This window comes from Xyrauchen texanus, chromosome 34 (genome assembly GCF_025860055.1).
Source record: "Xyrauchen texanus isolate HMW12.3.18 chromosome 34, RBS_HiC_50CHRs, whole genome shotgun sequence".
Classification (NCBI taxonomy): Eukaryota; Metazoa; Chordata; class Actinopteri; order Cypriniformes; family Catostomidae; genus Xyrauchen; species Xyrauchen texanus.
Window position 1 is genome coordinate 26,822,735 of NC_068309.1, and position 59,876 is coordinate 26,882,610.

General features: G+C 40.1%; 3 protein-coding genes across 3 annotated transcripts; 2 read left to right on the plus strand and 1 right to left on the minus strand.

The window, feature by feature from the left end:
* Positions 1–4,033: 4,033 nt before the first annotated feature.
* On the plus strand, positions 4,034–15,852 carry slc47a2.1 (solute carrier family 47 member 2, tandem duplicate 1). Its single transcript, XM_052104572.1, has 17 exons — positions 4,034–4,348; positions 4,943–5,044; positions 5,145–5,213; positions 5,340–5,488; positions 5,818–5,860; positions 6,518–6,562; positions 6,680–6,777; positions 6,928–7,025; positions 7,736–7,849; positions 7,924–7,991; positions 9,329–9,437; positions 9,991–10,066; positions 11,331–11,400; positions 11,836–11,968; positions 12,855–12,949; positions 13,025–13,103; positions 13,223–15,852. The coding sequence occupies exons 1-17, from the start codon at positions 4,166–4,168 to the stop codon at positions 13,462–13,464; spliced, it is 1,773 nt and encodes a 590-aa protein (XP_051960532.1). The 5' UTR covers positions 4,034–4,165; the 3' UTR covers positions 13,465–15,852.
* A 2,282-nt stretch (positions 15,853–18,134) lies between these two features.
* On the minus strand, positions 18,135–47,753 carry LOC127628022 (multidrug and toxin extrusion protein 1-like). Its single transcript, XM_052104671.1, has 17 exons — positions 47,595–47,753; positions 43,501–43,602; positions 42,832–42,900; positions 38,643–38,791; positions 37,557–37,599; positions 36,281–36,325; positions 36,069–36,166; positions 35,740–35,837; positions 35,365–35,478; positions 35,040–35,107; positions 33,028–33,136; positions 32,869–32,944; positions 32,456–32,525; positions 26,883–27,015; positions 26,498–26,592; positions 26,209–26,385; positions 18,135–18,885 (listed from the first exon to the last, which is right to left on the minus strand). The coding sequence occupies exons 1-17, from the start codon at positions 47,751–47,753 to the stop codon at positions 18,565–18,567; spliced, it is 1,926 nt and encodes a 641-aa protein (XP_051960631.1). The 3' UTR covers positions 18,135–18,564.
* A 6,349-nt stretch (positions 47,754–54,102) lies between these two features.
* Positions 54,103–58,459, plus strand: LOC127627566 (transmembrane and immunoglobulin domain-containing protein 1-like). Its single transcript, XM_052104009.1, has 4 exons — positions 54,103–54,160; positions 54,842–55,129; positions 57,945–58,229; positions 58,344–58,459. The coding sequence occupies exons 1-4, from the start codon at positions 54,103–54,105 to the stop codon at positions 58,457–58,459; spliced, it is 747 nt and encodes a 248-aa protein (XP_051959969.1).
* Positions 58,460–59,876: the final 1,417 nt, after the last annotated feature.

Sequence of the window (59,876 nt, forward strand, 5' to 3'; positions counted from 1 at the left end):
AAATAAAATGTATTATTATTATTAGATAAAACTTTTATGCAATGATTGAACAAATTGTTCATCTATGTGCTCCTCCTTAAAGGGTTCCATGCCAATATGTCAAAGGTTTTACTCAGCACAATGAGTATGCAAGTGAAATAGCTAAACATTTACCTATATGCGGAGTTCCCATATACTCTAATCTGCTTGTAATGTAAGACACTGACAGTTTCACTCAGCAGAATATTTGTAAGCCCTGTCTGATCCAAGAGAGGGAATGTAAGAATAAATACAGTAGACCTAAGACCCCGGTTCCACCTGGTATTATGATGCGTCTCGGGTGATCCTATCACATTTAATCATCACTTGATTTGAAGGGGAAGGTCTCTGTTTCATGACGACATACATCAATCACTATGTAAGTGTGATATTACATGATATTAAAGCACAAAAATGTCAGAAAAGACAAAGAAAGCACACACACACACACACACACACACACACACAAAACATGTGCTGTTTCTCCCAGATGCGGCTGAAATTAATCTAAGCACATAGGCAATATGTCAAGCAGAGTTATCTGTTATTTTAGTTGATTACCTGTATTAAATGAGCTTCAGGTGTTTGTGCTTCTTTTCTGTTTTCATATCGGTCACATTAAAGAAGATTTGTGAGCTCTCATAGTCGTGTATACAGTACTTATTTCCTTTTAAAGCCGCTGGTAATCAGCGAACTTTAAACTCTTTAAAGAGGTAGTGCTTCACTGATGCCAGGAGGCATACAGGACAGATTAACATTTACACCTCAAATGCGATGTTGTAACGTGCGTTTTTGACCACATTCGTATGTGGATTTTGTGATCCGATCACACATTTATTTGACCCCTTTTAGACCTGTATTTAGCGCTGACCACATGTGATCGGATCACCTGAAACGCATCTTAATACCAGGTGGAAATAGGGTCTAATGGCACTTTTTTTTTTTGCATGTGTGGAGGCCTTCTGTATGTATGTAGGCCATTTTTGACCCATATTTTTTTTTTTTTTATGCTTTACAAAATGTTTAGAACACCAAAATAGAAGTGACAGCGCCTTCTTTGTGTGTTTTGATTCTCTTGGTCAAAATTAATAATAGAAAAATAGTTACCATCAACCCAACACTTGTCAGTAGTAAAAAACAAACCGTGCAGTGCATCTACAGACTTTAGTGCACCATTAAACTTAAGTAGAACATAACGTGTGAACTAAATATTTACGGAAGCCTTCAACCAGGAGTAACGGATGGAATAAAAAGCACACTGATATTTTATGACATCAATGAGCTCATGTTTTGGTTGAAAGGCTTCAGTACTTTCGACATATACGATGATGTTGTCATTTACACTTGCTTATATTTACGGGAGAAAACATTATGTAAAAAACGTACCTCTTCAGCGTGAAACCGATCTAATGGTGCACTTTTCTGTGTATGCCTCCCAGTGTCACATTTCAACATATACAAAATATATAAGATATTGAAATTAATACATTTCTATTTTTCCAGCCTGTAATATTAGTATTTATTTATTTATTGTCCCTTATTCATTTTAGATAAAAGTTATTGAATATTGTTATTTACATAAAATAAAATTAAAATATATATATATATTTTTTTTTTTACATAAGCCCATCTTATTTTAATGGGGATATAATTTATTACAGCTAACAGTTACGTGAGCAAACAAGGTTTGAACATCAACCGTAACAAGATCAAACTGAAATTCGTGCCTGTTTAACACGTTTACGTTTTGGATTCAGAGTTTACGACCTACTAGATTATTTCTATATTATGAATTTCTGCATATTATGAGTACAACATAAACTCTTGATATCTTCATACCTCATAAATATATTGTGTCGCAAATGTAGCATCAAATTAAGTTCAAAGCATAACTTTATGTATATATATATATATATATATATATATATATATATATATATTATTTTTTTTTTTTTTTTTTTTTTTTCAATGAGCAATATTTTCTTATGGCATTTGTTGGCAAATCAGTCAAGAATTATTGTGGAGTTTTTTTTTTTCACGTTGCACTTCAGGACTTCCATAGACAAAAATCAATGGGCATTTTTTCCCCCAACAAAACTGTTGTTGTGATACAGTTCAGTGTCAGCTTATGTGTAGTTATGATATACTGTACATGTATATAACATTTGTCTATGATGCAGTGAGATCCTGAAGTGTGTAAACCTCACTAGATGCTGTAGCCTTTAGCCTCCTTGTTAGCGCACCCTCACTTCCACGTGAGGTTTAGGGGGAGTAAGTGTAACGGAAGCCAGCTGGTAGATAGCTGTTCAGTGTGTAAACCTCCTGACCTGAAGGGGTGCACTAGCAAAAGACGTTAGAGGCTGTAGTCTCCTTGTTAGCGCACCTGCCTCCCACATCGGAGATGCCGATTTGAGTCCCATTCTGAGCGGGCGACCAGGGCTGTTACTGCACAATTATTTAATGACCCTAAGTGTCAGGTCAGGCAGTTAGGGTTTATAGAAGTGTGAAACTTGTGGTTTGAGTGGAAATATCGACTAGGCTATTGCTCCACTTGCATTTGTTTATGCAAATGACTTGTGTCCCAAAACATATAGGGTAGGATATCCTGTTATGTACTACTATGTCTATGTCTGTTCTACAGTACTGTGCAAAGGTTTTAGACACTTGTGGAAAATGTTTCATAGTGAGGATGTCTTCAAAAATAATGCCATAAAAAGTTTACATTTATCAATTAACATCATACAAAGTCCAGTAAATATAAAAAAAGCTACATCAATATTTGGTGTGACCACCTTTGCCTTCAAAACAGCACCATTTCTCCTAGGTACACCTGGATACAGTTTTTCTTGGTTGCTGGCAGATAGGATCCAAGCTTCTTGGAGAATTCACCACAGTTCTGCTATCAATTTAGGCAGTCTAAACTGCTTCTGTCTCTTCATGTACTCCCAGACTGACCCTATGTTCAGTGGGGGGAGCTCTGTGGGGACCATGGTATATGTTGCAGAGCTCACCATTCTTCTATTCTATTCTATTTGCAAAAGGAATTTTCAGAAGTTTAAAATGTATATTCCCTATTGACACATAAAGCTGAAGATATATATATATATATATATATATATATATATATATATATATATAAAAAACCATCTTAAGACAAATGCTTTTGTGAAACATCTTATGTGCCTTTAGAAGAATTTTGCACAGTACTGTATGTCTGCATGTTTCTTAGTTCCAGCTTTGAAACCTCATCAGGTCAAAAGGTTAATCAACAGGTCAAAAGGGTAACTGATATACTAGAAGTGTGTACATTTGGTCTCAAGCATGCATTTAGTCCTCACGGGAACATTGGACACGTAAGGTATCAAGCATAGATATAATGAGAGTAATACAGTGATGATATAGATTCATATAAAACAGAGTACATATGGGAAAGACTCTAGCCACTTGCACCAGTATATATATATATATATATATATATATATATATATATATATATATATATATATATACCATTTTTATACATTTAAGCAGGCTACTGTTTAATTGCTGTTAAAAAACTTTGTGATTATATGTTATGCTTACCATTTTATTTAAATAAACGTATAACAAACGTCACACAAACACATATTAATACATATCATATTTAGCTCCGGCATTATTTAGTGTGAGAACAAAAATTGGTCTCGAAACAAATAATCGATCCGCATATACGTTGCTCTGTCGTTCGTTCGTTCTGCGATTATTATCATATAATTTATATCCTATACACATGAGTTATGCACATTGGTAAGACCATTATTAAAACAACACGCAGTTTGATAGATTATTTGTTAAATCTACTTTGGAAAAAATGTTGTATACAAAAGATGAGCTCTCATGGACCGGAATGTGTCGTGTCTCTTTAATGAAACCTGAGCATGCAGTGACTTCTGTTTATGTAATTACCTCGTGGAGTAAAGCAGGCGGGGCTAAGCTACTCATTGCGAGACAGTTATTAAAGTGTCTCACCTAAAAATCCATTTAAACTTCTCTCTGTACCGGACTTTTATGAACATTATTTGCATGCCGATGTAGTCCTTTACTGTTAACGAAATAAAGTTGCCTTGTAATCACGTGGGTATCCAGACCTGACAACATTAATTCAGAAATGGATAGTATCAAAACAGTAACTCATATAAATGGAGACGCAAAAAAGGAGAATAGTGATGATGCTCAGTCAACATCGAGTACACATATTGTTTGTGGAGGATGTCGAAGGAAACTACGGAAGTTGTTGCCTGTGAACTATAAAAAAGAAATTGTACAGCTGCTGAAACTGGCTGGACCAGTGGTAAGACTAAACATTAAAATTTTCATTGTCAAAATTGATGCTCAATGTGTAAAATGTATAAATCTAAACCAAGTAAAAAATTTTAAAAAAGTCAATGAAAACTGCTTATTGTATTCACACGTCAGAACTTTGCTGAACAAATCAACAGACCAAATACAAAATAATAATTATAATTTCAGTGTTGTAACGGCAATGAAATTTAAATATATTTACATTTTATACAGTATATGTAGAGTATATTGATGTTATCCAAGCTTTTTATCTACTCTGTGAATGGAACTATTGAAACAAATGTATCTGGTCACAATAATAATAATAATAATAGTAATTGATCACTATGACAAAAGAATAAAATAGCTTACATCATACATTTTTAAACATTGTTTAACAAAATAGCCTAAACCATAACTTATAAATCATTATGTTTTTAGTTTTGATCAAATGGATAGAGCACAGTTTAATCAAATCATTGATTTAAAAAATATTTTTTAATGCCAGTGCACTGATGATAGATTTGACCAAACAATGTTAATAATTAAAATATTCAAAAATCAAAAAAGTGAAAATGTGATCATGTTTCTCCTCTTTATTCAGTTTATATCTCAGCTGATGATCTTCCTGATCAGTTTCGTCAGCACTGTGTTCTGTGGACACTTGGGGAAAACCGAACTGGCCGGAGTAGCTCTGGCTATTGCAGTGAGTTCATAAAGTTCACCAATTTAAAGTTGTTGATTGGTATTAAGCCTGAGTGGATTACACACTAATAACATTTTTATATATCTCCTTTTTCACACAGGTTATTAATGTGACTGGCATTTCCATTGGCGCTGGGTTGGCGTCTGCATGTGATACACTCATCTCCCAGGTAGGACACATACAGTAATGTTCAATAATTGCAAGTGTTGAGTTACAGTAGTGTACTTTGTGCTCAGGGTTAAGCTTTTGTCTGCTCTATAAGGTGTGATTTTAATTGAATTCTCTACTCTTGCAGACATTTGGGAGTAATAATCTGAAGCGGGTGGGTGTGATACTGCAGAGAGGGATTCTCATCCTCTTGTTGGCCTGTTTCCCCTGCTGGGCACTGCTCATTAACACCGAGCCCATCCTTTTGGCTGTCAGACAGAGCCCCAGTGTGGCCAGGTCTGGCATATTGAAGATCTACTTCAGTATATGTTCCTGATTGGCAAAACGGACCTTAATGAATACTGATAAAACAATGCTTGTCTAAATACTGTGATGTGAAAAAATGAATTAGTGCAGTTTCAATATATGGTATTATGAGAATCCATTTACCAACAATATGACTAACACCCAATTGACTTCTCAATTCAGCAGTTTTTACAATGAAATTCAAACTACAGTTGGTGATGTAATGATGACATATAATTTGGTCATGTGATAATCACATGGATCTAGTGTCAACGCTGCTGCCTTTTGCTGTGTGAATGTCTTTCTCTCTCTCCTAACAGTCTTTCACAACTCTATGTAAAAATATTCATGCCCGCACTGCCTGTGAGTACCACTTAAAACCTTTTTCACACCATCATTCACACATCTTTCCAAAACATGTTTTATTGATGTAGACAGGAAATAACAAAAATTAATCTGCCACATGCATGAAAATATTAACAAAGCTATCAAATCTTGGCAATGGGCATGCCCATGCACAAATCTGATACTCAAACCAGCCTGTCTGGCACCAACAATAATGCCACAACAATTTTTCCCCATTCTGATGATTGATGTGAACATTAACTGAAGCCCCTGACATGTCTCTGCATGATTTTATGCACTGTACTGATGTCACATGATTGGCTGGTTAGATCATTGCATGAATGAGTAGGTGGACAAGTGTTCCTAATAAAGTGCTCAGTGAGTGTATATTTGAAAATACTACAAAAATGACAGTTTCCATTGATGTAACATATATTTAGCCAAATACACACATATATGACACATACATATATTTCAATGAATTCCTACATATATATGGTTTATATTCACATGTTGGAACATATATGAACTTATATTACATTTCTCAGGAACTTGTCCTATTTTCAGCTTTTTAATGTTTAATGTATTAATTTGTAAAATATAAGTTATAACAAATATTTTTCCATATAGATAATAATGTGAAAATTAAATACCATTTTTTGTTATTGTCTCCAGGCTGCATTTATGTACCAACTGCAAGGAAAGTATCTTCAAAATCAGGTAAAGGCTCCATTACTGGTGATGTGTCTCTAATCCAGTACGTCTCTGATTGACCTTGTGGTCCATAGATTATATGATGCTGTAAAGTTAAAGAGCTGTTTGCCTTCCTTTGTTTAGGGTATTATTTGGCCTCAGGTCATCACAGGAGCAGCTGGAAATATCCTTAATGCTTTAATAAACTACATCTTTCTTCATCTGCTTGGTCTTGGTGTTGCGTAAGACATTTTTTGATTCTGGTTTTCTAAATTTCTAAGAACATAGTTTGTAGTTTTGAAATAAATTCAGGGTGAAATGACACATTAAACTCATAGTCTCTTGTATTTCATCTCTTATTTGTTCATTATCTTCATATTTTGTGTTCACAGAGGATCTGCTGCTGCAAACACCATTTCTCAATATTCATTGGCTGTTTTTCTCTATGTTTACATCCGCTGGAGGGGCCTACATAAAGCCACCTGGGACGGTGAGTCTACACAGGTTCTCACCCTTTTTATTGTTGTTTTTAATAACAGAAACCAGGTTTATCAATAGATTAAAGCAGTTAATCACAAAGGTTGTGATTGTAGAAGTTTCTAGAACTGTATGTTTTTCAATGAAATGTTTTTTAATTAAGATATTTATAAAAACACACACACACACACACACACATATATATATATATATATATATATATATATATATATATGTATATATATTTATTATATGTCAAACTGTCTATCTCTCAAACTCTCTGTCTGGCAAATACTTACTTATTAATTTGCCACATATATTTAATTTACCCAGTTTTACTTCAACTAACGCTTACACATTTGCAATTGCAGTGCATTATGTCCTGCCGCACAATCTTTTCTTTTTAATATTTGACAAGTAAGAGGGAAAACTTTGATGAGTCATGTGAGATCAGGTTTATTTCATAACACACTTCCTTCATACTGTAGATATTTTTAATGTTCTGAAATCTGTTGTGTGTTGTTTTAAATGTGAAGGTGCCCTGTCATCCATTAATAATATGATAGTTATCCTTAGAGTTTAACAATGAAAGACTGTAGGATGTTTATCTTTTTTGCTGATAATTATGCTGCAGAGACAGATGATCTTTCCCTTATAGCTCAAAATTCTAATAAAATGTTGCCGTGTTTCCATCTGTTACTTTCAATTTCTCACACACCATAGGTTGGTCTCATGACTGTCTGCAGGAATGGGGTGCCTTCATCCGTTTGGCTTTTCCCAGCATGCTCATGCTTTGTGTGGAGTGGTGGACATATGAGATTGGTGGATTTCTGGCAGGTTTGCAAACTTTTTGTGTATTTATGTAATTCAGTTTTTATGTATTTTACATCTTACCACTTTTATCATTGTAGGTCTCATCAGTGAGACTGAGTTGGGGGCTCAGTCTGTTGTCTATGAGCTGGCCACTATTGCATATATGGTAGGTTTACAACATTTCTGAAATGCAAGGTTACAATATCTAACCCTTAAATGGATAGTTCACCTAAAAGTGTAAATTCTGTCTTTTACTCACCCTCTTGTTGCTCCAAACCCATAAGACTTTCTCTCTTCTGTGAAACACAAAAGGAAATGTTAGGCAGAATGTCTCAGTCACCATTCACTTTCAATTTATGGAAGAAAAAAAAAAAGATGCTGAATGGTGACTGAGTCTTACACACGGGCATACTGCTATATCTTTTGTGTTCTTCACAGAAGAAGAAAGTTCCACAGGTTTGGAACAACATAACTTTAACTCAAGTGAAACTGTACACCTGTACTTGTTTCAAGATCTCCTCACACCCAACAGCACCAACTGTTTGATGGTCAATGGGTCAAAAAACACCACTACATTTACACAAATGATAAACTGAAATTGGAAACTGTTGGTAGAACACATGGAACTGAGAAGCGTCACATTTCTGTTGTTCCTCAATCGGCCAAGACTTGCTTTTGGATTATTTTTTTAATGTTACTCATGGAATTGTATTACATTAGCAAATAGTATTTTGTTATCTTCTGCCTGTGTGGAAAAAGAGACGAATGGGTTGGTGACTGCAACCAATCATACATGGTAACTAAATAACCCACATTGATTTTTTTTACACACTTTTTTTTAAGAAATATGTAAAAAAAAATATATATATATGTTTAACAAATCGCACTGGCCAAGTCCTGACAGCTGTGAACAGTGTACCGGTACATGAAAATGTGGCTGCGTAAACTGCACCACTCTACTACTGGTTCAAACGAGCAGCCAATCAGAGGTGCACCAGCTATTTAAATTATTTTTCAGCTATTTAGTTTGATATGTGTCCAAATAATATGCATGCTATATATTGTGAAAATCGGTTCAGTGGTTTTTGAGAAGATGATTTTCAAAAGTTTTAACAAAACCACAGACGTGAAATTTTAGGACGGTAACAGTGTTGTTGCAGAGTAACCATAGCATTAATCCATTCTATAATTGAGATGATTAAATTTAGCTACAGAAATAACCAAAAAGAATGCAAAATTTTGCAACTATTCACCATAAGCTACAGTATAACAAAGTTAAAAAGAAGAAGAACATCAAAAGCAGAGCTGCTGGTTTCAATGCCTCTTTTTGACTTTATAGCATTATTTTTGAAGACTATTGTCTTCAGTAAATAATGCTATAAATTGAAATCTTCTGAATAAAGTAGGTTGATTAGTTTGAAACCAAGTTCAAATTTGTTTTCTTTTTTCTTTTTGATCACTTGGTAGGTTGTTTTCCACAGTATCTTCTATTTGTATATGTAGTTTCCTCTGGGATTTGCAGTGGCAGCCAGTGTAAGAGTGGGAAATGCACTTGGAGCTGGAAACTCAGAACAAGCTAAGATGTCTGCCAAAGTATCTTTAGTCTGTGGATGTATGTGATCATTTTTTTAACAGCTTTAACTGATGCTGAACATGCCTAATTATTTTGAATATTTCTATACATGGAACATTATATATAAAATATGAATCTAATATTCCGGGTTCAATACAAGTTAAGCTCAATCGACAGCGTTTGTGGCATAATTTTGATTACCACAAAAACACAACTTCATTGACATGACGACGTAACACTATAAACCCTAAAACCCTTAAAACAACAATTTAAACAACCTAACAGCTGAAATAATACACAAGTTTTAACACAAGATTTAATATAAGTGCTTTTATAAAATTGTAAGCTTCACATTACTGCATTAAACCATCCAAAAATTGGCCCCATTCACTTCCGTTTTAAGTGCCTCACTGTAACCCTTTTTTTAGAAAGGAGGGACGAGTCAAAATATTTTTTTGTGGCAATCAACATTATAATGCTGGCGATTGAGCATAACTTGTATTGAACCTGGAATATTCCTTTAAAAATCTAATTTTAAACATTAATAATTTACATTATTTGTCTAACAAATAATCTGTTGTTGTTTTTTTAGTACTTGTTTCATGTGTGGTTGCAACCTGTATTGGAGGCTCCAAGGACATTATTGGGTACATTTTTACTACAGAAGAGTAAGTACAGTGCTACAGAGATCCACTGTTCAATGTCACATTGTTGTTTTGTTTTTGTGTGGCAGTGCTAATATAATTGTAATGTAACAGTTTTTTCTATTTTGGAGTGTGTGGGGTTCAGAGCAAACAAGTGAGCAGTAAAGCATTCAAAGACTTCCAAATTTATACTTTACCTAATAGGTTTTTGCTGTGTAATGATTTAACAAATTGTTCATTCATTTACTCTACAACAAGTTAATCTATGTACTCTAAATCACATTGCTCCAGTCAAGAAGATGAGTACTGTATGCACGTGAAATAGCTAAGCACACTGAATGCTTGGACCTTGGCTCCCATGTCCACTAGGGTTGGGCAAAATTCTGAATTTAAGAATGGGCTTCATGTCAAAGCCTGAGTTGGAATTTGAATGGAATTGACCACACGCCCCAGTATGTCAAATTAATTGGGATGACAAAGAGAGGAAGTTGGTGGATTTACTTTGATTATTACTATCATCTAATGCAAATACCCCATAGGTTGTGTGTATGATAACATGTTTATGATAATTCACACTTAAAAACTTCATTTATAATTCAAATCAAACATACAGCAGTTCAGTCATGCCAGCTCTCAGCAGGATTTAGCATGTGAATGTGGGTATGACATTAATAGGATATTGGTCTTGGACTTTCCTAGATCTGCTACGCTGCTGCTGCTTCAGAGCAAGTACAGAGATCAATCATTATCAGAGATACCTTAACCTTTCAAGCCAGTTAGCTTTCAGTATCACTTGAGTCATCAAACCTGCTTGTGCTAACAGGTCCAGAGAGACTTTCAAATTGAGCCAAACGCTGAATCATTTGAAAAAGAAAAAAAAAAGGCAAAAATTTTAATTATCAAAGAATTTCAAAACATGTGAAATACTGAATGCCACTGCAATATTATATACATTTGCCACAGTAAAATAGCAGAGGATTTCCTTGACAAAGTGGTGAGTAGATAGAGTGGGCTCTATCTACTTAAATGAATGTATTAATATTTGTTTTAGTCATAGTATTTAGATAGCACTGTGTGATTATTTTCTGTTTGTTTACTATTAATCATTTCATTAATTATAAAAGTTTTAAAATACCAGGGAGAGACTATCTATGTACAGGAGCACAATTATCAGCTAAAAAAGATCAAATCTACTGCAGTCTTTTATTGGTTTTAATAATATAGATTTATATATCAGCCTCCCTCCTAGATACTTCCTTATCTTTTTATCATTATCTCTCTCTCACAGGGATATTGTTTTCAGAGTTTCAGAAGTCATGATCATGTATGGCTTCTTTCATCTATTTGATGCCATTGCGGTAAGGTTATACATTTCTCTTAGACTTTTTTCAAATTATTGTTACCAAATTCGAATTTCTTTGTATGTTTATGAAAGTGAGAGACGAAGAGAAAGAAAAATAAATTAATCGAAAATACATATCTTTGTGTTTATCTATGTGCATATCTTTCTATATTTTCCAAGTGACACCTCTGCACCATCTGGTACCATCTTTTTTCTCTCCCTGTTTAACAAAGCACACTTAAAAACAAAGTTGTAATCAACTTAAAATCATATTTTATAGGTGTATTTTTATGTACGTACATGAAGTGCTGTGATGGCACACATGAGAAAGAAAAGACCGTTTATGTTTCTTCTTTTTTATTTTATATTGCAGACTTTAGATATTGTGAACCATTCTTATATGTCTCGTCTTCTTTGTAAGTTAAAATAGGGTTTATTTTTCTGTGTATAGGGCATTACAGGTGGCATTGTCAGAGGTGCTGGAAAACAACTGCTAGGTGCTCTTTGTAACATTGTGGGATACTATTTTGTGGGATTCCCAATTGGAGTGTCACTGATGTTTGCTGTCAACATGGGCATAATTGGTAAGACTTGTGTAATGAAATTAGCAGTTAACATGAAATTAGCCATGTATTCAAAGTTGAATCCAAGATACACTATTGAGGCCACATGAAATGGCAGAAATGACCAAATTCTCTCATCATTTACCCACCCTTACGCCATCCTAGATGTGTATGACTTTCTTTCTTCTGCTGAACACAAACAAAGATTTTTAGAAGAATATTTAAGCTCTGTAGGTCCATAAAATACAAGTGAATGGTGGCCAGAACTTTGAAGGTCCAAAAAGTACATAAAGGCAGCATAAAAGGAATCCAAATGCTCCAGTGGTTAAATACATGTCTTCAGAAGAGATATGATAGGTGTGGGTGAGAAACAGATCAATATTTAAGTCTTTTTACTATAAATATCCACTTTCACTTTTACTTTCACATTCTTCTTATTTTGTTTTTTGGTGATTTGCATTATTTGTGCATATCACCACCTACTGGGCAGGGAGGATAATTTATAGTTAAAAAGGACTTAAATATTGATCTGTTTCTCACCTACACATATCATATTGCTTCTGAAGACCATTGGAGTCGGATGGATATGTGCCTTTATGTGCTTTTTGGACCTTCAAAGTTCTGGCCACCATTTGCTTGCACTGTATGGACCTACAGAGCTGAGATATTCTTTAAAAAATATTTGTGTTCAAAAGAAGATAGAAAGTCATACACATCTGGGATGGCATGAGGGTGAGTAAATGATGAGAGAATTTTTATTTTTGGGTGAACTATCCCTTTAAGGGTGAGCAAGTGAAACCCTCTCACTAGCTTTGTAAGAACAACCGATACTCTTTCAAGAAATAGTTGAACTATTATATTCAATTGACAAGCTAAACACCTATATTAATGTCTTCTTTTTTGCTAGGTTTGTGGACTGGATTATTTGTGTGTGTCTTCATGCAGTCTTTGTTCTTCATCATCCTAATTTGCAAATTGGACTGGAAGAAAGCAACTCAAGAGGTGGGACATTTTTCCTCATCAATGTTCTGGTTTTCTCTAGGTGAATGATGATGAGTCTTGCCTTCTTATTTTCAGGCCTTGACCAGAGCAGGTGTACAAGCACCTAAGACTAAAGATGAATCTTATGCTATGGAAAACAAGGTCTGCAATGAAGGTACTCACTGTCCATGGTGTATGATGACCCTGTTCAACGATCTATGTTGTTATGATGAAGAAAACATTTTGTTTCTTGATTATATTCAACTGCTAAAGCATTTGTATACCTTCTTACAGAAGTAGCACAGGAGTTCCAGCATATTGAAGAAGGCCAGGCCAATGGAAACACAGACCTGGAAGAGCTAAGTAAAGGAGAAGGGGGAATAGCAGAGGCTGGCACAATTGTCACAGTTGGAAATGTCTTGACCACTAAACAGCTGGTTGTCCGTCGAGGACTTGCAGTTCTCATCATGCTGCTCATACTAGCTGGAGGGATTGTGTTAAATGAGATGCTCACTGAATATCTCAAGCGAGGATGATATAATCATTTTTTGCCAAAATATTTATATTCTCACCAAAGATTTTAGGACTTCCGAAGAGAAGGGACAGTGGCTTCTTTGTGGGCTGAGATGCTCTTCAAGATGATGTGAGGCTATGGAAGTTTTAATTTTTTATATTGATCAGCACAGTCAACTACACTCTCCTGAAATAATAACAAAGGAAAGCATAAACTTGTGAGGTGAGAACAGTATGTGAAAGTGCTTATCACATCTACCAAATAAGCTAAGAAACAGGAATATAAGATAGAGACTCAGCTACACTGCCATGTAAAAAAATTGCAGTAACTTCACCTTTGGTAAAAAGTTCAGTGACAACTTTCTGAATAAACTTTGAAGTATTTTAATGGATATGACAAGTTAGTAGGTTTGGTCTTTGCATACAACTGTAGATCTGCTTTTGCTGCTGAAAAATTAGACATACATACAATCTCTTTGAAATAGATCTAGAGGTGATGCTGGGGAGGAGGAGGGTTTTATTACTGAACTTAAAAATGACATTTCTCATTTACTCACCCTTATGCCATCACAGATGTGACTTTACAAAGGCAGCATAAAAGTAACTCATAAAACTAAGGTGGTTTAATCCATGTCTTTTAAAGCAATCCAATTGGTTTTTGGATAAGAACAGACCAAAATAGAACTCCCTTTTCACTATAAATTGTGACATCAGCAGTCTCCTTGGCAATCCTGATTTAAAGCTAAAATACACATCTCAGCACCATATTGTGCTCTACGCATCCATTAAGCACTAGAAAGTGTAATCAAGCTTGAAATCATGATTGTGCCCAGAGAATGCAGTGGCAGTCAAAATGTAGTTATATTTTGGTCTGTTCTCACTCAAATTTGATTAGATCGCTTAAGAGACATTGATTAAACCACTAGAGTCAAATGGTTTACTTTTATGCTTCCTTTATGTGCTTTTTGGAGCTTCACAGTTTTGGCATTGTATGAACCTACAAAGCTGAAATATTCTTCTAAAAACTTTCATTTGTGTTCTGCAGAGTGAAGAAAGTCACACATCTGGGATAAGGGTTGGGAGGGTTACTTTTGAAATGTATTCCACTACAGATTACAGAATACATGCTGTAATTTGTAACGTATTCTGTTAAATTACTCAAGTTCAGAAACATATTCTAAATACTTTGGATAACTTCTTCAGTACTGGTAGATTTTTTCACTTGTTTTGACTATAAAAACTACCAGTACAGTACAAAATACACGTTAAAAATACATTCTCTGAAAAACCTAAATATCTTATGCAGTGTTGTTTCTGAAACAAGATGAATCAAACTGATCTTCATTTAAAGATTTTTAGATATTTTTACAGGAAAACAAAACAAAAAGAATATGATTTTTTTGCTCTAATATCAAAGGTCTTACTAGGAACAATTTTTAATTTTCTTGATAAAATGTTTTTATCATGTCTGGTAACATGTGCATGTAAAATGGCTAGAAATAGCATTTCAGTTTAGCATAAAGCTGACAATTTACACAAGGTTTATTTCTATTTCTTCTGCTCCAAACTTACTTCAAACGTACTTCTCTGTCTGCTCGTATGAATGTAACACATCATAAGAAAGTGTTTCACCGCTGTTCAATGGACTTTGGATCGCATCATTTATATGTATAAATGTTTTCCATCTGAAAGGACTAAATATTAAATAAAAAATAAAAAAAGACAATTAAATGCAAAGTAAACTTTTCAGTAATCAAATTACTTTTTTAATGTAACTGTATTCTAATTACCAACGATTTAAATTGTAACTGTAGTGGAATACAGCAACATATATTTTGTATTTTAAATACATATTCCCATTAATTACTCCCCAACCCTGTCTGGGATGATATGATGGTGAGTAAATGATGAGAGATTTTTCATTTTGTGGTGAACTATTCCATTAATCATTTATATCTGGACTGAATAAAATATTTTTATCTTAACTGAATCATATTTAACTGTAATCATGTATCTTAGAATATGATCTGCCTGTAATAGACGGGGTTGGCTTGATTATGCTCAGTTTCAGAGAAAAGAGAACATTTTAAGTTTCAGTGTTTGCCTAGTTGTGTTTTGACTTTGAAGGCCAAGACTGATGTTCAGTCATTCTAATGGTTGACCTGTATGCACAATTAAAGAGAGCTATTTAAGCCAGTGTGAAAAGCTTAGTGCTGTGAGATTGAGGCTGGTGAATTTAAAAACATTACAGTCCATAAATTATTTCATTAAATTTCTTTTTTTTTAAAGAGTTATTAAGTTGTGTTTTCCTTGCATATTTGCAGCAAACTGTGAAGTACATTGAATGTCACTGTCACTATGGATAAAAGTGTCTGCTAAATGAATAAATGGATATTTGTAAATTCTAATATTGTGTCTCTTAATATATATTGTTGTTAAACATATTTTGTAAAAAAAAAAAAAAAAGAGACCCATCATTTTACTTCCATATGTAATATTTAATGCATTCAGCAGATGATTTTTGCTTATTACTAAGTATTAGCTTCACAATAGACTGCAATGTTCAGCAGATGGCAGTCATGCAATTCAGAAAGTTATCTACTGGGATGAGATTTTTTGTCCATCATATTTTTGTTTTGTTTGCTCATTGTCAGTAATGTGTTGCCTTGCCACATGGAGTACTGGGGTTATTATTGTAAAAGACTTTTGGCTTCTGATGTTACATTTTCCACTGAGGTAGCTGTTAGAAGACTCACTGAGCTTTTCTTCAGTTGACCTTCTGTATGTTTTTCATTTGGGGATAAAAACAACAGCAAGGATTTAACCTATGCATTATGTCACATTTCCTAAAATAAGTAACTATGTTTTACTTGCGCCAAAAGGTCACTCACATTTGATGCTTGTCAAGAGTTAGCTTTGGATCTTGGCTATATGTTTGTAACTTTCATTAAGTTTGACGAATGTTCCATAAGATTGTTTGCAAATGTCAACTATTGCCGCAGGGAGTGCACATAAAACCAATAAGTCCATTTTGTTGCAATGGTGACCACAGGAATGACCGGTTAAAGACTTTATATAGTACATATTTGAAGGTAATGTTTCTAAGTCTATTTAAATAATTCGAAATTATTTCTGTTGTAAAATCTTCTGCATGCAAACAAATGTGCAAGTGGTCAGCAAGTAATGTCTCTTCACACATTTAGTCCTCTCAAATGGACTTGTTTTACAATAGTGAATGATTATAAATAGTAAATAATTGATTTGTCAAAGTGAACTCTACTGTGCACTTTATATTCATAAAAAGCCACATAAAGATGTATTTACTAAATGAATTACCATTGAGAAATGACTTAATATATCTGCAGCATATAACCAGATATAAAAATGCTTAAAACCTGTTCACTAAGAAATTAAAATATATATAATGCACATTAAGTGCTACTCTTTTAAGAAATATTATTCTCCTGCAGTTATGGCCTAATAAGCTCACTGTAAAAATGCTACTGTAAAAACTTTTATTGGTTAATTGGTTTATTCATATTTAATCAAACGTCACAATGATCACTCTAAGACTTAATAGATATTACAGTTTCATTTTTTTGTTAAAAGATGAAAAGATGTGTGTTGTGAAAAGCACTATACAAAAATAAAAATACTTAACTTAAAATATACGGTAAAAAAAGAAATAATATATTTAAAAAGACAGTACATGGAATTTAATAGTACAATGTTGAAAAGAAATGTATACATTTTGTGTATATTGTGTATAAATGTATATTTACCATATAATTATATTATTGGTAAAGTAAAAATGTATATTATATGTAACAAGAGAGTACATGTACTTTTTACTGTAAATTATTGTTAAAATTACAGTTAAAAAAAAGCAAAGTTTGGACGTTCCCAGAATTCCCTGCGTGATCCATCACATTTCATTATATTTTATGTTTCTTCTTAATTTTAATATCAGTTATGTACATTTGGGGTGTTCTGTTTTATATTTAATGTAGTTTAGTTAATGTTTACTGAATTAATAAAATTTTTACATGTGTTACCCTGATGGTGTTTAGTGTTTGTTTGAGTGATACTGAGCGCTCTCTCTACATGTTTATTGGTCACTTTTTTCTGGAAAAGTCACTTTTGATGAATTTCATGTTATCATGTGCCTTTCTGTTATTACTACGGTGAGTAACAATATATTATAAGGTGAAATGCAGATTTGTACAGTTTCAGAAGGTTAAAGTATTTAATTTATATTACTTAATAATATAAACGGTAATGCACCATGAAATATACAGTCATCAACATTACATCCCATGAAGCGTGGTTACCGTATTTTTTATGGTGAATTTCTGGCATCCACAGCTTCCAGTTTTTTACCATGAATTGCTGGTTTGGAGTGTGTCCCAACACAGGATTGGTAAAGGTCATTGTCCACAAGTGTACATGTAAGAATTACGACTGTCACTAATGGTGGGGATGAAGAGCTAAAAAAGATGTAATTAAGATTTTCTCGAATAACACTGACAAGCATTGTTCAAATATCACATGATTTTCTCCTTTGATAGAAAAGCAGGATTATGGAAGATCGCTGAATCGACCCAATGGCTGTCCCAATTATCTTTATAATGGGACCTTGATATTAATAAAGGAATAGTTGATAATTATTCACCCAAAATAGATATTTCTGTCATCATCTATTCACTCCCATGTCATTCCAAATCGTATGACTTATGAGAGCTTTGTGTGAAGAACAGACCTAAATTTAAGTTGTTATTCACTGACATTAAAAGAGCGAACTGGATCAACCAATTCACAGACGAGGCAAAATAAAAATTAATTCACAAATCTGACATTGCTACTTCTCATATGACCCTGCCAATTCAAGCTAGTGCAGATTTTCAGGGAATAATGACACATTTCAGTCTGTTCCTCACACAAAGCTATGCATATGGCTTAAAAAAGAGTGCATGGGTCATATGGACCAATTTTATGATACTTTTATGGAAAAGGCAAGTCATACCAGAAAGGTAGTCATACCAGTTTGGGATGACATAAGGGTGAGTAAATAATTTCATAATTTTTACTTTATTGGAGAGCTATTCCATTAAGCTGGAGCGTTCCTAGCTTGCTGTAGAATTCAGAAAGGTGTCAGGGATGGAGAAGTTCCTCCATTCCATTGTCAGGTTGCTCTGAGATGGAATGAATGGGTCTGGAAGAGGACAGGCTATGTGAACAGTAACTCCAGCTATCAGGATCAGGATGCCAGACAACAGTGTGAGCCCCCTTCTTAACACAAGCTGGCTCATAGAGAGCAATACTTTAGGTTGAGCTTCTCCAGTTTCACTCGCCACTGCTAGTCCCCCACTTTCAGCATTACACTGCTCTTGGGTACTCACTCGAACATAACTGGCAGCATCAGAACCATTACTTGTTAGCTGGGCCTAAAGGACCAAAAGATCACCACATGGATTATATTATTACTTCACTTGAGCATAGATATACTATATGGGTAGACCTAATGGAAAATCTTCATTTTTAATTTATTTTTACAAAATTTTAATTTAGGACTGACAAAAACATTTTTAATAGCAAGGAGCCATATATGATTATTACGGAGCCCCCGAAGTGACCTGTGCAAAAAAAAAAAAAAATATCTAAGAGACTTTCGCGTGCGGACGAGAAACTATCGCGTGCGCACGAGATACTTTCTGTACACAAAGCGAGGCATGTACACAATGCGAGGCATGCACCTTCCGGGGCAGTCTAGCAGCTAATATATAATATATATAGGCCTGTATTTGTATAGTCTAGCACTATTACAAAAAGGATCGTATTATGTAGGACTATCTGCGTTCGCTTGGCGCTCCATTTGATCCATATTACTCTATTATGCAATACATTTTTTGGGTGATAACGCCATAAAATATGACGACAGACATTAGAAGCTTCATTCTAAAACCTCAATAGAAGTTTCGAATGTAAATATGACATGACATTTGGTACAATCTAGTATGAACGGTCAGAATGACCACTATGGCCATTCTAGTAGTTCTAGAATTCCGGTAGTTCTAGTGTTAAATGCAAGTAGCCTACAAGTCTATTGCTTGATTAGTGTCCTTTGGAAGATCAAAGCGTGTCTCAGCCATGACAGTATTACAAATGTCATAGACAGTAATGTCTTTGTATTGAAGGCCAAGTTTAAAATATATCTCTATAAATTCATGCGCATCCATGCTCTCAGTATCTTTGAGTAAATGAATGATGGCAACGACGAAATCGGAAAAGAGCTATACACACACCGGAAACTGTAACGCGTGCGCACGCGATAGTTTCCCGTTCATCCCCGATGATCCCCTGGGGATATGATGCAATAAGAAATGCCTAATAATAAATAAAGGTGGCTATGTACAGTATTTGTATGTATAAAACCGCATTCTTACTATGCATGAAAAATACTAACTGGGATTTTATAAAGAAAAGAAAACAAAAACTAAATATTTGGCTTTTATTTAATTTTTTCTCTGCTTTTTTTCATGGTTTTGAGTGATTTACAACTTATTTAATATCGCACGAGCAAGAGTGTAATATGGCCCTACATCAGCACTGCTGTGATTCGGCCGCAGTCACGAGGCCGCAGGTCGAGTGCCATAGGTAATTACAGCAGTGAGTTCTGTCATAAAAACGCATTTGTGCATGGAACTACTTTCTTACACGACGAATCAGAATCTGCCGTTGGTGGTTCAAAACAAATGATGCTTCTAAGCCTCCATTAGTAATTAAAAAATGTAATTTCAGAAATAGTATCATGGCTTGTGCTGTTTCTAACAAGTTATTGGATAAACAAGGATAGATGGCTGGATGTGTGTGTGTGTGTGTGTGTGTGTGTGTGTGTGTGTGTGTGTGTGTGTGTGTGTGTGTGTGTGTGTGTGTGTGTGTGTGTGTGTGTGTGTGTGTTTGAGAGAGAGAGAGAGCTGGAGCATGTGCAATCACCAGTTGCCGCACCCAATCAGAGATGCTGTCAGCTTTTTCAGTGGAAAATATATGTCCAAGCCGGGGTATTCCTCTCTAATTTGTGGTAGCCGGTGTGCTAGAGTCATTCACTATAGAAACATCGATGCCCTCCGTCATTTAGTATGTATCCAACGTGGAAACTCTAATAAAAGGTAAGCACTTGAGTTCTGTAATAAATCAGTCTGTTGTGTCTCTTAACATGAGCCTTATTCCTGAAGTTGTCCGTTTAAAACTATTTCCTAGCTTTGGTAATATATTAGTAATACAAGGGACCACAGAGCACAGTTCTTTGTAAACAATGACTAACAGATTCACTTAAAGGTCACCAACTGGCTCATATTACACACAAAAATTATCTTTTGCCACCACCTGCTGGGCTAACATATGTCATTTCAAAAATAAAGCCAGTAACTCTTACAGATACACGAGTGATACACACACAGTGAAGCGTCCTAGTGCTGATGGTGTCACACCATCAGTGCTCATTGTACGTCTCTCGTCCAATCAGATTCGAGGACTGGAACTAACTGTGGTATATAACTAAATACTAACATGAATAATAAAATATGTTTACAAAGTAAATATTTTCCAGATAATATTTGAACAATGTTTTGTCATTTTAATGTTATTTTTAATATATTTATTTTTATTTTTAGTCCAATGCCAAATAAAAGCCAAATATTTTGTTTTTGGAAACAGCATGTTTACCTAATAAAATCCCAGTTACTATTTACAGTTAAAAACAATAAAAAATCTGTTTTCTCTGTGTGAAAATGTCACGAACCCCGCTCCCTCGCTCCGCCCCTCCGAGCTTCCTCACACACGCACACTATCTCCCTTCTCACACACGCGCACTCCCTCATGCTTACTCGCTCGTTCCGCCCCCTTCGAGTTCTGACGCTCGCATTGCTCGCTCGAGCCCTCACGCCCACTATGCTTCCCCTAGCTCTTTTGCTCGTAAACTATCTCCTCCCTCTGGCGCACTCGCCTCAATCAGCCTGAACATTATGACCACCTGCACTCACGCACTTCCAATCCCCACACATTAGTTTCACCTGCACTCGTCTCGTCACCTTCATTGTTCACACCTGCACTCGCCCCTATATAACTCACTATCCTTTCGTTTGTTTGGGGTTGGTTATTGTATTTAGATTCCTGTGTTTTGCCCCTCGCTAGTCTCGCCTAGTTTTGTCTCCTCTTTGATTCCCTCTTAGCTTGCCAGCCCCCTATTCCTCTTGTTCCCCTGTCTTTTGCTCCCTCTAGTCCCATCTTGTATACATCCTGTTTACCCCGGCTTTGACCCTCGCTCCCCTCGACTACTCTCCCGGATTTGCCCCCTTTACTCTCTTTGATTCCCCGGCTTTTGACCCTACAATTCCCCCTTGACCATTCTTCACTTGACTTGCCCCTTTTTGTACTGTTGCCTGCTTTTTGCAAATAAAGCAGTTTTTCATCCGACATTGTGACTCATCTTGTGTGTGTGTGTGTCCGGGTTACAAAATAACCAACCTCACCGCAGACAGTCACAATGCCCCGCGCTAAGGATTCGCACAGCTCACTAGAGCGGAGATACACATCACATTCAGCGCGAGGAGCTACTATTTGGAAACTCGACCAAGCGCTCGCGGCCCAGGGGCAGCAGGTATGTACTATGTCTGGTTTATTTCACCCTGTCTAACCTGTGTCTGCCCCTGAGCCCGTCGATGCTCTCCACGCATCCGTGAGCGCCGTATGCTCTTCATCCCCGGAGAGGTTTTATGGCTCTTCGGACGCTGACCAAGGGTTTTCTATGCAAGGCAGCGGTTGTGTAACACATAACCCCGCCCTTGACATTATGGAGCCAGCGGCCCGACTATTGGTGTTGCGTCAGGGGAGTCAACCCTTGGAGGTTTTTGTGACTGACTTTTGTGCCCTGGCTAACCAGGTGAATTTTGATGAGGTGGCTCTGAAAGACATTTTTCGATGTGGACTGAATGAGCCGACCTCATCATTCATGCCAGGTGGTCGTTGCTCCCTCAACCTGGCTCAGTTTATTGACCTCGCCCTACTGTACGCTGGTTCCTCGTTTTCTGTGGGGGAGGTAGACACTGAACCAGCGCTCCACACCAAGGCCCCCGTCTTGAAGCCTTACACGGCCCCCATCTTGAAGCCTACCACGGCCCCCGTCTTGAAGCCTACCACGGCCCCCGTCTTGAAGCCTACCACGGCCCCCGTCTTGAAGCCTTACACGGCCCCATCTTGAAGCCTTACACGGCCCCCGTCTTGAAGCCTTACACGGCCCTAGCCCCGAAGCCTGTAACGGCCCCAGTCTCGAAGCCTGGCACAGCCAACGAGCCAGCGCCCATGCCCGCCACGGCCAACGAGCCAGCGCCCATGCCCACCACGTCCAACGAGCCAGCGCCCATGCCCGCCACGGCCGGCGAGCCAGCACCCCTGCCTGCCACGGTCAGCGAGCCAGCGCCCATGTCTGCCACGGTCAGCGAGCCAGCGCCTGTAGCCTCGACCGTCCCCATGGCCACATCCCCTGTTGGCCGAAGACGTAGGAGAAGGAAGAGGGCCCCTTCTCCCCAGTCTCGTCTTGTGCTCAAGACCGCAGAGGTTCCCTCAGAGTCTTCCATAGCTCTACTGACCTCTGCTCTGCCCTCAGAGTCTTCCACGGCTCTGCCGGGTTCTGCTCCGCCCTCAGAGTCTTCCACGGCTCTGCCGGGTTCTGCTCCACCCTCAGAGTCTTCCACGACTCTGCCGGCCTCTGCTCCACTCTCAGAGTCCACCACGGCTCTGTCAGCCTCTGCTCGCCCCTCAGAGCCCTCCCGGGCTCCGCCTCATGAGCCTCCCAGGGCACCTCCTCTCGAGCCTCCCAGGGCCCCTCCTCTTGAGCCTCCAAGGGCCCCTCCTCACGAGCCTCCCAGGGCTCCTCCTCACGAGCCTCCCAGAGCTCTACCCTTCAAGTCCCTCAGGGCCCCCCCTCCTTTCAAGCCTCTCACGGCTTCGCCTCTCGAGTCTTTCAGGGCTCCATCCCTCGAGTCTTTCATGGCTCCACCCCTCAAGCCTCTCACGGCTTCGCCTCTCGAGTCTCTCAGGGCTCCTCCGCCTCTCAGGGCTTCCCCTCTCGAGTCTTTCATGGCTCCACCCCTCAAGCCTCACACGGCTTCGCCTCTCGAGTCTCTCAGGGCTCCTCCGCCTCTCAGGGCTCCGCCTCTCGAGTCTTTCATGGCTCCACCCCTCAAGCCTCTCACGGCTTCGCCTCTCGAGTCTCTCAGGGCTCCTCCCCCTCTCAAGCCTCTCAGGGCTCCCCCTCTCGAGTCTTTCAGGGCTCCTCCTCCTCTCAAGCCTCTCAGGGCTTCGTCTCTCGAGTCTTTCATGGCTCCCCCCCTCAAGCCTCTCGAGCCTTCCAGGGCTCGGCCACTAGAGGCTCCTATGGTTCTGCCTCCTGAGCCTCCTATGGCTCCACCTCCCGAGCCTCTCATGGCTCTGCTCCCAAAGACTCCAGAGCCTCCTAGGGCGCCGCCTCTCGAGCCTTCCACGGCTCCACCACCTGAGCCTCCTACGGTTCTGCTCCCTAAGACTCCAGAGCCTTCTAGAGATTCGCCTCCCGAGCCTCCTGCGGCTCCGCCTCCCAAGCCTCCTACGGCGCCACCTCCCCCGGCTCTGCCTCCAGAGCCTTCCAGGCCTTCGCCCCTAAAGCCTCCTTCGGCTCCGCCTCCCAAGCCTCCTACGGCGCCACCTCCCCCGGCTCTGCCTCCAGAGCCTTCCAGGCCTTCCCCCCTAAAGCCTCCTTCGGCTCCACCTCCAGAGCCTTCCAGGCCTTCGCCCCTAAAGCCTCCTTCGGCTCCACCTCCAGAGCCTTCCAGGCCTTCGCCCCTAAAGCCTCCTTCGGCTCCACCCCCAGAGCCTTCCAGGCCTTCGCCCCTAAAGCCTCCTTCGGCTCCACCTCCAGAGCCTTCCAGGCCTTCGCCCCTAAAGCCTCCCTCGGCTCCACCTCCAGAGCCTTCCAGGCCTTCGCCCCTAAAGCCTCCGTCGGCTCCACCTCCAGAGCCTTCCAGGACCCCAGCTCCGGAGCCACCTACGGTGCCGCCTCTGACGGCTCCGCCTTTCACGGCTCAGCCCGGACTTCCTGACCCTCTACCTGTCCTGTGGCCTCTTCCCTGGCCTCCGGACCCTATTCCTGTCCGGTGGTCACCTTCCAGACCCCCGGACCCAGTCCCTGTCCTCCAGTCGCCTTCCAGACCTCCTGACCCAGTCTCTGCCCTATGGCTGCCCCCTAGACCTCCCGACCACCCGCCTGTCCACTATGTTCCCCCTGACCTTGCCTTGAACTGCCCATTGACCCCCATGGACTGTTTCATTTCCCTTTTGTGCCTTCTGTCCCCCGCAAGCTTACACACTCGTTCTGTCCCCTGCGAGCTCACACGCTCGTTCTGTCCCCTCGAGTTCACACGCTCGTTCTGTCCCCTCGAGCTCACACGCTCGTTCTGTCCCCTCGAGCTCACACGCTCGTTCTGTCCCCCCGAGCTCACACGCTCGTTCTGTTCCCTCGCGCTCCTCGCAGCCGAGCGCGGCCGTCAGGAGCCATCCTATTCAGAGGGGGAGTACTGTCACGAACCCCGCTCCCTCGCTCCGCCCCTTCGAGCTTCCTCACACACGCGCACTCCCTCGTGCTTACTCGCTCGTTCCGCCCCCTTCGAGTTCTGACGCTCGCATTGCTCGCTCGAGCCCTCACACCCACTATGCTTCCCCTAGCTCTCTTGCTCATAAACTATCTCCTCCCTCTGGCGCACTCGCCTCAATCAGCCTGAACATTATGACCACCTGCACTCACGCACTTCCAGTCCCCACACATTAGTTTCACCTGCACTCGTCTCGTCACCTTCATTGTTCACACCTGCACTCGCCCCTATATAACTCACTATCCTTTCGTTTGTTTGGGGTTGGTTATTGTATTTAGATTCCCGTGTTTTGCCCCTCGCTAGTCTCGCCTAGTTTTTTCTCCTCTTTGATTCCCTCTTAGCTTGCCAGCCCCCTATTCCTCTTGTTCCCCTGTCTTTTGCTCCCTCTAGTCCCATCTTGTATACATCCTGTTTACCCCGGCTTTGACCCTCGCTCCCCTCGACTACTCTCCCGGATTTGCCCCCTTTACTCTCTTTGATTCCCCGGCTTTTGACCCTACAATTCCCCCTTGACCTTTCTTCACTTGACTTGCCCCTTTTTGTACTGTTGCCTGCTTTTTGCAAATAAAGCAGTTTTTCATCCGACATTGTGACTCATCTTGTGTGTGTGTGTGTCCGGGTTACAAAATAACCAACCTCACCGCAGACAGTCACAATGCCCCGCGCTAAGGATTCGCACAGCTCACTAGAGCGGAGATACACATCACATTCAGCGCGAGGAGCTACTATTTGGAAACTCGACCAAGCGAGTTTGTGCCTGTCTCATCTTGTGTGTGTGTGTGTGTCCGGGTTACAGAAAAATAGCAACTGGGATTTATAAAGAAAACTTGTTGTTTCCAAAAACCAAATAATGGGCTTTGATTTGGCATTGGACTAAAAAAAAATTATTACAATTTTTTTTTACTACTAATACTTTTTACTTATAATAATGTTTGTTTAAGCATCAACTTCAGTCATAAATATTAATTTTGTAAAAATACAATTTTCCATGGATGCCCTAGTGCATTTTGTGGCCCTCTTTGGTCCACAGATCCCATATTTAAAATCTCTGGGTTACTGTAACTAACTGAATTAGCTTTTAATTACTTTTTTGCCAGTGATGTCATCCCAAGGTTCAGGAATACTTGCAGAAGCTACAAAATCAGGTGTTTGTTCTGTGTTCTCCTGTCCTTCAGAAACCAAAGTATCAAGTACTGACTGTCTGATTAATGTCTTCGGAAGCACACACACCACCTTTGCATTTTTGCCTGCACGCTTCTGGGCCTGGTGAAGACAGTAGTCAATACATTATCAAATAATCTGAACAACCTTGCTGGCACAACGTCATCTAGGCTAGTAGTAAAATCTCAGTAAGACATGATTTATGAAGCCCTACCTCCTCTGTCACTTTCTTCCAATCAAGCTTGAAAATGAGAGTGGTGAATAAACAGGTCTGAATAATGACACATATCAAGAGTCCAAGCCACAGACCTAAATTAAGAGGGAAATGAAAACAGGGAGTCTCTCAGTTTTAGAATACGTCACAAGAAGCATCTGCTAACATGTGCTTTAAATCTACTGTATATATTCATAAACAGGATCATATTTCTATCACATTTCACAGTTTTTGAAAAACATGAATATGAAAACAAAAGCAATTATATGGTAATTTTATCAAACCCCCTATTTAATGGGATACAATATATATTAATACACCTGATATTAATTTTGTCTGTACAAATAAAGCATTTTTGTATTTGCATGTGAATTAAGGGAAATACCAAATATCCTGAGCTCAGCCAGAAACATCAGTGATATTCCCACAGGTAGCCCAATGCAGTAGTAACAGATCAAGTTGGACAAGGCTGCTATCTTCTGCTTTCCAGCACCCAGAAGGATCCCTGAACATACACACTAAAACACATTGGAAAAAGACAATCAGTCTACTGTGGCATCATAGAGTTGTAAAGATAAGCAGGAGGCAGCTACTATACTCAACTGAGCCAGGTTTTATGATGTCATAAGGAAGAAATATCTAGTAACAGCATTTTAACTGATAAAGTCTAATTGTGACATTATCACAGAATACACAGAGGTCGTTGAGATAAAAGATAATTATAATATGAAATCCCAAACATGTTAAAAATAGAATAATGCCACAATTATTCCTCTTCAGCTTGGCCATAAAGACCATATCTCTTAGAAATTGACACTTTAAAGGGGTCATGACATGGTTTTTTTTATTGTATTATTATGTTCCCTTGGGTGCAATTATAGTATTAATATATTTTTTTTTAAGAAAAACTTTTAAAATCTAGTGATTTATGACCTTTTCCCACCCTGTTTCTCATCCTCTGATTCAAACAGTCTGTTTTGGGGCATTTTCCATTTAAGACTTCAGTGTTAACGCCCACTGTTATGATTGGCTAACGTCAGTGCCTATGTATCAATTATTGACGCTCCCAGCCAGAACAATATGCAAGTAAACTAAGTAAAAACACTGTGATTATTCATAATGAATGAAATTGCGCTTTAAAAAGTAGTTTAAAGTTTAAAATAGATTACTTACAGTTTGCGTCGTCGTTGTTCCCAGAATAGTCGGCACGGACTTATCTTTGAGCAACAGTTTTCTGGCAAAGCCAGCATCATATTGAGATTTGTTCTCAAAACAGTCATCCTTAAAATGTACAGAACAAACGCTTAAGTTAACACTGCCGTGACTGGAACGTCCGCAAAAAATAAACTGCATCCATTTTTCCCTGACGTCTGGATCTTTCGGCAGCTTATTCAGAGGTTTTGTTTGACCACAGCCAGGAACAGCACATCTGTGTGGCATCGTAATTTTCCTGTGCACAAGTAGTCTCTGTCAGAGCTCGCTGTCCATCGACTGAACACTTGTGAGGCGCACGGTGATACGAAATGAGCGTAGTTGTCTTGCGCTTAGAGCGTAGTTATCTTGTGCTGGAGGCGGTCATATGCAAACGCTGTTACGTCACTTCTAACCGACACGTCACTTCTAACCATGAATCCAGAACGAGCTGTATTTTGAGCTTGATTAAATAAATGATTCGTTTAGAATGGGGAGGACGTCTTAAAATATTAAACTTGCAGGACGTTTTAATGATACAAAGACCTCTTATATACCAAAAGATCAAGGCAAATTTGGTTTCTCATGTCATGACCCCTTTAATTTCCCGTCACTAGTGGTCTCTCTTGATCTCCGAATATGCCTCTGATCTATGAAAAAAGGCCAATGAGAAGTTGGCAGACAGTATTTGCATATCCCGCCCCCGGACATACGGGTATAAAAGTGAGGAAATACGTCGAGTTCATTCAGAAATTTTCTTCGGAGCCGATGGTCATGTATGCAGCGAGCTGCGAGTCACACACTGTTCCTCCCACCTCTGAGCGCATATCAGCGGCATACCTCCTTCTCTGCACAGCAGTGCAGTTTGCCCCTGGGTGCTTTGACAGCGCAGTTAAAATCATTATTTTCTCTAAAAGAGTTAGTTTCTCTGCATCGGAGAGCGTTACAGCAGCATCTGATGCTGATGACTCGCCTGGACCGCCACCTTCAGGTCTGCTCACCCAGTCTGAGCCTGACGCACAGAGGTCCGCTATGCTTTCCCGGGTACCACGAGCACGAGGCTTGACCGGAAAACACCCCCGCCCACGGCTACTTGATTGGTTCCGCAGGCATGTCCGGACGTGCATGAGGAGTTGAGTAAGCTCCTTCGCTCTCACTACCCTCATGGTGGAGCGGTCCCAGACCACTTCCGCCCTGCATGCCATGGCCCCTCCTGCAACCAACACCAGGCCAAGGCACTTCAAAACTTGCACTTGGGTAGTCCTGTTATTGATGTGCTTCAGGAAATGCGCTCAATGACCAATCGCGCCCCTCGGGCCACGAAGGTCAGAAGCGCTGGCACTCGAACAGGCAATGGCCACCCTTGTGGTCCAGAAACGTAATCTATGGACTGGACCTGGTCGAAATACGGGCGGTAGACAAAGCACACTTTCTCAAACGCCCCCGTCTCTCATGCTCCGTCCATTTGGTGGCACCATTGATGACTCCGTCAAGCAGTCCTCAGCGATGAAGATGCAGACGGAGGCCATTTCACACATCCTGCCGCAAACCTGCCACCATGGGCCATGCCCCATCTGCTCGTCGAGGGCGTCCTCCTGCGGCTTCAAAAAAAAAAAAACGTGCTGCTCCGCCTCAACCAAGAGTGGGCCCAACTCTCAGCCCCAGCGTCGAGCACCCCGCAGGAAGTGCACGCCCCCCGTCTCACGGACCCCTTGGACCCCTCAGCGCTTCTGAGATGGATGACCCAGAGATCGAGACGTTTGCTCCAGAGTTAGTAAACAGACCACTCTGTCCCCCGGTGGAGGGCCGGGAAGAAAACCTTCAGTTAAAGATATTTTTTACAAATTTTTAAATAATAGAGCAATTTCCTCTTTCTGGGTCACCTGACCCGCAAATGCCATTCTCACGGCACTCTACCGCCACACTTCAACAGTCCCGGCACGCTGGACGCGGACCCCCTGCATTCAGCCCCACAACTGTTCCCCGGCCTTCCGGTTCTGACCAGTCCAGAGGACGCCTCTACCGGACCTCCTCCTCAGTCATTAACCCGCCCCCTGCCGGGTGTGCGGAGCAAGGTAAGAGCTTCGAGTCTTTTCTCAGCACCAGAGCCTCAGGACGCTTCCTCGTCTCCCGACACCGTACTACCTGCTCCACCCCGCTGCAAAGCCTCGCCGGGTACGTCAAAAATAATCGTCCCCTTGTTGCCCCTAGCACAGAGCTTGGATGCGTGGCTTTCACATCCCAACCCGTCACGCTGGCTGGCCCGGACCATCCGACTTGGTTACACAATTCAGTTTGCCAGGCCCCCACCCCCCTTCGTGGGCGTCCGCTTTACCGCAGTACACGACGAGCATGCCAAATCCCTGCTCACGGAAATCACTACTCTCTTACTCAAAGACGCGATAGAGCCTGTCCCTCCAACCGAGATGAAGAAGGGTTTCTACAGCACTTACTTCATCGTACCCAAGAAAGGCGGTGGCTTACGACCGATCTTGGACTTGCGAGTTTTCAACTGGGCTTTGCACAAACTGCAAAATGCTCACGCAAAAACACATCTTAACTTGCGTCCGGCATCTAGATTCGCAGCGGTAGACCTGAAGGGCGCGTACTTCCACGTCTCAATTCTGCCTCGACACCGACCCTTCCTATGGTTCGCGTTCGATGGCCTGGCGTATCAGTACAAAGTCCTCCCCTTCGACATGTCTCTGTCCCCTCGTGTCTTCACGAAAGTCGCAGAGGCAGCCCTTGCCCCACTCCAAGAAGCCGGCATACTCAATTACCTCGACGCCTGGCTCATTCTGGCCCACTCCCGAGAGTTACTATTCGCTCAGAGAGACCAGGTGCTGAGGACCAGGCATCTCAGGCGTTTTGGGGATTCAGGTCAACTGGGAAAAGAGCAAGCTTGCCCCGGTTCAGAGCATCTCTTTTTTCGGCATGGAGTTAGACTCAGTCTCAATGTCAGCACGTCTCAACAACGAGCGTGCGCAGTCGGTGCTGAAATGCCTCGCCATCTTCAGGCGGTCCCTTTAAAATTTTTCTAGAGGCTCCTTGGGCATATGGCACCCTCCGTGGTGGTCGCGCCGCTGGGGTTGATGCATATGAGCCTCAGCACTGGCTTCAGACTCGAGTCCTGAGACGAGCATGGCGCCACGGCATGCACCCTGTGATGATCACCCCTGCCTGCCGCCAAACATTAAAACCTTGGACAGACCTCTGCTTTCTGCGGGCAGGAGTACCCTTGCAGCAGGTGTCCTGATGCGTCCTGGTCACGACCGACGCCTCCACCCGCTGCGCTTGCACATCAATTGCCTAGAGTTGCTGACTATTTTCTTTGCCCTGCGGAAGTGTCTCCCATTAGTTCGAGACAAACATGTCCTAATCAGGTCAGATTTTTTGCGACAAAAATCGCCAAGGCGGCGTACGCTTCTGCCACATGTCACAACTTGCCCGTCGTCTCCTCCTTTGGAGCCAGCAGCACCTCAAGTCGCTGCCTGCCACTCACATCCCCGGCAACCTCAATGTGGTATCGGACGTGCTGTCGTGCGCACTGGCAAACAGCTGGCCCTTGGGGCTGCGCAAGTATGCATTTCCCCCAGTGAGCCTTCTTGCACAGGTACTGACCGTACGCAGAGTTTTAGATGTTCTGAGCAGCTCTTTGTCTGCTTTGGTGGACAGCGGAAAGGAACGCTGTCTCCAAACAGAGGCTTTCCCACTGGGTAGTGGATGCCATTTCATTGGCTTATCACACCCAGGCCGTGCCCCCCCCCATTGCGGGTCCGAGCACACTCAACAAGGAGTGGTGCTTCCTCATGAGCACTGGCCAGGGGCACCTCCCTGGCATACATATGTAGAGCAGCGGGTTGGGCAACACCTAATACCTTTGAGAGGTTTTACAATCTCAGGGTTGAGTCAGTATTGTCCCGTGTTTTCTCAGGTCTGAGCCAGTAGAAGTCTGACGGACTGACCGGGTGGATCACTTGCACCTAGCGCCCTTTCCCTCGGCCGAGGTAAAACTGTGCGCTTTCTCTCCCAGGAGATCCTGTTCATTCGGATCCCTGGATGACTCCTCCCTAGCCCCGTGGGTCCGCAATTCAGCGGAGGAATTCGGGAGGTAATCCACTGCGGGTACTCAAATCTACCCTATACTGGAATAGGTGCTCCACAGGCCGGGACTCCTGCGTGGACTTTTCCTGTGTGTATTTTCGGCGATACGGTCCCCTTACAAGTGGACCCGCATCTCCCTTAATCAGTTCCAGTTGCCCTCCGGTCGCCATGTTGTAGCAACCCCCCCCCCTCCTTGAGGCTGGATCTACCACCACGCCATTTTCCCACATGTGACTTAAGAGGCCCATGTGATGTTACGTATGTAACCTCTGTTCCCTGATGGAGGGAACGAGACGTTGTGTCCTCCCGGCCACGCCGCTGAGCCGAGCCACTGTTGTGGCCGGACCATTTCCTCAGAAAAATCCTGAATGAACTCGACGTATTTCCCCACTTTTATACCCATATGTCCGGGGGCGGGGTATGCAAATACTGTCTGCCAACTTCTCATTGGCCTTTTTCATAGATCAGAGGTATATTCGGTGCCCAAGAGAGACCCCTAGTGTTGCTTCTTCAACACAACGTCTCATTCCCTCCATCAGTGAATGGAGGTTACATACGATACCTAGACGATTTGTGTTGCCTTCATGTGAGGTAATAAATAGGTAACAACTGAATAATCAACTGTACAGAGGCTATAATGAGGACATAACCTTAAAAACGTACCACAAGAGCATCAAAAAACTGCAGGAAGACGTAGAGGGTGAGAGTTTCAGAGACAATCTCCACTATGCTCCTGTTAGATTAAATGTGAGTTTATTTTAGTGAGAACTGCATAACAACAAAAGAAAAACTTCACTCTCATACCTCTAAACTTACTTTTTCTTGTCTTTTATGGTTATATTTTGTTGCTCTTTTATACATGTTACAACCTTATTTATATTTGCACTTCTACTCTATAGTATGTTTACCACTTTTATATAATTTATTTCAATGGTGAGCTTGTAGAAACCATTTCATTGTCAGCAAGTACTGCTGTTTTACTGTGTTATTGCACTTTGGACAAATAAGACTTTAAATTTGAGTTGCAGTGAGTTCAGTTTTACTGCTATGCTGAATACATGTTGAAGACAACATACTCATCAGAGGTGAAGATGTAGCCCACCACAGACTTAGTGGAAACCAGTACAATTCCCTGTAAAACAGCCAAAACTCCTGCAATGCAGTAAAGGTAAAACTAGTATTTCCTTCTGTATAGCCTTGGAAATAAAATTCTCATAAAGCAATATTTTACATACCTGATATCATAAGAGTCATTTTGCTGGTCATCAAGGCTCTGTTTGTGTCTCCTGCCCCCAGCGCATTGCCCACACGCACACATGCGGCTGCATGCACACCCAACGGAAACTAAATATACAGTATATTAAAAGGAAAACACAAACATTCACTAAATAAAATGAATAAATTCCCTTCCAGATTCCTTCTCATAGTTTATATTCACATACATGCCTTTTAGAGGAAATGACAGACAAAAAAGGGGCCATTCTCAGAAATGAGCGCTATTTGCATTTGACATTTTCAGAAACAGAAATATTTTGAAAAGAGAACAGCCCTGATATCTCGTTTTTTTCTGTTATTTGTCTGATTCAAACACAAATTTAAAAAACTGCTAATATAATATTTCAAGGGTGGCATGGTTTTCAAAATATCTCTTTTTGTTCCACCATTAAAAAAGTAAGTCATGCAGGTTTGGAACAACACTAGTGTTAGTAATGATGACACAATTTTCATGAATTGGAAAACTATGACTTATATAAAGTGCTGTGAAATACCATTGTATGTACAGTACTTTGATATTTTGTAAGAAACGTATAAAGAGTTTATAAAGACGACAAGCATTCATATCGCAGGTGAAGTCTGCACGGTAAACCCTAATAAGTTAGCAGAACTAAAAACATTTGGGGCAATCAGTTACATAATTTTTTCTATTTTTTTATTAAATAAACTCTCAAGTTTAAGTTGATAGTACTTTTCAATTTATATGTTATACTACACATGTATGTTAATTGCTCTTAACTTGAAATACTGAGTAAGCAAACTCATAAATTTTCATGGCACTTAACTTGAAATGTAATTATTTGACTGAACTTAAAATAACAAGCAACCTCAACTTAGATACTTCAAGTTGAGGAAACATAGTTAGTACTAGAATTAGCTAGAACAGTGAATGCTAGAAAGTTAAACACATACTAATTGGTAATGATTTGCTTTGATTAGCTTAGCAATTGAACACAGAGTAAAGCAATATATTATAGAACAATCTTAAATTGTACCTGTCCTCAACGTTAGCTCAAGCTCAACTATTCACCATAATGGTAAACCTCAAAACTGCAACATTACAGAAACTCTTCTAAATAACACAACATTGAAACATAACATGTCTCCCCCTTTAGATTAATCTTGCACAAAGACACATTATATAACACTTAATTTTAACATTTACTCTCCCTGGCTAGGGGCGTGCAAAGCATTCTGGGAAATAGTTATCCCCTGCCCAATTTCAGTTCAGTTTATGTTCCTGTATATTTAAAGGTGCGCTCAGTAATTTTTTCCTCATAAAAAAGTTTAACTCCTAAAGACATGAATTTTGCAATATATGTAGGAAATCATGAGCACTCACATTAAAGTGAAGACTCCAGTCATATCAGTGACCTTATTAAAGCTGTTTTACTCTACATGGAGAGGGTCCACACATGGGGGCTGCCATGTTAGAATCACATGACCAGCCGAATACAACTCGCTTAATCTCAGTAGCCATCCTGTTGTTGGAAACTTTCACTCATGGATTAAAGTAATCATGGCTGACTGTGAATTTTTACAATAGCACCTGAAACTGAAAACTATTGATTTTAAATGATGCTGCATCCAAGCTGCTAGATGTCACTGTAAATCCAAAATGACACAAAGACAAAGTTACTGAGTGCACATTTAAAGACAAAAGTTCCTGAAACTTAAAACAATATCACAATATTCAATTCTGGATACATAAAAAGTGTTCGTTTCATGAACTCGAAAGAAAGAGAAAGTTCTAAATACTCATAAAGGTTCATTTATTTGAACTAATTTGTATGATTTAATTTTGCCCCTCTCAAAACAATATTTTTTTTTTTGAGCATTAGGGTTTACAGTGTGTTCAACTCTTTTAGTAAATGCTGGATTGTAACAATAGTAGCTTATTTCAGCACAGTAAATTAGTCTGTCAATACGTCTCCAAGTAATGCAAGCAAAACGTTACATAACATTGTCCTACCATGTAAGTAATTGTGCCCATCTCCAGCAACACATGTTGGGCAGCAAGGTCCACCTCTCCCAGCATGCCTGCCAATTATCAATTGAAGAGTTCAATGGGGGAGTCAATTAATTGTGTGTAAAATGAGTGTGGCATTGCATAACTAAAACAGGCAATATAAGAAATGTAAACCATAAAACATTAATGTAGTTCCACCTCTGAGATCTTGCAAATAATGATTAACAAAACATTGACTGTCAGGGATTTAAGATGATTGTAGATGCTCTTCAGTTTGATTTATTCAATTATTCATCAAATTTAAACAGAAACACAAATCCATGCACACCTGCAAGGAAACCTCCGATATCATAGATCCACCATTCAAAACACAGCATGAGCGTGCTGGGAATCGCCAGTTTCATGTAGGAGCCCCACTCCTGCAGTGATGCAGTAGACCAGCCTGCAGGGGCGACAGACAAACACAAAGGCATCCAAGTAGGAATCTGCTTAGGGGCCCCATATGCTCAGAAACGGCCCTGATTATAATCATAATTATCATAAGAGCAACAGTGTTGACACTTTTTTGGGAAATCTACAAATGCTCACTTTGAGATGTCTATGCATATTTAGCAAGAGCAAATATTTGTATATGGCAAAAAAATACACCTTAAAGAACAGTCCGCATTACAACATTAAAAACATATGTCTATATATTCCTCACCATCCCATGTCTTCACGTGCAGTTTTTTCCAGCGAATGTAGGCAAACAGCATGAGGCAGATGGTGATTTGTGAGATACTGTTGGCTACAGCAGAGCCCCTGCAGAAACAAGCACACACCTACTTATCATAAGGATCCTTTATTCTTGACCCTTATGGCATCACTGATCTATAGTACATGCAATGTACTTTTTAAGAGAATATTACCGTTTAGTCATGTTAAAATGCACAGAGACATTAGAAAGTGATTGGGATGCCTGTTACATGATATTTGTTTGTTTCTCTATTAGATAAATACATATTGTAATGAAGAACAACCAAGCACACATACATCACTCCCAGCTTCATCCCATGCAGGAGGATGTAGTTTGTGGCTACATTTAAAATGTTGGCAGCAACTGCCGTGTACATCTGAGGCAGGATGATGACCTAAACCACAGAAACGAATATTCAAAGACTTGAATATTGATCTGTTTCTCACCCACAAAATGCTTTGCAGTTCTTTTATAATATCTGTCCAGTGTGATGCTGTAAAGGTTTTACCTGGTTTTGCAGATAAGACACCTGAAGATGGTGCAGAAACATGGCCTACGAATTAGGGCGAGACAGTTAAAAATTAATGTCTGTAGTTACACTCTATAAATCCTACAATAAAAGTATAGTTCACCCAAAAACTAAAAATCTACACTTTCACTCTCACAATGTGAAAGAATGTAAAAGTAAAAGGGGAGATTTAAAGTAAAAAGGAACTTTAATATTGATCTGTTTCTCACCCACACCTAATTTATTGCTTCTGGATTACTTTTATGCTGCATTTATAAGATTTTAGAGCTTGAAAGTTCTGGTCACCATTCACTTGCATTGTACCCACCTACAGAGCTGAAATTATCTTCTAATCTTCTGGGATGGCGATATAATAGGTAAGGGGAGATTAATATTTAAGTTATTTTTAGCTATAAATCTCCACTTTCGCATTCTTCTATTAATTTAAATTTTTTTTTTTTTGGATATTCACATTCTTTGTGCATAGACCTAATAGGCATGGAGGTGAATTTATAGTAAAAAAGGACTTAAATATTTATCTATTTCTCACACACGCCTATCATATATCAATTCTGAAGATGTGGATTTAACCACTGAAGCCTTATTGATTGCTTTTATACTGCCTTTATATGCTTTTTGCAGCTTTAAAGTTCTGGCCACCATTTGCTTTCACTGTATGGACCTACAGAGCTGAGATATTCTTCTAAAAATCTTTGTTTGTGTTCAGCAGAAGAAAGAAAGTCACACATATCTGCAATGGCATGAGGGTGAATAAATGATGAGAGAATTTTCATTTTTGGGTGAACTACCCCTCTTACTACAAAGGCCCCAAAAACAGTTGGATACCTAATACATCTTAAAATTATATGATTTTCATTGCATTAGAGAACAAATAATCAACCCAATTGACCCAACAGATGAACTACTCCAGAGGTTACTCTGCCAAGACACCTGTGTGTAGACTTTAATGGAATCAACTTCATATATCCACTAAAAATACCTTAGTTGGGGTATTAGCAATTGGTTTGATATTTTGATATGCAATTAAATACATTTTTAATTGTTGTTTATGTTACTCCGCCAACCACAGTATGTTGAAAAAAGTAGACAAAATAACATGCCAAAAAATGGACCAAAAAAGGAACTAAAGTATTATCAGTACAATTCACAGAAAGCACCACGAAACATTTGAATTTATACTCTAGAAAACAAGGCCAACACAGAGATCAAAGCACAATCATTACATGTTTTTAATAAAACATTCTGCTACACTTACAGGAACAGCAGGCAGGAAAGCCATAACATACAGATGTGCAATCCTGAAAAAAACAGGAATAATAATAGTAGTGTGATACAGCAAGACTGTTTAATTGTTATTTAATTTTTTATATTGGCTTTCACTACAGTAGTTATCTAATTTCATTAAATAATTTGGATACATTTCTGCTGTTGTCAGCATTTGATAAAAAAATCACGAAAACAAATAAACAACGTGAAAAAAAAAGACTATACTATAATCACTAAGAGAACAAAGATTGTCGTTAAAGAAAAGTTTGCACTGTCTTTTGCCATCTCTGTTCTGTGAGAAATGGTAAATGGTAAATGGTCTGCACTTATATAGGGCTTTTTTTAACCTTAGAGGTTACCAAAGCACTTTACACTGTTTCCCAATCACCCATTCACACACACACTCATTCACCAATGGAGAAACTTTGGACCCACTTTATATTAGTTGCCTTTAACTACTATGTACTTAAAAAATGATACAATGTACTTATTATGTACATCTGCGCTGTTGCATTGTACATTTAAAGTCCTGCATATCATTACATCTGTAGTTACACTAGTAACTTTACCCCTTAACCTAACCTAACCCCAACCCTTATCCTAAACCTAATCTAAACCCTAACTCTACCCCAAAACTATTATCTCAACCTCAGTAGCAACAAATGTAAATCTTGTGAGAACAACATGTAATTAAACATTAAGCACATTTTATTGTATGTATTTTAATGTTAGTACATAGACGTTAAAAACCCCAAATATAAAGTGGGACCAAAATTTTAATTCTCTTAATGTTTAAACTGCAGTTTTTCACCAATGGAAACATGTTGAAACATTGTTGTTCCATGTTATTTTGGCATGAAATAGTGCTTTGACTACAGCAAGTATAGTCTCCCGTGTACAATGATTAGACATTTTACATCGGAAACAATTACTCTACTAATTGTTTTCTAAAAATTATTCAAACTAATCAATTAATCAATCAATCTATGACCACTGAGTAGATTTTGTAACAAAAAAATCACAAAGCCAATGGAATTTTTGACCAAATAATTTTGTGATCTTGGTTCAGTCTGACCTGGCTACCTCGGGTTCCTGCTTCAAAGCGAGGAGTATTGACTCTGCATTGATGAGTATGGCCCAGCATGGCAGGCAAAATAGTAACAAGATCAGTATACTTCTCTGAAGAATCTCCCCCACTCGCTTCAGGTTCTTACTGCCAAATGTCTGGATATGGAGAATAGATCATTAGTAGGGTTGATTAAGGCAGGTCAAACATATTTTTGCGATGTTTAAAAAAAAAAAAAACTTTGCACATTCATTAAATATTCTTCTTCTTTATTAATACCATTTGATGCTCCATTTAATGTTAACGAATTTGTTTCCTCATTACTATCCTTACTCTCTGTATTCTGTGCCAGAAATACCACGTTTTAAGACATATATTGTGTCAAAGTAATACCGTTGTGTTCTTTGACCTTGGAGTCATGATGTATATACATGGTTTATAAATATGGTAATCATTCAGTACTATGGTATAGGGTGACAACAAAAAAGTGTAATTAATAGGTCAAAATATTTTTTTGGGCCACTGTATACCTGAAATTCAGCACTCAATGAGCACTTATTTAGGTACACCTGCACTCTTACATATTCATGAGATTATCTTATCAGTCAATCGTACAGCAGAAATGCAATAGATAAAATCATGTAGACATGGGTCTGGAGCTTCAGTTTATGTTCACATTGACTATCAGAAGAGTGAAAAATTGTGATCTCAGTGATTTCAACCGTGCCATGATTGTTGGTGTCAGACGGGCTAGTCTGAGTATTTCTGTCACTTTGATTCCCTGAGATTTTCAATAACAACAGTCTCTAGAATTTACTCAGAATGGTGCCAAAAACAAAAAACATCCAGTGAGCAGCAGTTCTGCAGATGTAAAATGCATAGTTGATGAGAGAGGTTAACGAAGAATGGCCAGACTGGTTTGAGCTGACAGAAAGTCTACGGTAACTCAGATAACCGCTCTGTACAATTGTAGTGAGCAGAATAGCATCTCAGAATGCACAACTTGTTGAACCTCGAGGCAGATTGGCTACAGCGTTCGACGGCCAGGCGTATCAGTACAAGGTCCTCCCCTTCAGCCTGTCCCTGTCCCCTTTCGCATCTTCACGAAGATCGCAGAGGCAACTCTTCTCGATGACTGGCTCATCCTAGCTCACTTTCGAGAGATACTGTGCACTCACAGGGACCAGGTGCTCAGGAACCTCAGCCGTCTAGGGCTTCAGGTCAACTGGGAAAAGAGCAAGCTCGTCCCGGTTCAGAGCATCTCTTTTCTCGGCATGGAGTTAGACTCAGTCTCAATGACAGCGCGTCTCACCAACGAGCGCGCTCAGTCAGTGCTCAGGTGCCTCACTCTCTTCGAGCCTGGCACTGCGGTTCCTCTAAAACAGTTGCAGAGGCTCCTGGGGCATATGGTTTCCTCAGCCACGGCCACGCCTCTCGGGTTGATGCATATGAGACCGCTTCGGCACTGGCTACAGACTCGAGTCCCAGATGGACATGGCGCCATGGCACATACCGTGTGACAATCACCCCTTCTTGCCATCAATCTTTCAACCCTTGGACGGACCTCTGCTTTTAGCGGACCAGAGTCCCCTTGCAGCAGGTGTCCAGACGTGTCGTGGTGACCACAGACGCCTATCGACAGGGTTAGGGTGCCGTCTGCAATGGGCAAACTGCAGCTGGCCTCTGGACAGCATCCTGGCAGCGTTGGCACATCAACTGCCTAGAGTTGTTGGCAGTATCTCTTGCCCTACGGAGGTTTCTCCCACTAATCCGGGGCAAGCTCGTCTTGATCCATTCAGACAGCACCGCGATGGTAGCGTACATAAATCACCAAGGTGGCGTGCGCTCTTGTCATATGTCACAACTCGCCCGCCATCTCCTCCTTTGGAGTTAGCCGCATCCCTGGCAACAGCAACACGATAGCGGACGCGCTGTCACAGCAGGTTTTGCCCAGTGGAGATTGGAGGCTCCAGCCCTAGGTGGTCCAGCTGATTTGGGACCAATTCGACAAGGCACAGATAGATCTCTTTGCCTCCCCAGACAACTCCCAATGCCCGCTCTGGTACTCCCTGACAGGAGCTCCTCTCAGGACAGACGCGCTGGCACACAGCTGGCCTTGGGGGCTGCACAAGTACGCATTTCCCCCATTGAGCCTTCTTGCTGTGCAAGATCAGGGAGGACAAGGAACAGGTCATCCTGGTGGCCCCTTACTGGTCTACCCAGTCCTGGTACTCAGATCTTACGCTCCTCGCAACAGCACCTCCCTGGATAATTCTCATGAGGAAGGACCTTTTTCTCATGGATGGGGCACCCTCTGGCACCCGCACCCAGACCTCTGGAACCTCCACGTCTGGCCCCTGGACGGATGCAGAAGATCTAGTGGATCTAACACCTGCATTCGTATACACGATCAACCAAGCCAGAGCTCCCTCCACCAGGCAACTTTACGCCCCAAAGTGGCACTTGTTCGCAAATTGGTGTTCTTCTCGAGCAGAAGACCCGCAGAGGTGCGCAGTTCGGTCAGTGCTTTCATTCCGGCAGGAGAGGCTGGAGGGGAGGCTGTCCCCCTCTACCTTGAAGGTGTATGTAGCTGCTATCCCAGCCCACCACGACACAGTAGATGGCAAGTCCCTAGGTAAGCACGACTTGATTATCAGGTTCCTGAAAGGTGCCCGGAGACTGAACCCTCCCTGTACCTAGCCTGTTCCCCTCCTGAGATCTCTCTGTGGTCCTCTCAGGCCTTCAGAGACCCCCCTTCGAGCCGCTTGATTCAGTTGAGCTCAAGGCCGTCTCCCTGAAGACAGCCCTCCTGATCAAGTTAACCTCCATCAAGAGGGTTGGTGACCTGCATGCGTTCTCTGTCAGCAACACCTGCCTGGAGTTCGGTCCAGCACATTCTCATGTTATTCTGAGGCCGTGACTGGGCTACGTGCCCAAGGTTCCTACAACCCTCTTCAGGGACCAGGTTGTTAGCCTGCAAGCAAGCTGCCCCGGGAGGAGGCAGACCCAGCCTTCTCATTGCTGTGTCTGGTACATGCATTGGGTATCTATTATGACCGCACGCAGAGCTCTAGATGTTCTGAGCAGCTCTTTTTCTGCTTCGGCGGATGGCGGAAAGGGAACGCCGTCTCCAAACAGAGGTTAGCTCACTGGGTCGTTGATGTTATTTCCTTAGCTTATCACACATAGGCCGTGCCCGCCCCCTTGCGGGTTCGAACACACTCTACGAGAAGTGTGGCATCCTCATGGGCACTGGCCCATGGCACCTCCTTAGCAGACATCTGCAGAGCAGCGGGCTGGGCAACACCCAATACCTTTGCCAGATTTTACAATCTCAGGGTTGAGTCGGTCTCGTCCCGTGTTTTGTCAGGTCCGAGTCAGTAGAACTAGGTAACGTGGAACAACTGACTGGGTGTTCTGCTTGCACACAGCGCCCTTCACAAAGTAGATCCAGTGCGCCTTCTATCCCAGGGTGGCCACTAAGCATTGCTCCCTGGATGTTCTCCTCCCTAGCCTTCTGGCCAGCGAATTCAGTGGAGTAATTCGCGGCCAGACCCACTTCGAGTCACAGGTGCTTTGTACTGGGGTCGGGCTCCACGGGCTTAGTTCCCCGTGATGTATTTCCCACAGTACGGTCCCCCTGTCGGCGGAACCACGTTTCCCTTGGGCAGCCCCGGTCACCTTGCTTGTAGAGTCCCCACTCATTAGGCTGGACTTTGATGCAATCATGTCAACATGGATCAGAATCTCAAAGGATTGTATAGAACATCTTGTAGAATCTATGCTCTGAGGAATTGAGGATTTTTTGAGAGCAAAGGGAGGTCCTACCCGGTATTAGTAGTGTTCCTAATAAAGCTCTCAGTGAGTGTATGTACATAAAATGGTGCGGTATCATCTGATGCAAACACTGTTTCCTGATAAAGCAGTAGCTTACAGTATTGAAAGGATTGTTCTGTTAATTGCATGTTGTTTGATATTTGTTTCATGGTATTTTCATTATATTTTCCAGTTTGAAATATTGATAAACACAAGAAAATTGTTAATTCTGTTCAGTTCTGCACATTACAGAAATACCACCACTAAATTGTTGGATTACATCTAGCTAAAATCTGCTTTGGGGATATTATACAAAATTAGATAACAACAATGGCTTATTTTGCTAGAATGTTGGAAATTAAGAATGTCAGTTCAAGAATACCTGAGAGACAAGTGTGTCACAGGCAAGAGCCAGGCCGCATCCTGTGGCTGTTGTAGTCACATTAATAGTCTGAGGGAGAGAAATATGCTTTAGCAGTACAGAATGCAGCTTCTGCAACCATTGCACTTTGTGTTGCTATCTCTCACAGCTTCCTTCTTTCAGATAATAGCATTGGATTTTCATCAACTTCTAAAGCAACTCTTAAAATAGGAGACAGACAAAGAAAGAAAAGAAGATATGATAAGATATCATGTTTAACAACTGGATGTTAAAGGAATGGTTCACTCAAATATCAAAATGTTATGCAACATCTCACAAAAGGAGATGTTAGTCAGAATATTAGCCACAGTCACAATATACTTTCATTGAATGGAAAAAAGATGCAATGAAATGTAATGGTGAATGAGGCTTACATTCTGCCTAACATCTCCTTTTGCACTGAAGAGAGAAAATCATACAGGTTTCGAACAACATGAAAGTGAGTAAATGAGGAAAGAATTTTTGGGTGAACTATAACTTTAATTTTCTATACATACAGTTCAGCATATATTAAGCTGTGATAGGAGAATATACTTTAACAGCAAACAAGACACACATTTCACCTTTAAATCATGAAGTACATTAGTTGAAAGCAGCTGGAAATATAATATGAATCAGTGTATACATTACCGCAGAGGCCAGGGCGTATCCAGCCAATTCAGCATTTCCCAGGTGACCACAGAATATTGTGATGACAAAAGGCAGAAGGAAGTAAAGGATCCTGGAGATGAGCTGAGAAACATGAAAACTCACACATCAACATGGAATGTATGTACTGTCTAAATAAACAGCACAGAAAGCACATTGAAGCAATTCAAATAAAAAAATATGTTTTCCCCCAATATTTGTTTTTCAAGGCCAGAGGGCTAGGGAGGAAGGACACCCACGGTCTGTGACTTGTGGACTCTACTGAGGGAGTAGAGCACACGTCTACACCTCAGGGGAGGGAAAAGGCGATATGCGCAAGCGATACACCCAGCCAGCAGTTGTCACCACATTGCCGAATTCTACGTGTTCTCCAGTTGAGAGTGGAGCCTTCACCCCCAGTTGGTCCAGCTGATTTGGGAATGGTTTGGCAAGGCTCAGGTAGACATGTTTGCCTCCAGAGAAACCACCCACTGGCATGCCCAAAAAGAGGCTCCCCTTGGGACAGATGCACTAGGACACAGCTGGCCCGCAGGGCTGCCCAAGTACGCATTTCCCCCAGTGAGACTTCTTGCACAGGTGCTATGCAAGGTCTGGGAGGACGAGGAACAAGTCACTCTAGTGGCTCCCTACTGGCACACTTGGGCTTGGTTCTCGGACCTCGTACTCCTCGCGACAGCCCCTCCCTGGCAAATTCCCCTGAGGAAAGACCTTCTTTCTCAGGGACGGGTCATGCTCTGGCATCCGCATCCAGACCTCTGGAACCTCCACAACTGGTCCCTGGACGGGACGTTGAAGATCTAGCTGATCTACCACCTGCTGTCGTAAACACGATCAACCAAGCCAGAGCCCCTTCTACCAGGCAACTTTACGCCCTGAAGTGGCGTTTGTTCGCGAATTGGTGTTCTTCCCGGGCTGAAGACCCACAGAGGTGCGCAGTCAGGTCAGTGCTCTCAGTGCTCTGCAGGAGAGGTTGGAGGGGAGGCTGTCCCTGTCCACCTTGAAGGTGTATGTAGCTGCTATCGCAGCCCACCATGACGCAATAGACGGAAAGTCTTTGGGTAAGCACGACTTGATTATCAGGTTCCTAAGAGGCGACCAGCACTGGCCAGAGGCATCTCCCTGGCAGACATATGCAGAGCAGCGGGTTGGGCAACACCTAATACCTTTGCAAGATTCTACAATCTCAGAGTAGAGTCAGTCTCGTTCCGTGTTTTCTCAGGTCTGAGTCGGTAGAACTCGGTAACACGCTGATGGATTGACCGGGTGAATCGCTTGCACCTAGCGCCCTTTCCCTCGGCTGAGGTAATACCATGCGCTTTTTCTCCCAGGAGAGCCCAATCACTCGGTTCCCTGGATTACTCCTCTTTAGCCCTGTGGGTCCGCAATTCGGCGGAGGAATTCGCCGACCCAATCCACTGTGGGTACTCAAATCTACCCTGTACTGGAATAGGTGCTCTGCAGGTTAGGGCTCCTATGTGGACTTTCCTCCTGTGTGTATTTTCCGCGGTACGGTCTCCTTACGAGTGGACCCGCGTCTCCCTTGGGCAGTTCCCGCTGCCCCGCGGTCGCCGTGTCTGTAGCAACTCCTCCCTCCGAAGAAGCGGGATCTTCCACCGTGCCACTTCCCACATGTGACCTAAAAGCCCATGTGGTGTATTTCGCCACTTTTACCTCCCCCTCTCTGGGCGGGTGTGGTCTCCGCAGAGTCTTTTCCCTCTGAAAGAATAGGAAACTGGGTAAGACCCCCTTCCCACAATGCGTGTAAGGGCCCCAGCCGTTTTGCTCTATGCGAGAAACATAGAGAGTAAAGAGGCCCGGCTAGGCTCGGCCCATTCCCAGGTTGGCACGTCAAGTACCTGCCCGCTCCTGTGTCAGCAGTACATGTAAACGGCTCAGCGCATGGTGTGATTTAAATTGGACCCCTAGTGTCACTTCTTCGACACAACGTCGAAGTGAGCGACAGACGGGGAACGTCTAGGTTACGTATGTAACCTCCGTTCCCTGATGGAGGGAATGAGACGTTGTGTTCTCCCGGTCACGTTGCTGAGCCGAGCCACTGTTGTGGCCGGACCATTTCCGGCTCCTCAGAAAAATCCTGAATGAAACAGACGCATTTCCCCGCCTTTATACCCGTATGTCCGGGGGCGGACATGCAAATTCTGTCCGCCAACTTCTCATTGGCCATTTTCATAGATCAGAGGTATATTCGGTGCTCAAGAGAGACCCCTAGTGTCGCTTCTTCGACACAACATCTCGTTCCCTCCATCAGGGAACAGAGGTTACATACATAACCTAGACGTTACTGAATGTTGAGATTTTCAGAGAGTTTCTGTAATGTTGGAGTTATGAGAGTTACCACTGTAGTGAGTTGAGCTTAAAATTATAGTGTTCATTTTAAAATACATATTTGAGTTAACCTTCTAGAGCTCTTAGAGCACTAATTTTGTGAGGTGTGCAAAGCACTACGACCATGCACAATGTCTTGTCAAATTTTCGTGAGACCACTAATTCTAAGTGCAATTTTCGAGCCAGTGCAAATGAGTGTGGGTGGGTGTGTTTACTGTGGGAGTAGACGTGCAAACTGTGGGTGTATTGTATGCAATTGAAGTGGTGCAAAGTGCAATTTGCTCTTTTCCTAAGAATTTGCTCATTTCGCTAAGAGGTTTCAATACCACCACTTAACTCAGCACAAAGTCCAAATTCAGTTTGTGGATTTGCAGTGTAAAGATTTTACCAGCAGGTGGTAATACAATTCATGTCTAAATTCATGAAGTGAAGTACGTGCTGATACAATCACTGTTAATACCAGCCATGATTTGTGTGTCAGTAGATGAAAATGATTAATTACATTCTCTGTAATTTATCAGAGCCTACATCCATATCCTGAATGGGAAAATGCCTGGTATGCCAGATAACCAGCCCTGCATGCAAACTAATTAAAAATGCAAATACAACAATGACTAAATGTATACTCTCTCTCCAAAGCATGCAGGCATGAGTAACAAGATCTCCTTCAGTTCCATTCTGTGTCATTTGAGCCATCATTGAATCTGTGTCATGTACTTGGTGCCATCTCTTTGTGACCATATGTAATTAGCGCAAACAATCTTCTCAGCCCATATTTGGATGACTTCCACCTCTGGTTGCAGCAGTCTGAATACAATTGGTTTAGCGTTCCATGACAATGTTTTAAGCCAGATAGCACATTAAATAATGTGTGCACACTGTGCTTCCTTAATTATCAAATGATCTATGCATGCTTATATGTTGGGTGTGGGCTTGTTATAATGAGAATCCCCTCCTTTAAGTAATGGTTTGTTATATTTTATGTTCTGTTTATTTTTTGTGAAGTTAAATGTGAAAGCACAACTTATAAGCAACACCTGTGTACATGTAACATGTATGTCAAAGACATATACTTATCTATTACTCTCTATATTTTTGTCTTTGATTACAACAAATGAGTTGGTTGTATTCTACTCTTTGAGAGCTTTCCAACAATGTATGACACATGGTTTGATGTTTTTACCAATTACAATAATATGTGTAGTGCAAAATTATGAATAAATGATCAAAAGAGAACACTTCTGATTTTTCTGCAAATTTCAAAGTACTTATTCAGTTTTGGCCATAATGCCTACATGCATTGTAAAGTAGAGCTTCTAAGCTTTAAAACAATAGCTATTTTTATGTAGGTCAAGAATGTTGTCATTAAAATTGGTATAATAATTTTTATCTCATCGGGCATGCCCAAGCTTATATGGTTAAAAATATGGGAGTGACATGTCACAGGAATTACATGTGACAGTCAGATAAGCACTGTGCATGATAAGCTGATAAAACACACTATCATGTCCATTACATCAATAAAAAGATTATTACTAACTCTAACACTTTATCAAACCCAAGAGAATTACTTACATACTGTAAGTTACAGACATGGTTCAAAACTAAACATTCAGTTTCTGTTGGACTGGACTGCAAAACATCCAGCTTTTTCTTTAAAGTTTAAAATTGCAGCTTTAAGTATGTAGTTGGTGTACATGAGAGAATATTACATTAACGAGACAACTCACCAGAGGCCCAGTCAGGCGCAGGACGTAGTAGAGCTCCTCTCTGTAGGCCAAAGGAACCCAGCTGCAGTGGAACAGTTTAGAACTAGGCACTGTTGCCTCGGTGATCTGCTCATTGCTTGCCAGGGGCCTGGAAGCCTCGGGCATCCCAGATTTTTCCATTCAAGCGTTGAATGAAAGAAAATAAGAGAAACGGATGAGGAGAAATAAATTTACAAGTATGAGAAAGGTTTTCTCCAAGCAGTGATTTCCAAAATGTTGATATCAGTCCATGGAGGCTGAGATAATGAAATTAAATTGTACTGGGACACTGATCAAGTAACCTACTGCCTTCAGTCACCGAGTGAGCCACAAGCAAGCTCTTTATAATTCCCTGTATGGAGCACGGCAGCACTGAGGGGGGAGATTGGGGGTGGAAGGGGCAGGTTAGCCTTTCGTACTTCTTAGACGCAGCGGTAATCTTATCAGGAATGTCTATGTAAATAACAGATTGTTGCTCCTTTGAGGGGCTATTGAGTGTTTGCTTTCTAAGTCACAAACTTTATTAATGAAGCATAATGAACAGCAAAATGTGAATCAGCTTTTGCGCCACATGATCCCTATGGTGGCCGTCAACTTGTAAACTCAGAGAGTCATGATGAATTATACTTCTTGAACCAGCTCTAGACTGTTAAATTGGGATTATGTTTTAATCCCACACATAATATCATTTGAATCCATAATTTAGCCACTTAAGAAATTTCTATGAAAAACAGCCTAACTTTTGTAGCCTCTATTTGCAAAGACAACGAAAAGATTTCATTGTTTCAGCACTGTTAAACATATCAACCTGCAATTGTTACCTTAAGGAACCATTTTCTTAAATTAGTTTTGTTGTTGTAACCTAATATAACTTAATATATAATATTTTGGCTCGAATAAAGCCAATTAATTTAGATGTTAACAAATTAAGCACATTTAAGTTCAGCATTTGTTTCAGTGAGGTTTTGATGTCAAGTAATTGTCTTTTGGTATTGTTTCTGTAGCTCACCTTTAAGTGCATGGCACCATCAATGCCAAAGTCATGGGTTTGATTCCCAGAGAACCATGAATGTAAATCACTTTGGATGAAAGCATCTGCCAAATGCATAAATATAAATTTGTGAAGCTGACCAACCTATATCATTCAAATAACCTAAGCATTACTAGCTAAGTGTTAGTATCTCCAACGCCAGCAGTTATAGTTGGCATTTCACACACAACCTTTGTCATTAAAATGCCCATGGGGTTAAACAATAATGCTTAACCTTGGTCAACTCCACGGGTCTTGCACAATGAACACTGATTATTCAATAAACTAACTTAACAAAATCAATCAAGGCATTGTATATCCACTTGACAAATAAGCACGCGTAATGTGTCCCAATATTATTGGAACTGCATTTGAGGTCTAGCATGTTAATATTGTCCTTATTAGTGAGTTGTAAGTATGTATGAGCCATGTCAAGTAAGTTACTGTATGTGTGCACAGTGCATTTTATGTGTAGTAAACTGGAGCAACCTTTAGTCTCCATGAACACACTTGGGTCTTATCAGATATGCAATAAGAAATGCTAAAGACTGACATGAGGAATATGAGGGGCTGGGAATGACACTTAAGCCCTAAGATGCAATAAACTGACTCTTTCACACATGTGCATTCACACACCAAAACTCGCTGCATAAACATAGACATGAATAAACCCTGCTTTAAAAAGCACAACCATACAGCACTTTCAGTCATGTGTAATCATGTCTTTTCACACAAGCACTCACATTCTTGTCTCTGTACATTCATTTATTGACTTTAATCTTGGCAGTCCTTTCGCTAATTGTCTCTCTATTAATTGAAACAATTGTTGATCTCTATTCAGACAGAAGTACTGTACAAGAACTATTTGTATGCATTATGTTAGAGACAAATGTTAAGACTCAAGAAGAATGATTGTTATAAAGTTTAGTTTTTTTAAGTCACCTACAAACAACAAAGAATTTAAAAACAAAAAAATCAACAAACTATTTAATGGGATAAATGTGAATATGGGTAAACTTGGACAAAGGGTAAAGTGGGACAGCTAAGCTTGTATTTCCTTAAATGGTTAAAAACAGTTACTAAACTATAATCTTTTGTGAAGTAAACAATTAACTTTTTAAGTTTTTAAGTTGATAATGTTACATCAGGATGTGTGGCAGAGCTCATTTAAAGACCATCAGTGGGGAAAGCAACGTTAAAATATTTTTTTAAATAAAATTAAGATATCTTTCGTTAAGGTTTTAAAAGAGTAAAAGTTTACTTAATATTTGTAAGTGTTACATATAATGGTTTATGATGTGAAAGTGTATCAGAAAATGTAAAAAGTAATTCCAAATATTTTGTAAATATTTTCTATAGAATATTTGACAAATTGTCAAAATGGGAGATCATATCAAGACATTTAAAGATGAGTTATGAGTTTATTATTAACATACATAGCAATAATAATTATTATATGGAAGTTTAGTGCAGTTCAGTGCACAATTACATATAGTGCAGTGCACAAAGCAGTTTATTTGCATACAATGACAGGAAAAGAAATTATTTAAAAAACATTCTCTTGATTATATAATTAAGGTAGCATGAATATGAACAAATTATTTAAATTTTTTTGTTTTATATTATTTGTTTTAGTTGAGCACCAGCATTTTTGTGTTGTGAATGTACACACTTTCTGATGATTTATATTAATATTTGAGCCTATACACAGTTGTTAGGGGAACAAAATATAATTTTAGAAGGAAAGTTTTCCTATGTTTACAAAACGTTAATACAAATTTTATAAAAATTCCAAATTGTTCATTTTAATAGATATTTTAAGGAGACTTAACAACTTGTTTATTCAAGTTGATTCAACAAGTGGATATTTCAGCCATTATTTAAGCCAATGTTGCAAGCAAAATAAATAATTATAATAAACTATTGTATATTCAAGGACAAGCCCCTGTCTAACTTGTTTAAGTCCTTTTCCCTCCCTATCCAGTAGGTGGCAGAAGTCACAAAGAATGTGAATTACTAAAAACAAAAGAAGAAAAATTTGAAAAATAAAGTGGACATTTATTGTAAACGAGGATTTAAATATTGATCTGTTTCTCAACCACACCTATCATATCACTTCTGAAGATATGGATTTAAATCCTGGAGTCTAATGGATTACTTTTAACCTGGCTTTACACTGGTGGCCAAAAGTTTGGAATAATGTACAGATTTTGCTCTTATGGAAAGAAATTTGTACTTTTATTCACCAAATTGGCATGCAATTGATCACAATGTATCATTAATAACATTAATAATGTGACATTTTCTTTTCAGAACTTCTTAAAATACTTCAAAGAGTTCTCTTCAAAAAAATCCTTGCAGATGCAGCAATGACAGCTTTGCAGGTACTTGGCATTCTAGCGGTCAGTTGTCCAGATACTCAGGTGACATTTCACCCCACACTTCCTGTAACACTTGCCATAGTTGTAGCTGTTTTGTCGGGCAATTTCAAGCATCGTATAGCCTTAAGCTTCATTTAACAAACCAAATAGCTTTCAACTATGATTGAAATAATGGCAAGTGATTTTCTAGTACCAAATTAACAATTTAGCATGATTACTCAAGGATAAGGAGTTGGTGGCTGCTGGAAATGGGGCCTGTCTAGATTTGATCAAAAATGACTTTTTTCAAAAAGGGATGGTGTTGTTTTATTTTTACATCAGTAATATCCTGACAATAGGTTGTGATCAGTTAAATGCCACTTTGGTGAATTAAAGTACCAATTTCCTTCCGAAACAGCAAAATCTGTACGTTATTCCAAACTTTTGGCCACCAGAGTAGATACATGTCACACTCACATGTAATCCCAAGAATCTTCAGTTTCCTCTCTTATCTGCTGCACATGCACATACTGTACTGTCATTAACCTGTGATTGCCAGGACCTCACCGCACACAAGAGACAGATATGTAAACACCAAAGGAATGTATGAATCATTTTGGGTTATGCATTTAAAAAAGTAAAGCTTGTGGCCTTGACATTTTTATAGAACATTACATTTCTCTTATCGCAAATGTTTTTATGACTGTGAGAGTGTATCTTTATGAGATTTATCTTTCTTTCATCCTTCCCATTCCACCTTAACAATTTGAGAAGACACTAAAAAGCCATCTTTTTTTTTTTTTTTGCATAACACTAAAAGGTCTGTGACCGTGAGGGGAAGTTTTTTCAATTCCTGTTAAGTGCTGTAAAATGTCTATCGTGTAGAATATAAACCACTGATGTGAAGACCTAGACCTCTCCAGACTTCACTCTTTGCACCTTTGGATTTCTTGCTGGAATTACTAGAGAATCATCACGCAAGGCTTGGGTGAGTATAAGCCGTTTTGAACACAATTATGATTACACACATTCAGGCAGTGATGGTAAAATTATGCGATTCAATTAAATGCCACTTTGCAACAATGCCACTGCTAGAAAATGTGAAGGTTTATTAAATCAAGTTAAATGTCACTTTCTTTCATTTCCAAGGCTATTCTGTTTTCTCATGAAAGAAGATAAAATCAATTGAAGGGACTTAAGATGTATTTAACAGAAAATGTCCAGATATTCTGAATATACTGTATAATATACACTCACCTAAAGGATTATTAGGAACACCTGTTCAATTTCTCATTAATGCAATTATCTAATCAACCAATCACATGGCAGTTGCTTCAATGCATTTAGGGGTGTGGTCCTGGTCAAGACAATCTCCTGAACTCCAAACTGAATGTCAGAATGGGAAAGAAAGGTGATTTAAGCAATTTTGAGCGTGGCATGGTTGTTGGTGCCAGACGGGCCGGTCTGAGTATTTCACAATCTGCTCAGTTACTGGGATTTTCACGCACAACCATTTCTAGGGTTTACAAAGAATGGTGTGAAAAGGGAAAAACATCCAGTATGCGGCAGTCCTGTGGGCGAAAATGCCTTGTTGATGCTAGAGGTCAGAGGAGAATGGGCCGACTGATTCAAGCTGATAGAAGAGCAGCTTTGCCTGAAATAACCACTCGTTACAACCGAGGTATGCAGCAAAGCATTTGTGAAGCCACAACACGCACAACCTTGAGGCGGATGGGCTACAACAGCAGAAGACCCCACCGGGTACCACCCATCTCCACTACAAATAGGAAAAAGAGGCTACAATTTGCAAGAGCTCACCAAAATTGGACAGTTGAAGACTGGAAAAATGTTGCCTGGTCTGATGAGTCTCGATTTCTGTTGAGATATTCAGATGGTAGAGTCAGAATTTGGCGTAAACAGAATGAGAACATGGATCCATCATGCCTTGTTACCACTGTGCAGGCTGGTGGTGGTGGTGTAATGGTGTGGGGGATGTTTTCTTGGCACACTTTAGGCCCCTTAGTGCCAATTGGGCATCGTTTAAATGCCACGGCCTACCTAAGCATTGTTTCTGACCATGTCCATCCCTTTATGGCCACCATGTACCCATCCTCTGATGGCTACTTCCAGCAGGATAATGCACCATGTCACAAAGCTCGAATCATTTCAAATTGGTTTCTTGAACATGACAATGAGTACACTGTACTAAAATAGCCCCCACAGTCACCAGATCTCAACCCAATAGAGCATCTTTGGGATGTGGTGGAACGGGAGCTTCATGCCCTGGATGTGCATCCCACAAATCTCCATCAACTGCAAGATGCTATCCTATCAATATGGGCCAACATTTCTAAAGAATGCTTTCAGCACCTTGTTGAATCAATGCCACGTAGAATTAAGGCAGTTCTGAAGGCGAAAGGGGGTCAAACACAGTATTAGTATGGTGTTCCTAATAATCCTTTAGGTGAGTGTATGCATATACACAACTGTTCAAAAGTTTGGGGTCACTTGCTTGAAAAGGTTCTCATGATATTAAAAATATTTTGATCTGAAGGTGTATTCTTAAATGTTTGAAATTAGTTTTGTAGACAAAAATATAATTGTGGCAACATATTAATTTATTTAATTATAAAACTAAAATGTTATTTAAAAAAAAGTTTTTGAAATGGATTATTTGGAACAAATAATTAATAAAAGCAGCCAATAAGTGCCCAATATAGATGAGAAGTCCTTCAGTATTGTTTAAAAGAATCCCAGGGTGATACCTCAAGAAGTAAGTTGAGAAAATGCCAAGAGTACATTTCTGCAAAATCTAGGCAAAGTGTGGCCACTTTGAAGATGCTAAAATATAACATAGTTTTTATTTATTTAACATAATTCCCATATTTCTATTTCTATTATTCCATAGTTGTAATGACTTTACTATTATTCTAAAATGTGAAAAATAAAAAATAAGAATAAGTGACCCTAAACTTTAGAACGGGAGGGTATATATACATATATATATATACATACAACATCTTTCAGTGTGCATGTGCATAAATTAGAAAATATCAAATCTGATATTTTTGTCTTTGAAAACAGTTGGCAGGTATACAAAATGAAGATATCGGTTTGTGTCAGTTTGCTTCTACTCTGTTGCATCAGCCATATAAAAGGTAAACTATCACTTCGTGATTTTAAAATCTAAACAAAGCAGGTGCTTGTGGGGAAAAGGACTTTAAAGTTTGTCTTTTAAATAATTGCTCAAATATTTTAACTGAATGTTGTTCAATGCAGAGTGTATAATTCTGCTAACAATACTTGTAGACTACAATAATGGTTCTCAACTGAATATAATGTAACTAACTATACAATCCTGCTTAGATATAAAAGCTAAATAAATAGGCTTATTAACATTTAAAAGGGAGGAGAAAACACTTCCTATATCTTTTGTTGAACTCAAAAGCCATACATCAAATCAAACTCTACTGTACTCTGGTGAAATTCAGCAGCACTTGTTAATATACTAGTATTAGGAGGTTAGTACGTAACAATAATAGCCCTTTGTTTTTCCAGGCTGGTAAATGACACTTCTGCTGTTATTTATGCATGTAAAAAATTCAAGTAAAGTTTCCTCTTCCGACAATGAACAGTACTAAATATCAAAGTTTGATTTGATGGACATTTTTGTTTACTCTACGATAAATTATGTTTGGTCATATTTGGTTGCCACTAAAATTTGGGTCCTGAAGCAAAACCAGTTGAGAATCACTGCTGTAATATTATTGTAAAATAATTCCAGCACATTATGCCCAATTGTATTGCTCAACCTTTCATTTTCACTTTATTCTGAGCAGCAGTCACTGTTGAGTCATGTCCCATGGCAGCTGGGAGCTTCGTTCAGACACAGGTTGAGGAAACGGTCACTCTGACTTGTGTGACTGATGGCAGTATGGACTCATCAAACCAACATGAACTGCAGTGGTTACGCAATGGTGACCTGGTGGACCTGAAAGAAGAAAATCGTCTGTACAGGAGTAGTCTGTGTGTACAGCCTGTCACCAGAGAGGACAATGGAGCCATCTTTACCTGTCAGCTTAAGAGTGATGCAAGCGTGAACAACTCCATCGAACTTGATGTCCAGTGTAAGTTTAATGTTCAGGATACATGGAGGGAATATGTCTTGCTTAGTCATCTCTGTTGATATGGGTGCAGACAAGGCTTTGGGAAATATGAAGATATTATTTAGTGATGTAGCTTTTGCTAAATAAAATAAAATAAAAATGTATGATACATTTTGGGCCATTTACCATCAAATTCCTCTTTACAGTTTTTATATAGGCATTATCAAAATTCAATATCTTACCCAACAACATACTGAGGGTTTTGCACACTGAAAACAATAATAAATTGATTCTACTCAACTGAATGAGTAAAATTGTTCCCTCAACCGAATTGAGTAATGACATCTCCAAAACTTGGTGATTGTATCGAATGAAATTTACTTTTTAAGTTAACTAGATGCAAGTAGACTAAACTCAGATTTGCTATTTAAATATTGTTGTTTCAACTTAATAATTGAACTGACTCAAATTTAGATCATACAATGACACAGCTCATACAATAACATATAAAGTAGAATAAAATAGATTCTGGATCAATCATTAAATAAACATATTTATCAACTGATATGCATGCAGCATAGATATGTGTACTTCAGTTGCAAATGCACAAGGAAAACTGGAATGGTGTTAACAGTGTCAAACTTGACCAAAGGGGACACAGATTGCCCTAATGGTGACATCAAACGAAACAACTATTTGCAACAAAACAACATAAATCATGTTTTGGCACATTTTCAATGGCTTATATCTTTTTCTGCACACCAGTGCAGACTACGCCCCTGGGTGCTTTGACCTGTGAGTATATTTTTTCTAAAATAGTACACATTGACGTTGAATGTCTTTTTAAAGATGCATCTTTCTCAAGATGCCCTTCGGTCTTTGTGTTATTCCTGGATGTGGTCTTTACCACTCCGCTTCTGATGGCGATGGACGCTGCCTCACGTGTCTGGACAGCGTTCACACTGAGGCAGCATTTGTGGATGGTTATTGTTCTCACTGCGAGAACATGACCATGGCAACATTGCGGTCACGGCTTTCCTTCTTCCGGAGGATTTCGGGAGTTTAACGGGTGTGATTTTGCCGAGTAAATCCCTGCGGACCACCTGTTCCCCAGCACGCTCGTCTGCCCCCGTCCGGTTCCAAGATGAGACCAGCTCGCCTTACAGCCAGTCTGAAACTCTCTCAGGATGAGAGTTTCGCCGCTGCATCAGAGAGCATCTTGGTGGACTCCCAAGCTGAGGACTTGACTGGGCTTGCGCCTTTGGGTGTGCTGGCCCATTCTGAGGCTAAAATCGAGCTGTCCGATATGCTGGACTGGGTGTTGGGCTGGACTGGAACCCTCCGTCCTCCCCTCAGCCCTCGAGGCTAGACGATTGTTTCCTGGGTTCGTGGAGCCGCTCACAGCAAACGCCTTCCCCGATGCGTGTTATTGCGTTAGATGGCCCCAGCCGCATCTAACACTCTATGGAGAGAAAACATAGAGAGAGAAAGCTGGTGCGGCCTGCTCCCATGCTAGTTACATTGCTTCCCCCCCTCAGGGATGTGGGGAACTACATGACATCTTTTGGGGCATTGGGGAAGGTTACGTGCAGTCTGATGCACCTGATCATTTTTTGCACCCAGCAGCTTGCTTGCATTTGCATCAGCAGTCCACGCATTACGGTTCAGTGTAGTGGCGTTTTTAGATAGGGACCTCTAGTGTCACTACATCGAAACAACGTCGAGTGAGTGAGAGAAGGGGAACGTCTTGGTTACTGTCATAACCTCAGGGAATGAGACATTGTGTCCCTCTTGCCACAACACTACTAGCCACTGAAATGGCCGGGACCTTACTCTCGGCTCCTCAGCTCAAAACCAGTCTGAACAGACACACGCTTCCCTCCTTTTATTCCTGTATGCCCGGGGGAGGGGCATGCAAATTCTGTTTTCTCAAAGATAAGTGGTAAATGAGGCTCTCAAGAGAGACCCCCAGTGTCATTACATCGACACAACGTCTTGTTCCTTCCATCAGGGAACTGAGGTTATGACAGTAACCAAGAAATGATGTAAGCTTACCTGTCCAATAAGAAGAACGCCAATTCATGACCATGAATCACGTTCCCGCTTAGCCAGATGGGATTCAGTAGATAAATGTTTTTTAGTTTTTTAGTTTGTATAGGAGTCGGTGTTGCTGGATTCCATCTCTAAGATAATGTTACCTAGTGTTGCTGTTGAATAGCGGAAGAGAAGCGATTACTGAGGCAAGGCTCTCGGGAGTGCGCATAAACGTCACATTTAGATTTTCCTGGCAAAAGCGACCCACTCCCTTCACATGAAAATCAGTCTACAGGCAACCTAGGAAGTCCGCGAAGGGATAATATTTTAAGTTACATTACAAGCTGTTCACACATTGGCAACATTTTTGGATTTTTCCAGTAATGGAAAACAACATTAGTGTTTATAGTGTAGTTCTGGATCCATTTAATTTCAGTTATTTCAGACAGTAAATTTCACCCAGATCCTTGACCACCTGAAATACCTTTCTATAGATATGTGAGTACTTTAAATTGAACTTTACATTGAATTTTAAATAAACTGATATGACGCTGACCTTACCCTTGTGGGGTGTCTTTTAAATGTAAATTCGAGTGCATTGCTTGTGCACTGGAAGCTTCTGTCACCAAGACAATTTCCTTGTATGTGTAAGCATCCTTTGCAATAAAGTTCATTATGATTTTGATTCTAAATTTAAACAGCAAAATTCCAGTTTTTGTAAAAACAAAATAGAGATTGAAGGGCAGACATTGTATCAAGTGTTGTTCCATTCTCATCTCTGAATTACTACTCTACATTACAGTTCCCCCAGATCTTAATGACACAGAAGAGGTGTTTGTTGAGGAAACAAGCAATGTTGTTCTGTCCTGCAATGTACTTGCCAACCCTCCAGTAACTGTGGCTTGGAAAAGGGATGATGAACTTCTAGATCTGACCACTGGTAGTTATAAAACCACCAATAATGGCATAACCGCTGAGTTGACAGTCCCTAAAATTAAGCGTGAGGTACATCAAGGGATGTACACCTGTGAGACAACTTCAGCTGTCTACAAAAAAAGGAGCAAGACATTTAAAGTTACGGTTGAAGGTTTGTGTTCCTGTTTATTGTTATTTTAACTCTCAACATCTTCGTTATGCTCTATATGTATTACATCTGTCAAACCAATTGAATTTTATGTTTACATTTTGTCTCCTCCATTAGATAAAGTTCTGAAGTTCCCACTCGGACCCACAATTGCTGGAGTGGTGGTGGTTGTCTGCACAGTAATAATAGCAATCATCTCTAGAAGGGATACAATTAAAAAGGTTCATTCTTAATTATCAACATAGCAACAGCTCTGTTTAAAAATAACACTATCAATAAAGGTGAACACAGGTAAATTTCAACTGAACCATACACTATTTTGTGTATATATTTGTTTAAATATATACAGCATTAAGTCCATCATAAACTAGTATGGGATAACATTAATGTAGATATTTTGATAATATTTTTAAAACAACAGTAAGTGTCCTATTTTGCCTGTATTCACCGTAGTTAACAACAATATCAAAAAATATTTGCCTGAAACTATCAGAAAGGTCAGAAACAAAATGCTTTGTCATTTTTTCCATCTTAGTGCTGCAAACGAAACTGAACCTCTCCAGATGGAATAGCATCTCAGGAATTCAAACCAGAGAGCAATTCGAAACATTGAGCTATGAGGACACCATCACTTGACAAGCCTGGCTGGAATGGAAGTAACCGTTACTGTACTGGCAAATGGGATACCGTGATGGAATCCCTCTTAAATCTGAATTGCTAATTAAAAAACCAAAAGACCTATTTGGTTGCTTACTGTTTTACTCTTTGCTTTATTATTGTTAAATTATGAGGTGAAAAAGGTCTGTCAAAAAAACTCTCTGAGATGGTTGACTCTTGCATTTTTCTCCTGATTCTGTACTTCTGGTTTTCTTCTAATTCTTCTGGCATTGAGTAAGTTTTTTTTGTCTGAGCCAGCAGCCACTCCTAGAACATTGATACTCAGATTTGTTAGGGAGAATAAACGAATAAAACAAATGAATTGCAAACTATTGTTAATTGTGCAGGTCAAGGATTTTTCTTTGTGTATATAAGCACTGTAAATGTAACTACCTATAAGACATTAACCTTTAGCCATCAAACTTAAAACATAATGTGTGGTAATAATTATAATGTTCTATATACTAATAAGATTTGGACACTTTAAAAAATTTAAAGGTGAAAATAAATGCTGAAACAAATAAAAATGTAATTCTATTTCAGAATTTTGGGATGCTGGCTGAAAAAATAAATATAAATAATTGTGGGTTTTTCTGTAGACAAGTGCACATTTTATATAGACCAAATAAATCAATGCAGTAGCTTATGTATTGAAAAACTGGTGACATTTTATTGATTTTAGACATTTTATTACCATCCAGGGTTGTTTTGTTCATGCTGAACTTTGTTATCTCTGGATTTAACAGTTAAAGGTGCGCTCAGTAACTTGTGTCTTTGTGTCATCTTGGACTTGATACCTAGCGGCTTGGATACAGCGTCATTGAAAAATCAGTAGTTTTCAGTTTCAGAGGCTATTGTAGAAATTAAGTATTCACAGTCAGCCATGATTCATTTAATCAATGAGTGAAAGTGTCAAATAACAGGACGGTTACTTTTTAATGAGAAAAAAATTACTAAGTGCACCTTTAAAGATGCCTCAGTCATTTTTTGAAG

What these genes read in the sequence shown, in the direction of transcription:
- slc47a2.1 (XM_052104572.1), top strand. Translation starts at nt 4,166, where the DNA reads ATGGATAGTATCAAAACAGTAACTCATATAAATGGAGACGCAAAAAAG. An exon ending in GTGATACACTCATCTCCCAG is followed by an intron (nt 5,214 to 5,339) that starts GTAGGACACATA and finishes CTACTCTTGCAG; the next exon opens with ACATTTGGGAGTAATAATCT. An exon ending in CTGCTTGGTCTTGGTGTTGC is followed by an intron (nt 6,778 to 6,927) that starts GTAAGACATTTT and finishes TTGTGTTCACAG; the next exon opens with AGGATCTGCTGCTGCAAACA.
- LOC127627566 (XM_052104009.1), top strand. Translation starts at nt 54,103, where the DNA reads ATGAAGATATCGGTTTGTGTCAGTTTGCTTCTACTCTGTTGCATCAGC. An exon ending in TTGCATCAGCCATATAAAAG is followed by an intron (nt 54,161 to 54,841) that starts GTAAACTATCAC and finishes TATTCTGAGCAG; the next exon opens with CAGTCACTGTTGAGTCATGT. An exon ending in ATTTAAAGTTACGGTTGAAG is followed by an intron (nt 58,230 to 58,343) that starts GTTTGTGTTCCT and finishes CTCCTCCATTAG; the next exon opens with ATAAAGTTCTGAAGTTCCCA.
- LOC127628022 (XM_052104671.1), bottom strand. Translation starts at nt 47,753, where the DNA reads ATGGAAAAATCTGGGATGCCCGAGGCTTCCAGGCCCCTGGCAAGCAAT. An exon ending in TATCGGAGGTTTCCTTGCAG is followed by an intron (nt 35,108 to 35,364) that starts GTGTGCATGGAT and finishes GATAATTGGCAG; the next exon opens with GCATGCTGGGAGAGGTGGAC. An exon ending in ATGACATCACTGGCAAAAAA is followed by an intron (nt 18,886 to 26,208) that starts GTAATTAAAAGC and finishes TTGGTCCTTTAG; the next exon opens with GCCCAGCTAACAAGTAATGG.